The 72,089-nt window shown below is 42.1% G+C and overlaps 1 protein-coding gene across 7 annotated transcripts; it reads right to left on the bottom strand.

Annotated features, from left to right (window-relative positions):
• Window positions 1-20,984: 20,984 nt before the first annotated feature.
• Window positions 20,985-62,296, bottom strand: CHRDL1 (chordin like 1). Of its 7 annotated transcripts, XM_040572326.1 has the most exons (13): window positions 61,945-62,239; window positions 60,817-60,943; window positions 59,337-59,483; window positions 57,722-57,834; window positions 54,467-54,559; window positions 35,408-35,554; window positions 34,338-34,431; window positions 30,775-30,842; window positions 29,307-29,481; window positions 25,853-26,047; window positions 23,936-24,103; window positions 22,717-22,806; window positions 20,985-21,498 (listed from the first exon to the last, which is right to left on the bottom strand). In XM_040572326.1, the coding sequence occupies exons 3-13, from the start codon at window positions 59,431-59,433 to the stop codon at window positions 21,368-21,370; spliced, it is 1,371 nt and encodes a 456-aa protein (XP_040428260.1). In that variant the 5' UTR covers window positions 59,434-59,483; window positions 60,817-60,943; window positions 61,945-62,239; the 3' UTR covers window positions 20,985-21,367. The 7 variants fall into 7 exon arrangements, with proteins under 7 accessions (XP_040428260.1, XP_040428261.1, XP_040428259.1 ...); XM_040572327.1 differs by lacking the exon at window positions 60,817-60,943 and having other exon boundaries at window positions 23,936-24,019; window positions 61,945-62,240; XM_040572325.1 differs by lacking the exon at window positions 60,817-60,943 and having other exon boundaries at window positions 61,941-62,239.
• Between the last annotated feature and the right edge of the window lie 9,793 nt (window positions 62,297-72,089).

Genomic DNA, 72,089 nt, shown 5'->3' with positions numbered 1-72,089 from the left:
ATCAGAAAAATAACTCAGGCAAAGCAGAATTAATGTGTGGCCTTGTAGTCAGGGCTTTGTAAGTACAAAATGAAACCTTCAGATGTATGAAATGTACACAACTGAGTGATAAATGTTACAAAAAGATCTTCCATTTTCAGAAAACAGATTTTCTTTCTACCATTTATGTCCCTTCCTTTGCCCTTCAACTGGCATGGAAGGTAACTCAATCTGTAGAATCTAGAACATACAGAATTATAATGGTTAATGTTAATAATTTTATTATGTTTTTTGTATTTTTTCTTAAAGCTTCAGTTGCTAGAGTAGTTTGATTCTGCAAGCATCTGAATTTTCAAAATCTGTTCTTGAGCCCCTTGTTTTAAGAAACCTCAGAAACACAAACCTCAAAGACTTAAAACCTGATAAAAAAAGCTCAAGGTTGATTAGAAAGGGTTGTATTTTGATTTGACTCATTCTTTAGGGAAGGAGAAGTTGATTTATTTTTTAAATGCTTGAGACTGACAGTCCTTAGTATCTCTCACACTTTGCAGCTGCTTAATTACGTCCCTTCTGAAATGGCAGGAGAGACTCAAACTCTAACAGAACTTAACCAGTTCCTACCAAAATGTATTTTGTTGGCTCCACAAAAAAATCTCTTCATCTATTGCTACCAGTAGTTGCTTTACTGAAACAGGGCTGACTCAGAGAGCTGGGACACCTATTGCAGCTGCTGAATACAAAGGCATATATCCCCATAACGCAATGCTGCTTCTTACTGGGATTCCTCCAGTGCACATACTGCCAAGAGCAATAGAAGAGCTCTTTCCATGTAGGCTTCAACTGAGCAAAGCTCTCTTTGATTTGAAAGTTAGTTTGGCCTCAGCAAAGAGTACAGAACTAGGCCATACAAATAGTTTCAGTATAGATCAAAAGATTATTGTATGTAGATATTAACAGCTAGCTTTATTGATATTAATGAGGAGACACACTGTGCTTACCATCTGCAGATGTTGGAGTGGGTGGATAAGATTTGAGTTTTAGGGAATTGGAAACAACCTGATTTTTTTTTCCATTTGGTTAATTATGAAATGATTCTTAAAACAGATAAGAGTGACTAATTTGACCAATGAATTTAATGGGATGAAACGCAAGTATAAAAACAAAGCAAACAATAAAGGAGAAGAAAAACAACATGGGGGCTTTAGCTTACATTTAATAATGTGGAATTGCTGTAAGTACCAGAGTGAAACTTTTCCCCATAACTAATAAGGTCATTTTTCAGATTTAGAAGTTCAAAATTCTGTCAAAATTTGAACATGATAAATACCAGTAGGAGAGATTGTTGCTTCTGACTTGTACAAGGTTTAGGATGCTTATATATCTTGTGTCAGCCAAAAATCTGTGGTTCAGAGGTGGAAGTATATGTATGGGTGTTGTTACCTATCTCATCACATAACTAATTCATATTTTCTGTTCATTGTCTGTTACATTTTAAGTACTTAAACCAAAAAGCAAATCTTCATATTGTATTTAGTTTGGGGAGTTGCATAGTTTTTGCTAGGGGTTCCTTCTGCCTGCTGCTGCGAGAAAAACCTTCAATGTACTATTTACATGCAAACTGTGGCAGTATTATTTCTCTGACATTTTGCTTGTTTTAACGAATGCAACAGGCTTCAATTGAAGGAGCATGCCCATCAGCCTTTACTGCTGCTATAGCAAGTCTTCGCTTTTAAAGGGAAAACTGACAGTGATGTTTTTGGTGTTGTAGACCATGTAACCTCAAACTTAGGTGATAGAAGATTTGTTTAAACATAACTTAAAGAAGAGTCATAGCTAATTTGTGCCGATTTCTGGTACACAGGTCGAATTTATGGTCCTTTAAGAGGAACTTTTGGTGAACGCAATCCACTTGTCTTCTATGATTCCTCTTCCATCATCAGTCCCTCATCTTTTACTGGCAACTTCTTTCTAGCTCCTTTGCCTTTCCTTTTCAGCCGTGGGTCTCCTGAGCCACATCAGTGCCTATGCTCCGAAGCACAGTGCTGCTCCGTAGGCCTCCTATCAGCATGTTACATAATGTTAGTCTTATTAACAATGACCGTTTTTATCTAACCGGAGCCAATGAACCTTAGACTGCTTCAGGGAGGAGGGATGCATTACACGATAATTACAGGATGCTAGAGCTGTCCAAGAACATTTTAAGTTGAACATACTTGATATTATGCAGATATAAAAAGGCTGCAGGTGGCTGCTCTCTCAGCTTCACCTCTTGACTTTTGGACTGTGCCTCTGCAGAGGATTTTTAAACACTTCTATGCCGGGACAACAGACAATGGAAGGTTGCCCAGATACAACTCGTATCCTACTGGGAGGAGAAGAAATGGCCATCCTCATGTTCAGCTCTCTGTGCATGAGTATTTCATTCTGGCCAACAGACACAGAAAAGAAATAAACAAAAGAAGTGAGTGCACTTTGAGTAAAAACTCCTACTTAAATAGCTTTTTAGAACAAAGTGCTTCAAAGAATCTCAGGAATAAGCAATAAGCTACTGATTATGCCAAAAAAGCCCCAAAACATATGTATATATATATAATGGAAGATTCTTACTATATATAGAAAGGTATTTTTTTTATTTGACCTAAAGGCCTAAAAGGAATATATTCTGCATTAGGTTTCTTATTTCCTTTTAGGTGGGCCTGAGAAAAACTGTTCTGCATTGCCTTTTTTAAAGAGATGAATCTCATCATTTGTGTATGCTTTTATCATACTTTTTTGTAGGGATAATATTAAGTTTTCTACCAAAACATCACATATTAGACTAATCAAGTCTAGACGTTGATTTCAGTGGGTATTGGAACTTTCTTCAATGTTTTCTAGAAAGGTTTCTTTCATTGCTACTAAACTTGGACAGCAGACAAATGAAACGGATGAAAAATATGCATTTGGATCATGGCATGTAAGAAAGTGATCTCAGTTCAGTAACCTATCCCAAGATACATGCTTTTGATGTATTTTTCAGAAAATATGTAACTTGCTATAAAATATATTATTAGCGAGGAGCTTCAAAGCAAAGCATTCTTCCCTCCCACTTGTGATTATTTGATAAAGAAAGACTCTTAACATAATCATATGGTTAAACAGATTATGTAAAATAGCTTTTAGCAATTAATATTTGAGTGAAAGCCTGCTCCAAAGTGAAACCATAATGGATCTTTGTTACATTATCAGATTTCATAAAGAGGATGTTTAGCTAAGCTTATTCTGTACAAACAAAGCAATAAAAACAGGCGTGAAAAACTCATCAGTTTAGGATATTTCTGCTGTGGAATATCACTCTCTTAGCTGATGCTACAGCAGCTTTCTCTATAATTCCAAATCTTTTATCTCAGAATATTTTAACATAATCAGTGCTTTTTCACTGTGATCATAAGGTTTCATTATTTTTTTTAAAGTTGTTAAAAGAGAGAGTGGTACTTTGGCATGGATTCACAACAAGCTTTGATGAGTTCCAGAAAAGTGACTGTTATACAAATACAAGGAATGAAAAGAACTTGTTATCTTTAACAAGAGCTTGATTGGATGTAATAAAAGTTCCTTGTTAATTTACTGAAGTTAGCAGCTATGCTGGTAATGAATTTATAATCAACAACATTTGATCTTCTGCGGAAGCTTTTGCCCCTTTCTCCCCCCCCCAAAATGTTTCTGGAGAGAGTCCAGATAATTTTCTTTAATTGGGATTAAAACTTTAAAGGAGTGTTGCTTTATGGTGACCCTTTTTGGCAGTTTATCAGAATGCTTATGCAGCTGGTAAATGTAACTACCAAATTCTGTGGAGGGATGACTATTTTTCCTTAAACAATCTCTTGTCTCCCCACCCTGCCATGGGCAGCACATTGTTTACAGCAACACTGACAAAATAAAGAATCACAAAAATGAGTTACGTGAACAGGAAAGCTTTGATTGTACGGGAATAGCTCCAAAAATGTCTTTTGTTTAATGCATGTTAAGTGAAGTCATTATCCTAGAACTTTGAAATAATCCTACCCAAATAGACATAACTTGTTTTTTTAACTAATTATGTTCCATTTAGATTTCTGAGAAATTGCCTGGCTTTTTAACATAAATTAGGACTGACATTCACATGAGTACCGACACAAAGGCCGTTCAAGTTTTGTGCTGCATTTGTGGACAAGTTTCCTATTGACTCACTTTGACTTTACAGGCCCTTTTACAAAGCAGTGGTGCTGGAATTCGGTGTTTTGGTGAGGAGGAGGTCATATGCATGGTGTTGTTCTGTTAATTTTTTAAAAGGCTCTGAATCAGCTCTATACTCCCCCAAGCTCCATCCCCTGCTACCTACTGTCCCAGCCCACTGGCATGAGCACCAGCAGCACAGCGACAGATGGACAGGGCAGACAGGCGGCCCATATAATCCATCCTATGCCGGGTTTATAAGTCTATAAAAATGCAATAAAGAAAAGGGTCTCATTAGGCAGAGGCAGGGGGCTGATTGATTTCCAGGCCACACTCAGTTTATAGCTGCCTTCTGTGTGAAAGTCCACCTTACAGTGTGAGTTTACCCTGTTTGCACGGCTTGTTTAGTTGGACTTAATTTACTTCTGGTAATGTTGAGCATTATTCATGTTTTTGTGGCGACTTCTCCCCCAATTTGGCACCTAAGTACAGACTCATTCTCAGTTTGCTTTGTACAAATAAAACCCTGAAGCCAGAGGTCAGGAGAAAGGCTGAGGGAAATGCTTCTACGTGTGGACTGCCTGAGCAGGCAGGGGCTGTGTAAATGAAAGGGAAACTTAAAACCGACAGAGCTCTCACTTCAACTTGCCCGTGTTGTTCTGCGCTGCAACAAGCAACACCTCCAAATGCTGAAAGAGGGTAAAGGGAAAATTCCTGGTGCCTAACCAATCTCACTGATTCCCAAAACAGTCCTGTTTGCCTTTCATTGTATGAGCCTTTTCTAGGGAAGAGGCTATTACCTGTAAAAGGCAGAAGAGCACGTGGTTTTAGAAGGGTAAGGCAAGGCAGCGGGGCTGAGGGAGTGCCTGCACTACTGAAGCACCTTTCTTCGGATGGCTGTGCCTGGGCAGCAGGGCACAGGGCAGTGGTTCGGATGCACACATGCCTGCTGGGGGCTGTGGAGCGGGCCCCTGCTGGCACGTGGGGAGCACAGGCTGCTCCTTGACTCTGCCACTGGCCTTGGGCGGATCGTCCCAAAGCTCCCGGAGCCTCCGTTCCCCCACGTGCACAGTGGGACCGAGGGCCGTCGTCGTCAGGAGGCTAAAAGCACCTCTGTTACAGGCAGATATGGGAAAAGTTGTTTCTCTTAGGTAAGACTGAGGAAGTGGAAGTCTTGCCCATACTGGATGTATTCCTGGGAATCCCACCTAAAGAAATGATGACAAATTCCTACAGATGTACTGTTGAACCAGTCTTAAGGAATCATGGGTATTTTTAATTGTATAATCATTTAATATTTCAGTGAAGTCAGTTAAGCTCTTCCTCAGCTATCTCCTGTGTCTGTGAGTTCTAGAGATTCTTGTTTGGCATTAAATAATTTGCTTTTATTGATTTTTATCGATTCGCTGCGTCTAAGTTTTGTTGGATAATACCAATACTTAATAAAGATAGCAGTTCATGAACATTTGTAATAATTTAAGGAAGGGGCAAGCCTTTGACTAAAAATGCTTGTTAAGTCTAGCAAGTGGAATTTGTTTCAACATATTCAGCATTATTAATGTTCCCCAGAAATTTCAGCCTTAAGAGGTCTGTTATTTGGCAAGTTGAAAGTTCTCACAACTTACATCGATGACATTTTAATTCATTTACTCTTTCTTACTGAATATCTAAAAGCCTCTCTTTAACCTTAAGAAAACAAAATGAGAAAATTGGCAAACTTAGAAATAAATAACTTTGATCCAGCCAATAATGACTTGCTAAATTGAATCATCATGCCAGAAAGATCTGAGTGTTGACGTCTATCAGGGAATTCCAGTTACCATTGTAAAACCTTCCTCAGAGTCCCCTGGAAAAAATCTGTCTGGGTATTTAGTTCAATCTTTATTATTATTATTGTCATAATTCTCTGTTACTGTTGCTGTTGTTGTCTTCCTCCCCCTCCGTTTTCTTTTTATTCAAAGAAACAAGCAAACAAACAAGTCCCATGTGATACAGTTAACCACACAACTCATCCCTACCCTTTGATACTACATATTACCCCCCCAGAGTTGATTCTTCAAAGCCATTGACTGGGTTTGAGGAGTCAATTTCTGTTAATTTTAATGGGGATTAGACATCCATCCCCTGAGGCAGCTTTGCAAAATCTCCACCAGATTCTTTATGGCTCTTCTTGGAGGCAACAAAATGTTTACCCAGTTATGTAGTTGCATTTCCCTGAACACTGCTAGTGTAAAGTTAGAGATCATCTTACTTCCTCAAGTGTAAAGAGCACTGTTTCTCCGTTCAGCTAAATTTTGTAGTTCATTACGATTGTGTCCTCTTTATAAGCCAGTTTCAAAAAGGAAAGACAGTTTTGGGAAGGAGCTAGTAGATCATCATTTTGGCATGCAAGAAAAATAATACCTTGGTGTTTGACATGTACCCTGTAACAATTCATTTTTATCCTGTTCTGGGTGTTACATTGACAGCTTTCTTCAGAAAACTGATTTCCTTCCATCCTGCTCTGAATGATTTATTTAAAACATATTTCATCTTACAAATGCTGGCTTTCAAAACAAAATTACTGAACCAGGGGATGTGGAAGGAAGGGGAGAGTTGCCTATTCCAGCAGAACAACAAAGCAGTAAACCCAAGTACATTTTCTATTCCCTGACAGGCATACCCTGGCAATAGTCTGGATTCACTTTCATCCTTCCATCTGAATAGACTCTGGGAAATAATAAGATCAAACCTCAGCTCTTTATGTTAGGTCAGCTTCCTTAGGTATCTGTTCTGCAAACATTTCCTCTGAAAAAAGCAAGAAGTTTGCCATGTATGTAAACAGAAGTATCCTTAGTTACAGCAACATGAAGGGCTGCTAAATTATGGTTAAATTGTCGTTGTTTAATTTATGTTCTGTGCTGTCTTCCATGTATATATCCCTTAGTTATGTTTTTGTCAGTTGTGTTTTTTAAAATGTATTATAAATCTGTATTTCCCTCATAAACGAGTCTGGAAAAGGGCATCTGTACTGGAAACTGGTTTTAGTGACTTGACACTTTGGCTCTTTTATGTTGTGAAACGAGTTTTAATTTTCTTAACATAGGCCAGGCATGGTACATAAACCTCTTCCCCCCAGGGAGGCTTTTATGTTTGATTCCTTTAGTGGCAAAGCTTTTGAATTTCTCCCCTTGATTGACTTGATTATGATCTTCCCAGTACATATCCTTCATGTTGATGAATTCCTGGTAGGGATCCTCAAAGGAGTTTACAAGCCTCAATGCTAGATGAAACAGAAGAATTAAATTATGCCTGCAAAAGCTGCTACTAGTGAAAATAGGAAGTTGAATATTAGTGCTGAAATTTATTTATTCCCCGGGTGTCTAACTGAGATACTAGGGAAAGATTCATTTTTAGAGAATCAGTGCTCTGAGGTTTCTGCCAGGTGACTGAATCTGCACAAGCTCAGACCCCAGTTTGGAAATGCGGGCCCCAAACCCTGTAAATGTGTTCCTGGTTTGCTATTCTCTTGTGCTTTTTTAACGCTGGGATCTAACCACCCTTGATGAATGTCTTCTACCCATTAGGAGAGCAGAGATGGTAGACTCTCACTGCTATGGGGAGCACCTACTCCAACAGCCCATGAAGAACTAGGCAGCGTGTAGCTGCCCTGTGGACATCGTACAGCCCTGGGTACCTGTTCTGCTAGAGAGGATGCTGCTTGGAGTACCTACATGGCAGGCAACGCCTGTCTTCTGTTTCACAACATGTTGCCTCAGAAAAGGCTAGATTTTGCACTAGGAAATATGCCCGAATCAGCTGTATGTGGTTGGCTTTCTTAATGATGAGCTCCTGCAGGTCAGTGGTGCCCAGCTTCCCACCAGCAGCTCCCACCGTATGAAGGAGTGGCTCAAGTCACCCTGAGCTCACCTTGTCCGATGGCACACAGCCAGCCCCAAGCATTGACCCGAGTGACCCACTCCGATTCTTTGCTGGGAACACAAAGTGCTGCTGAGAATGCCTGTGATGCATCTGATACCCATTTACGTATACATTTGTGCAGGATAGATGTGTCCAGGGTACTTGGAGATAGCATCCCTAGGACTGAGGGAACTGCAGCAAACTTGACAATTTTGGTATACACATACCAAGAACCAAAACCAGGGCAAGATATTTTGACCTTAATATAATTTTCTTTGTTGGGTTTCTAGTCTAAAAAAAGATTCACATTTTTTTTGGAAGAAAACCTTTATCGACTCTGTCTAACACTTAGTAAAGCACCCTGATCAAAGGATGAGTAATTTTTGGCTCTCAGCTTTACAGTCTTTTGTCTTTATGATATAAAACCTCTTGAAAATTCACACGTTTCTAAGTTGGGTGCTGCCAAAAAAAAATAAATCTAGCAGAGACATAAGAAAATCTGGCAAATAAGTGATGGTAATTCTGTGAGCTGCACCTTTAATCGTAAGATGCTTGTTTGAGCAGGAAAGAGCTGAGAAGCAATTCCAGTAGGAGACTGGAGCCAGCCTGACCTGCTTCTTCCCCTTTTGTGCTTTCACACCCATTCTTTGGTTTTTCTTCATGTAAAATAAATAGAGATGATTGGAAAAGGAAACCAAGTGGGGAAAAGGAAGATGAATGTCGTATTTTTCACATACAAATACATTTTTTTCCCTCATCAGAGACTATAGCTGGAGATTTTTCACAAACTAACTCAGACTGGAATTAATAATAAAGAACTGGACGGGCAGACAGGAGAGACAGAGGCTGCCTGAAGACAGGCATAACTTCAGGCCTGGACATCCGTGTGTGTAAATTCTTTTCTAAACCCGTAAAATAGAAATAATACAGAAATGAAATACAGGAAAGCAAGAATGCCTCCGAGTGCAGAGCTCCCTCTCCCTCCTTATGCATGGCTGCAAGTCTCTCAGCTGTCATTTGTCATTGGTGTTAGAGCTGGCTGAAAAGTTTCCAAATTTTATGAAAACTGTCATGACCTCTTTTCCTGACTTGACAAATAAAGGGATATTTTTTCAGGGTGGGGAGAAGTGTTATTATCATTAGTGAAAGTGAGTCTCTTTTTTTAAAAAATTGTTTTAATGGTCGTTTCTATTTTGGTAGATCTGTGTGTATGGAAAACGATGCCAGAATGCTAACAGTGAGCACTGCCAGGAATCACTTCTGATTTCTCTCTTTCTTGCTTTCCCATTATAAAAGTGAGATAATTAGGGTTTTAATTATTGATTCTCTCATTCACATCAGTTTCTAATCTATATTTAACATTCTGGACATCAGTGGTCTCTCGCGGTAGTATTTTCAAAGACTCCGTGCTGGCAGAAGAGATTTTTTAATCAGTTTTGAATTTGCTGCTATTCAGTAGATCAAAGAAGGAGAACAGCAAGGATTAGTTAAGATCTTGGGGTATAGCTGGTTCCTGGTGGTAACTTTTTGATCCTAACCGAGTAGCATGGTTACATCACATCCAGACCTGTTCTCCCCAGGAACCTCTTGCTGACTTCTGCTGTGTACTGAGGCAAACCCGTGCTACGGAGAACTGGAATTGTTTCTCCCACAAATCAAAGGTTACTAATTCTGTAAATGGTTTCAAACGGAGACTGGAAAGGATCTAAGACAGAGCTATATTTTCGGACGGCAAGATTAATAAATGAATGTGAGTTGCATAAAAATAATTTCAGTCAGAAAGCTTCAAAGTTAGCCATGGTTTTTGGAATTTGCAGTATGAAACAACATTTCTCCATTTGGTTTCTGGTGAGGTTCTGATGTTTAAAGAGCTTTGTAGATATTTTCAGACCAAAAATAAAAGAAATCCGATGATCCAGATAAATTCTGGGATTTGCATTTTTTGGAGTGAGGCCACAGTGAAGGTTGAGATGTCTTGTGAGTTTGTTTCAACGTGTACTGGGGATCGTCTGCTTGATGGCAAGGAGACTTGAGCTGTGAGAGCTGAAAGCTCGGACTGGTGGATATCTGCCCCCTGCCCCCTTCCCACAGGGGTCGTGCCACTGCTGTGCCATGCAGGCTGATGTTTGTGAGCGAATTATGGCAGTCGTTCTAATGCTGTGCCCAGGCGTGCGGCTGTGAATGTTTTGTAGTCCACTCTACTGGCTGTGGTGGAGGAGGGATGTCTGGAAATAAGGTTCACCCTACAGAAAAAGTATGCCACAAACAGGAGCCAAGACCACAGCAGCAAGGCTTGCATGGCAAAGTGCTGCACACGAGGCTGCTCAAGAATTTGCAAAGCCAGTTGACCAGAGCTGTTCAGCAAGGGACAAGACAAGAGCCACTTGCGCAGGGGTTTCTTCACCCTTTCTTTTCCATTTTCGATCCTTTCCGCATGTTTGCCATCTGCTCAAGTGTAAAAGTTCTCTTTTTCCTCCCCCTTTGCTTCCTTCCTTCTTACCACCTCCTGGCAGGAGTGAAGCTCTCCATGTCTCTGTCCTTGCTCTGAGGAAAGCAGAACAACCCCTGACAAACATCCAGCTATCTGAAACTGCGGGTGCTTTGTGGGAGCTTCAGTCACTGGTTTGCTTTGTCTTGTTCTTCAGGCTTACTTTGTAGCAGCCCTTGCCAATAAGATGGCAGAAGACCCGCACTGTTCTCCAGTAGCCTTTAGTGCTTTTGAATTGTTTGCCAAAGCTAGTTGAATTTGTAGCAAAAGAAAATAATGAGGAAAAATGCAGATGAAGTAAGGGAGAAGCTTCAGGGACTGGACTAGAATGTAAATGAGGGATATGAGATCCTGGAAATAGTCAACTCTAGCATGGCTTTGACTCTGTTAATGAGTGTGAATGGAAAAATACATATTTATTATTGTTTAATGGTGTAACGTGTTAACAATTTAGCTGTCACCTAGAGGCAGTTTCCCAAGTAGCAGAAAGGGCTAATGGGACTAGTGCTTCAACGTGGTCCTGCTGCACCTTCAGCTATGCTCTCTTTTTGGCACAAGTTTATTCAAAATGATCATCTGCCTTTCACTGCCTTTCACTGATATGATCAACTGCATGAATAAGATGTTTGAAAAGCAATGTGCTTTGCTGTCTGAGTGGCAGAGGAACTAGAAGGCGAGGCGGGTTGCCAAACATAAGGGAAATGCTAAGGCTGGTGAGCATGGAAGAGGATTGGGGTGAATGGACCAGGGCTGAGATATCTGGGCAGAGCGAGGAGCAGAAGGCTGAGTGCAAAACAAGAGGGCAGATCCAGGAGTAAAGACTGTATGGGACTAGGGGAATAGCACAGAACATTGACATAGCTCTCTTTCCCCGCCCCATTCTCCTCGGTGGGCAGGTGAGCTGTCTCTTGAGCCATGGACAGGTCCCCCTGCGGTGCTTCGTCGCAGTGAGAGCATGTCGTGCCTGCTGGGCCATGGGAGCCGTTGAATACAGCAGAAGTGGGACACAGAGTGCTCAGGCTCCGGCTCTCGCAGGGTGTCACGGAGATACTCCCCAGCTGTGATACATTGGCTGTCAGTTTTCTTCACTAGCTTCCAAATTTTACATGGAAAGTTTTTACAGAGTCAGAAAGTTTAGCTTTTTAGTAAAGAAACTCAGTCTGCACAACTCTCTAACATTCCTGAAAGCTCTTCTACCGTGTACTTGGGTAGGTTTGGAGCGTGTACATCGCCTCCACTGATCTGATTCCCAGGGCCCAGTAAAATGGACTGTATTTCAAAACACTTGGCTTCTGTTGGGCAGAGGAGAAATTAATGATAAATGCCTCCAAAAATTGAAAGCTTTAAAACCTTCAGTCCTTTAAACCCCAGTTCCCACCGGTGATAGCTTCCCTTTCATTGCAAGATAATGAACCTTCACTTCTGTTGTGTGTCCTCGCCTTCAGCATGCTTCTCTGCATAGCTCCCGTCGTGGTCAATTAGCTGGCAGGAGAGGCTCACAACAGCAGAGACCATTGCTTAATTGTTATTGTGGGATCTTTATGAAACTTGCAATCGCTGGGGCTCATTTACAATTCTAACACATCCACTGCACCCTGCATCAGGAGTCCTGTGAACTGGACAAAAGTTAGAAAGTGGCAGCACTGTTTCTGGCCAAAAGCTCATTAACATAGACATCTCCTGCTAGTGAACATCACACAGATGACACAGACAGCTCACTCCAAACGAGAGACATTCTTTTGTTCCGCCTTACTAAGGCTTTCAGATAAAAAGAATTCGAGGCTACTCAAAGGGCCAGCTGTGATATGAAGGGAACAGGTTTAAAATAGCTCTCAGAGGCAGTAAATTCTTAATGATCAGATCTTTCATTGGTCTTGGAACATTTGAGGAAACTCAGCCAGCTAAAATTTTTGTTGATTACTTTAACAGAGGCCCTTTGTTCATATTATCATGCAGAATAATTAAGCCAATGCAAGCAAGTCCCCTTAGCTATATACATAATTAAAATGTTAGACTGTGATTAAACAGATTGTATTGGCACAGGGAGCACCTATTCACTTCGTAAAAGAGTTCCATCACTGCGTTAAACTTCTTCTCACCTTAGTTTATTTGTTGTTATTTTTGAAAAATGAGTTTAATCCAGGACAGATAGTGGAGGGTGTGCTTCCAGTGAGGAGTTAATGACATCTTATAATGGAGGAAAGAGCTATAACCAAAGTATTTAGTCTATAGGGTGAAATTCAAGATGTGGAGAAAAGCGCATCTACTTATTTTACTGTACTTAAAAGTTCATTCTGCAGGGATTATATCCAATTTTCTGATTTCCTCCCTGATTTTTGGCATCTCCAATGCTTGGTTCTCCTGTGTTTTTTTGTTTGTTTGTTTTTTGTTTTGGTTCACAAAGTCTTGTTTTACTGGTCTAGGACTGGAAGAAAGTTGGTAGGGAGGAGACACTTGATAGAAATCGTGTCATTTTTATACAAGGGAGGTCTATATTGGTTTTGACTAATTTTGTTGTTGTTGTTAATATATGTTAAGTAACATATTACTGACCAGTAAAACAGTGGCTTTAAGGTATGCTGCCTATGGAGGCAACCCCAGAAGAGATCCTGGGATTTATTTTGACTGCCTGACATGTATTAGACCAGAAATATTTTTATTTACAAACAGGGTCCTTGGATATGTTATTTGTGATGGAAATAAAAGCTAGACTGGACCTTAAATACTGTGTTTATCCCATTGCCCCGAAGTAGAACTGAGTGGCGACTACTCTGTGTTCTCTTTAGTAATCCTCTGGGCTAAGCAGCCCTCTGGGAACCTCTGCTTGGAAATGTATCACGATTTCACAGGTTGTTCAGCAGGACTGGCAATGATGAATGATTTGCAATGGCCCTGAAAACTGCAATTTAAGAAGAAACTGTGAAGATGAGAAACATCTCTCTCCTTACATTCAAAACAGACAATGTCACATTTTTCCTTTTTATTTTATTTTTATTTTTTATTTTTAATTGTGCCTTCTGTCCAGATAGGAGTGTTTATTCCTCTGTCTGGTCAGATGTTCCCCTACTGTGCTAATAGACTGATTTCTGCAGAATGTGACCTGATAACTTACTTTGAAATCCTACTTGAGGTATCTTTTCTACCAAGTTTCACAAAAACCTTCAGAGTTTATCATGACTTTGATGTGGATTTATGGGGAATATATTTTAAGGGAACAGTAGCAGGTAATGAGGTTCTGGTACATTTGAGCTGTGCGATCAGAGATCTGGCAAACCCCATTTGCCTGTTACTGGATTCCTGGCTTTAAGGATCTTCCATCAGACCAGTTTTGCTGGAGCTTCATTCTAGAAGGACTGTTCTAGCAAATGCACCTTTCAACATTGTAATCATTAGCAAAAAGATAGAGCATCTCTTAAGAAACACACTGCTTGGTGGAGAGGCCAGACAGCAGAGCTCCAGTTTTAAACAATGATTAGTCAAGTGCAGTTACGTAGTTGTCAGGAGTTTCTCTGCTCCTCAGTTTCTCTAGGGCTTGCTTAACTTCCTGCTTGAAAAATGAATTATTAGTGGCTACGTTTTGTTAGGCACTCCATGTATTAATATGAGCTATGATCAACATGAGCACAGTAGTTATAATAGCTTTCTCTTAATAAGAGTGATCTCATCATGGGCATCATTCAAATGGAGTAAATAATTCCCAACACGTACTGACGAGAAAGAAATTGGGAGCTTGTTGCAAACTGATGTCATGGGAAGAGCCCAGTCTCTTCAGCCGGGACTCTAAAAAGTGTCTGACTTTGGGCTGGGAAGAAAACACAGAGTGGGAGAAGCTGTTTTAAGTTTGTAAGTCTCTGGATAAAAAGCAAGGCTTTGGCCTGTGTTGTCAATTGAATCTTTCAGTTAGTTATGACTGCAAAATAAAAGAGGCTCTAAGCTGAATTTCCTTTGAATTCATAAATAATCTGCATTTTTTCCTCTCACTTGTTAAAACAATCCATAATTTATAAACTAAGTCTTTCAAACAAAATAGCAGCAGGGTTTTTATTTCCAGAAATTTAACACATTTGCTGATGCTCAAAATAACTTTTTTTTAAATTTAAATTTATACTTGGTTATAGTCATTTACATGGTGTGAAGTGAGTGAGAAAGGCTACTGTTTGGATTTGGTTGCATGATTTTACAACTGTTTTGTATTAATATGAACGGCAAAGTTAAATTTAGTGGATAATCTGTCCTGATTGTAAACATTCCCCAATGTTTTTTAATGCTGTCATTTGGCCATTTATTAAAGGATGCCACTGTCTGGCTAGATCTAAAAAAAACCAAAGATTTTGTGAGACTTAGCTTATGTGAATAGATAATATGGCATTCACAGAAAGGAAATATTTTCTAATAGCACAGAATTGAAAACGTGATCTCAGATACAAAAATACAGCTTTCTGGAATATATTTTCACTTGAACCTGTACATAATATATGTATTTTTTTGTTTAAATAAGTATATTTACAATCAAATCTTCCTTTTTCTAGGAAGAACTTCGTGACAACTGATTAATTGATGACCACTGTCTATTAGTTTATGAGATATTTATGTAACCACAACTATAAATACTTCCAGATAATTTCACTAGTGAAAAAAAAAAAAATGTCCCCAGGTCTCACTTCTCTTGTTTGATGCTGCTACATCATTTCCCATTCCATCCTGAGAACACTACAAGAAGTTTGTACTTGAACTGCATCTTTAACATTGTACAGCTTGGTCATGCTGCACAACATTTTAATAGAGGAAATGAAAATAAATACCGTATCAGTTTCAAGCTAGAAGTTTTAACAGGAAAGTCTGAATCTTCCCATTTAGAGATGCAGAGCAAAAAGATACCCCAGTACATAAATCTTAAGCATCACTTGACTCCTGTTTATGCCTCTAAACAGAGGCCCCAAATAAAGTTGATTGATTGCCCATCCTAGCTGTTGGCAGAGGGGAGAAGGGAGCCGGGGAGGAACAGATTAGGGTACAGTGCTGGCTAAGGACCACTGTGTCTGGGAATCTCTTGGTGAAAAGTATAAAATGTGCCTTTGGTACATATGAAACACTACAGCACACTAAAATGTGGTTGATGCCATTATAGTGTGTCAGTGTGAGTTCTTCAGGGACTCTTTCTTATAGGGATTGGGAATTTTACTATTTACTTCAGTGGCAATAGAACTCAGTTTTAATTTATGTTGGCCTGAACACACCTGATTTCTTGGTGTTGTGATTCTGAAACAAACAGGAGGAGAAAGAAACAGGAGAAATAATTCTATAGGAGATCAAATTGATCTTGGTGGAGAGATTAGCTAATTATTGGTGCTGTTTGTGAAGCAGTTAGCAGCACTCACAGCTTAGGGTAATGTATCTCTGTCTCTTGAGCTGGGGTCAGCTGAGGACAGAGTGTGAGTTTTTCCTTAGAGTTGTAGTGAAATCAGGCTTCTTGCCTTTTTTGGACTTACTGACCTAGCATCCGGTGTGTCTACATGAAAATCTGCTTTCTCGTGTTAAACTCAATTACTTGTTTTTGCTTTGGATGCTTTGCATTCCTGCTCACAGTTGGGTTGGTGTTATATGAGAAGGGCAGGGTTGTGGGTTCTTGTTCATATACTCCTGTGGTTGCAGACATACTTTACCCAAGAAGTAAAATGGTCCAAAACCTCAGTGGAGAAGATGAAGACATTTCTCAAACCCCAAACAAAAGCAATAAATGGAAATAAGGATTAACTTTGTCAATTTTCACCCCTCCCACAATAAATCTCCAAAATCTTGGCTTTTATCTTAGATGGATAACACAATAGGCACCAGAGCACACCAATATTACGCAAATACTTCATGTGCTATCAATTATTTTGGAAGTATTCATCATCTGAATTGTGAAATGGTTTGACCTTTTTTCCTAATGGAGAGTGTATGAAGATGTGTTAGGCTGTCACATTCTTTCTCTTGTGCTTGTGTAGGTATCTTTAAAAGTCATTTCAGAAGAGCACAGCACCAACTAGGGCTCTCCTCTTGGTACCCTGCCACTCCCCATTGCTCTGTGGAGTCCTGTGGAGTCAGAGATGATCTGCGGTACATGACAGGCAAATAGGAGTGAAGTGAGACATATGATGGTTTAGTGCGGTGCTAAAAATCACTTGGATGTTACGAAATCAAGAGAATACATTCAGTAGGAATGCAGCTGTGCAACCCTGACTGGTAGTGACTCTCAATCCGCAGCTCACACCTCTCAGACAGCCCTGGAAAAGGGAGCTGGTACAAGAGGAGCTTGGAGCAGAGCGGGTATGCATGCCTAGAATGTGTTCTCATGGAAAGGATTCATGCAACAGATGCCTTGTTAAAGTAAAAAGGTGGCTAAGATGAATTTGCAGGTTGTGATGAAATAACAGAAATCAATTTCATGAGGAATTTCCAGAGGCATCTTGAATTTCAGATTTTATGTACTTACAGATTCACAGGGATTTACTGTGGAACCACTTTGAACAATCACCTTTCCCAAGGCTGCTATCTCCATTTTAGTTAAACTACTAGCCATGTGTCAGTTCACGTTTTACACTTCTTTCTTATGTTCCTTAAGACCATCTCTTTTTAGTATTTAGCACAGATCGATTCGATCAACATTTCCCCAATTATTTTGAGCTTCAGAATATATATTGCACAGAAAGCAATATGCCCTGGACTGTTCTCTCAGTTGTCATTGCTTGATGAATTCTTTAGTTGGAATGTGTATATGGTTGTCAATGCTTTGATTTTCAAAATTAATCATGCAGGGTAGGTGAAAGCTAAACTAAATATGGTATTTCCCAAAGGTCAAACATATCTCTGAGCAGAAAATTTCTACGTTGAAGGTTCTATGTTCTCTCCCCAGCATACTGTTGTTGCTTTACAGACAAGTCCTGAAAGCAAACAATCATGTCTCCTGAGATTAACCAATTTAAACGAACTGATAGTTTGATCATCAGGCTGATCCTTCTAATTTGTCTCTTTGCATTACCCAGGTTGTGCTATTTCTCTTGATTTTCAGCTTAGTTGGGACGAGTGCTAGTGTAGGTTGATTTGCAAAAGTCAGCAGAAGGCATTCCTGAGAGAAGACCTGGATGAATGAATCAGTGAAGTGCTGGGGACACAGATGTCCTGCTGCAAGCTTTGTCTGGTTTTCAGACATACTGAACAGTTAGGGCTCAGTGTTGATCCTGTTGATGCTGAGTTAGTTGAAACAGTAAGCTTTTACTGTCTCGGTCTGAAACAGATTTAAATAGGAGCAAGATTACCACTCCTATGGATTAAACACTGCAGCATATTGCAGCTGTGAATTAATTGTAGCTAACTTGTCTGTGGAGGACCACGCAATCCTGCGGAGCTCAGTGGGCCTCCCATGAGTGCGCTCCCCAGAGCTTCTCAGGCCTGGCTTGTAAGGGACTGTAAGTCACAACCTCTCTTAACCTCCAAATTTCTCTTAGGTTTTTGATAACCTGGGGTCTTAGGTGCACTGCTGGTGCACCTGGTCCTTGAGGTTTAAGCTCATGCTTGAAGCATTAAGGACCTGGGTAAGTGCTGAAGCCTTCCTTTGCACCCTGTCTGGCAGTCAAAGTTTTGAATCCAAGTTTTTTGTAACTCGATGTCTGATCCCATGTCATGCAGCCATGCGCTTCACCCAGGCCTGCGAGCGTGTGAGGCTCCAGCCTGCTGTGAGGTGACAGCGGCAGGGCTGCAGGCAGGAGCACTGAAACAAGCATAGTGACCCAGCAACATCAGGCACAAAATGTCTTGGTTTATTAACAACTTTAGAGTTTATTAATTTATAAAACCAGGTCAAAGTGATACAAGTACATAAATAAGTACCGTAACAGACATACATCCCATGAAGAGAATTGAAAGCATGATGACACTGTATTTTATTATCTTAAGTGACCAGAACTGTAAAAATGCAACACTGCATTTTACTAAATGATACTTATGATTTTTTTTGCTTTTCTTTAAACATGTTTATTATAAAATAAATACACAATCTGGACTCCACTGGTCCTGTCAGAAATACAAAAAGCTGGTTGCCTTCTTCTTCTTCTTAAAAAAACGCAATACTGTACACTTTCCACTTAGTCTTTGTTCACCAGCTACTGCTACAAGCAGACTATGCCCGTGAGGTGAGAAGACAACTGTCGGTCTTCCCACCTGATCGCGACAGTTCCTCAGAAAGTCTTCCTTACAGTGTCTTCACCAAAGGAACGATCAGGTTAATTCATGACTTGTTAGAAGATTTCTAGTGAAATTTAGCACTTCTACAGCACATTCCAACCCAATAGATGCCGCATGCTGTGGGTGTTGCTGATGCCAAGCTGCTGCTTCTACAGTTAATTACGTTGCATGAGGTCTCGGGGCCTTGGTTAGGACGCTCTACACCCCTCCCAAACGCCAGCACAGCATTTATGGAGGCAGAGACTGGGATCCTACAGAAACTTGGTGGGATGATTCACTTAGCTCTCTTGTTATGAACAGTGATATGGGCCTTCTAATGGCCAGGTGCCGGTTACATCATGTTTTCAGTGATGTTGGTGTCCATGCCCAGCAGCCTGCAGGGCGCTGTGAGGAGAGGCCAGGGCTGCCCCAGGCCTGTCACAGTCAGGGCCGGCTGGTTCCAGCAGCCCCACCACAGGGCCCAGCTGGGCCCAGCAGTGACCCTGGGAACACCTCGGGGAAAGTGGATTTCAGAGAGGGCAAAATGCTGCCGGCAGCGAGGGGGGAAGTGTGAGGAACGGCCCCAAGGGCAGGGCAGGACAGGCTCCAGGCCCGGAGCTCCCTGAGGGCTAAGGGGAGCCCGCACTGGAGCAGGTATCCACACTGCGGCCCAAGGAGGTTTGGCTCTTACTGATAGCAGGCAAGAGTGTTTTATTACTGCAAATCTACCTGAATGCTCCCTTTTTAGCATGTTTTCCTGCTACCCAGTGGGCTGAGTTGAGTGCTTGGCAGGGAGGGAAATGTTCCTATGTGTTATCTGTGCTCTGACCAGGCCTGGGGACAATGCAGTGGTTATATAGAGGCAAGATTGCTAAGGACTGGAGAGCCACAATGTCCTGGATCACCCTATACCTTATTTTCCTAGTTCCCTTCAGCTTTTCTGTCACTTTCTGTCTGTTCCTCTCACTTGCTCCTCTTTGCTGAGAAGCCCTGCGCTGCACTCCTACCGATGATGCCCGCGGCAGAGGCAGGCTGGGCGCCATGAAGCAGCCTGCCCGAGAGGCCTGCGCTGAGAGGGAGGCTGCCAGCATCCCCTCAGGGTGGCGAAGCTTTGCCTGAAACAGGCTTTGGCTTCTGGCACTCAGCACTCAGCTCTCTCACACCTCCATCCCTTTAGAAATGGGTACAACCCTGCAGTGCTGTCACTGGCAGGATGACAAACCTCAAAATCCTTGCTGTCACTGTTGACTTCAATCCCTATGAAGACACAGCCCCTATCTCAAACCATTTCCATAAAGCTTTGTTTCCTAGTGTGTGTATGAACATCAGTATTCCTTCCTTCTTGTGGAGTAGAAAAAGGGGACAAAAGCAGGCAGAGTCACTTGCTTTGTGGGAGTTAATCCAACACTGCAGCCATGAGGCAGTGCAGCATTTTGGTGACTCGTGTTCAGAGAAAACAGTTTTTGAAGTAATGACCTTATACTTCTTTTCTTTCTGGAGGTGGGAGCCACCTTTCTTAAACACACTGTAGACATGCTACACTAAATTTAACAGAGTATCTCAAATTTCTTTTTCACCAATATAACAGTTTTCACAGATCTGCTGTGTTTTAGAGGCTTGCTGTAGCTGTTTGATATTTGTCACGGGAGAGGTCTGTCCTTGAAGCTTGAGAACTGAGAGGCCACCATCAGAAAAATGCAGATTAGTTTTGTAATAAATCAGAACAAATAAATTAAGCACTGTTGCAACTCTAAGGAGTTATTAATTGGGAGGTTTAACCCTCCAGGAGTTTTGAAAATGCTGCAAGTACTTCACCACCTTCTTTCACATCACTTCAGAAGGCAGTTTATCAGCCAAGACTGCGCATTAATAGGGCCCAGAAGAATGAACTTATTAGGGCTGTGATAGGGAGCTAATACTTACATTTTTGAGAGAAGTGGGTGGTGGACACAGTGAAAACCACTTAAAAGCGAACATTTGCTCAAGTTGCTACAAAAATATAGTGATTGTCACTAACACCTGCTGTTCAGTTTATGGACTCAGTTTGCTCAACTACAAGACATCATCCCAAAGGCAGGATGCTTAGGAGTTTGTTAGTTTAAATCTGTTTTATATGTCTCCAACACAAGTATTTTATCACTTGTATTTTTCCTCCACAACTAAAAAAGATCCGTGAGTCATTTCAACACCAGAAATGGTATAAACTCGGCACAGGAAGTAATGCTCTCCATAGCTCCTGCACATTTATTAGGTGTCCTTCTTTTCATTAGTTTGAATAACTTGCCAAATAATAATAATAAAAATGTTCTGTTTTCTTTTTTTAACTTGTAAAGAAATGCAGCTCTGGGAAAGTACAGTCTCTCTTTCTCCTTCTTCCACCAGTAATACAGAGCCTCCTAGTCTTTTGGAGGAGATATTTGAATTGGTTGACACAGACCACTACACATAAAGCAGCAAATTTGCTGTGCATGATGTGAATAATTACTGCATTATAGTTTTGGTTTTTAGGGCAACTGTTGACTTAAGCAAAATAAGCCTGCAGTCCAGCTGCAGATCCAAGTTTTCATAAGTTTTCTTGTGTTTCTCCCTCCAGTGCTGTCTCCCTTAACAGTGACCCTTTTCAGACTTCTCAAGGTACAAAACCTTTACCAAATCCTCGAGCTCAGTCCTGCACACTCTGCTTTCACACATTTGGCTGATCTGAGCTTCTCCCTCGCTAAATATTTTCCACTGGCCTGAAAACAAAAATACAAAGGAGAAAGATACTGACTTAGAAAGGGCATAGGGAACTTTGGAGTCACTTACAAGCACTCTCCAGACAAACTGATTCACAGTGGTCAGAGAGGATGTCCAATCCTCCCACGGAAAATATTCGAAGTATCTTACAATCATGTAACATATTCCATGCAAAATAACTTTGTTACAAATAATAAACAAGGACCTGAATATTATCCCTTTCTTTAACCAACTAGTACTATAAATTGACCCTGTTTATTTCATCCAGTTATGGAAACAGATCCTCTGCTTTATGACAGAATGATTTGAGAATTGAAATCTGATGGTAAACCCAAGTATTTAAAAGTCAGGAAACAAAGTTTTTCATGCAATATGAACTCTGCCTATCTGTGTATAATGCAAACTGTATTTGTTGGATATTAGTATTTCTGTGGGGTTTTGATAATTTTAATAGAAATGCCTGATGTCTTGGTAACTAGAATATGATAGTACAGATAATGATAAGTGTAGAGAAGGCTGAAAGGAAAAAATTAGGAAACCTTCTAGATGAAAAGGTGCCTACTTCGATCTAAGACTATATTACGAAGAACCAAGTATTCCTGGATAAAATACTTCCTTGCCTAATTGGACCTCAGAAAAAATGTCAACTTCTAGTTCAAAAGAACTGGGAACTATAAATGTCTATACCTCAATTAAACTGTGACATTAAGTGTCATATCCCAAGCTGGGTGAAATACAAAAAAGAAATTGAATCAAGAGTGATAAATAAATTGCATATCTTTTCAAAAGACAGATTTTAATAGTAAATATATAACTAAGAACATAGGAAAGGCTTCTTTCATATATAACATAAATATATATGTGTATATATTTATGTGTATATAAAAGTATTATATATATTGTCTTAAATAAAGTCCAGTTGTGCTGTTTTACTGACATCAGCCATATTTCAGACTTATAGCAGTACGAGCAGGAAACAGACAATCTTACATTTTCTCAGAATGATAGGAGACTAACACAGCCTGGACGTGAGTTTTTGTTACATGCATTTGTATTTTAAATTGCCGTATTTTGATTATTTAATTTTAAACATATTGATGCCATGTATTGGAGGAAAATGAGTATATCTGCTTGACTGTGTTGAGTAAAATGGCATGTTTTTCAAGGCTGTAATTATATGGACAATAGAAATCTGACGAGGTCAGAATTTTACTTACTAGGGGTTGTCCTTGTTATCTGCTTGAAGTAGGGAAGTTCTTCAAATTCCCTCTTGGACACTTTCTCAGTGTAGAAGTGGCGCAGAATCCCTTCAGCAAAGAAACAAGAAGTGTGTGTTACTGGAAATGCGCCTGTTGTTCTAAGCCTGGGTTGCTGCCCGGCCTCTATGTAGAATGACTGCTGTGTCGAGCCACATTGTGAAATAATCCTTACCGATAATGTGGATTTTCAGCCTATTCTTTTTGACTCTGTTTGCTACTCCAGTGTTTATCTTCTGTGGATTTATGATTGCAGAGAGTTTCTGAGGGGTGTGAGAATTAGCTGATTCTTTTCCAACATAGCTGAAACCTTCCTTAGTGTGAGTAAATGTAAGATTGCAACAGAAGCCAAAATCCCAGTGTCTTGGATAAAAACAGTATAATTTTGCTGTCAGATTCCATTTTGCCTGTCATGAGTTAGCAGACAACATCACTGTCAACTCATCACAGGGCTTTGTGGCTTCCTGAACACACAGAGTAATTATTAACCATCAGCCCCCCTGGGACTTCCTTTCTGCTCACAGCTGGGGTTTGGCTTTGTGCTTTAAAGTGCATTCTGGAGATGTATCATCTCCATGGTAAGGGCTGCGCTACATGAGGTTTTCCTATGAGGATCATGTGCTTTTTGCTTGAATTGGATAAAGTAGACAGGATTTTGAGGGAGCTGAAGGTAATAATTTAACTACACTAGCTGTTCAGGATATGCAGAAATGCATGGGCTTCTGAAAACTTTTCAATTTTCTTCTAACTTTACAAGTTGATCTACTAAAAGATACTGCTTCCATCCTTAATACATTTCTTGCCAATATTCTAGAGCATCATGGACGTAGGTACATATTAGTAAGGCTGATAGGGCAGACAGTGATTTCCGTGACAAGCTTTTGGGTCCATCCAAATAAGAACCTCCAAACACTTGCTTCAAACCCTACTGTCCATTCCTCTGCAATAAATTACCAGGGGTATTACTGACAGCTGATTTGATTTTGTGTCCTGGAGTTTATAGAAGTAGTGCTTCGGGTGTTATTAATGGTGTTTGTTCAGCAAAATGTGTTTGACATGGCCATAGTAGTGATATCCTAAATAGCTAGAACAGCAGTCGCAAGATGCTTGGATTGTATATCGCTCTGGGATTTTAATGGAAGACGATACACTTTTTAAAGAAAGAACCCACTCAACTCACCTTTTCTAATTGTCCACACATGTATTTCTATTTGGGGTGGCTTTTCAGTCTCTACTGCAATTTTTCTGATGGTTTCTCCTTCCTCTGTGAAAACGGATTCATAGACGGGAAATGTCTCTTTCCCACAGAAGTAATCTTTGTTGTCAAAGCTTTGACTTGGCACTTCTTCTGTTTAAAAAAAGCCCAAAACACATTCTACAGCTGTAATCAAGTCTTCTAGAACTTACTTGGCACCAACAGGCAAGCAGGTTTAGTTTAAAATTAGAATTTTCATAGAACCATAGAATATCCCAAGTTGGAAGAGACCCACAAGGATTACTGGGTCCAGCTCATATGTTCACTTGTATGGTCTTTCAAATCCATCTCCAGCTAAGCCCTAGACATTTAATAATGTTCTGTTCTGCTAGGTTCTGATTGCCTGTCTGTGGTGGCAAGACAGTATTTGTATTTATAATCCAGTTTTGTAACAAAATATGCTGTACGGGTCTGTGAGACTCCTCATGATCTTCGAACTTGTTGTCCATTTTTCAATAACACTAGGAGTCTCAGAGATAATTAAATAACAGTGAAAATCAGTGGTTAGAGAGAATGAAGAGACCCAGATTATTGTTTTGTTGAGGAAAAGAGCAGGGAGAACCTACACATTTTGCTCAGCAGCAGCCAGCTGGCTGGTCAGCACACAGGGATGTGGCCAGCCAGCAGATCAGTGCAAGCCTGGCTAGACACAGCACACGTTATCTCATGACCACCTGGGAAAGTCATAGGGCATATAAGTGGAAATTGTCATTATTCTGATGGCAATTGGAAGTTGGACAAGAACGCGAGAGAGACGATGCAACTCAGAGGACAGACCAGAAGACATTCAGCTTTCTTAACAATTGGTGCACAGAATCTCCAAAAGATGGTAACTTTCAATTTGCTCTTACATTTTCCATTGAAGCCTGTTAGCCAGTTTTGCTGACTGTTCTCATCTCAGATGAGTTAAAAGCTGTGGATCTCAGATCCACAAGTACCCAAAAGAGCCCAAATACACATCTCCTTCCAATCTACGGCCACTGCATTGAGCCTTTTCCCAGCTAGCAGGGCTAGCAAGAGAAGAAGTGCAGTGTGTGTTCTATGAAGGATTTCCGTATGCAACTGAACAACTCATTTCCTTAGAGCACTTCCACCCAATGCATCACCAACTAAGCACAGAAATGGGCCATACAGATTAGAAAAGAAGTTCAAAGGCACAGAAGGGAATTGGATGCTCCTTTACTCTTTTTATCATATGCAACACGCCTGATCATTTGGCAGACCACCAGCAGATTCATCCTATTAACAGATTTTTCACTAGTTGTAGGCATGTCAACGTAAGTTTAATCATTAGTGCAGCACAGAAACTTAATGCTAAATTTATGATACATTAGTATTTTTTTTAAGGATTAAATTATATAATTGACACCAATCATTTTGTAGTCAGAAGTTTTGAATCCTGCTGGTACATTTTGAAAAGGAGAAACGATATTAGGTCCATGCACATTTCACAAGCTAGAAAATGGTTCAAATGTTCTGAGAATACTGCAGTGGGGGAAGGATGGGAGAGTCTTTTGACAGTAATGAACTGTCTGTGTACACTTCTGTAATTTTCTCTTTGGAAATGAGTGTCAGGAAGTCATACTAACAGTAGAGAAAAAGGCAGTGACTGATCAGAATGTATGTGCCCCATGCAGCAAGCCCCCCCCACATTTGAGGAACAGCAGCTAAAAGGAGGGCTGGCCAGGCACCTCTGCCTGTCACACTGTGATATCTGCACACAGATTAGAACAGTGGGTACTGCTATTGCAGTTTTCATCAGATCTTGTGACAAGAAGGCTTGAGCCAAGCCCCTTAACATGCACAGAAAAAAGGTGGTCTGTGATCAACTCTTTGTTTTACCTGGACAGACTTTACAGCATTTTCCTTCTACTTTCTGAGGGTATTTGCAGGGATATTGTTCTGGACAATGAATTTTCTTACATTCTTGTTTGGTGATGTTGCAGGTGCACAACACACACTCCACGATTCCAAAGGCCCGGAGATTAGGGTGCCAAGATTCACCATGGGAGTATGTTTTGCCATTTGAAACACAAACTACAAAAGAAGAGAAAAGGAAGAAGTACAACTGGAAAAGGTATGTTCACTGGCTACTCCTCCACAAATGTTCATTTAATTCACGCACATTTGTTTAAAGCAGTGTCTCCCTCTATCATTTGTTAGTGTCTCTGGCTCACTTCACTGCTTGTTAACTTCAGTCAGAGTTTTGCCACTTCAGATGAGTCTGAGCCTGTGATCACTCATTTCTGAGCAGATTTGCCTTGGTTCCAAATCTGCTGATGCCAGTATCCATCACTATTTTGAGGAGGACATTGAAGGTGGCTGAGTCAAGTATTTGACTAGCTCCTCTCCACTGCACACATTTCAGTTGTGCATCATTAAGCAGCTTAAAAAACTAATTCATTCTTCCCCCTCCTGCTCTTAGTCCACACACAGGACACAGCCTGCTAAATTGGCTCTGGCTTCTAGAACTGAATCTGCAGCTGGCAAAATCATGACATTTGCTACTGAGTCATCTGCACAACTTCTCTTAGCATTAGCTGAACATGGCTTTTGCAGGGAGAGCCCTGATATCAACAGGGTGGATTAGCGCCACCTGGACCTTATTTCACTTTCATGTGGGACTTCCTGCTACGGAACACAGAGCAAGAGCAAGGGAATGTTGCAAAATGAAGTTAGAAGTCCTTTGTGGAGATGTGTATGTCTGTAGGTATATAGGGACATTTGGCTTTGGGAATCACAAGAAAACATTAACTTGAAAGGATGCACATGGGACTGAAATTTCATTCTAATAGCATCTAAGCATCTCAGAATATTTTTTCATCAGTGCCTCTGGGAGACAGAGAAGTACAGCTTGCAAAAGGAGAGTGGAAAAATCCATACCTGGTGGAAGCCAGTTTGGGTCACCCTGCAGTTAATGGGAATTATATCGCTTTACACCATGTCTGCATTTGTCCTATAAACCTTACTTCTTTCTTTTAAATATTTTATAAACACAAAGAAAAATGCAAACTAATCCTAACAAGGTGAAAGAAAGGGCACTGCCAGATTTCTAAAAGCAACTAAAGTGAAGCTGCGCTATGTTGTAAATATTTCCAATTCTTCTAATATGCCATCATTTTTATTAATGCTTTTATTTGTAAAATATGTTCCTATTTTGCCTGTAACTTTCAAAAGCAATTTAATTTTTATCTGTAATCTGAAATTTACATCTAACTGGTAACAGATGTGACCAACTGGCTTATACTTTACTGAGTTACTGAGATTTATGGTGAGTGTTCTTTGTAATGTATTGTCTTTCATGGGGTTATGCTATCATTTGGTTTATAATTTGCTACTTTTTAACTCTTTCTTAAGACATGGTTTTATTTTAGAGGTGGAAAACAGTTTTTATTCTCACATAAAAGCAAATAATGTATTGTCTGTATACTGAGACCATGAGAGAAAAAACTATAAATGAGATAAAACTGGTAAGTACTCAGCAGGCTCCTTACGTGCTTAAATACTGTATTATTAGTTATATCTATGCATATACAGATTGCTTCCCCAGCAAGAGTTCTCCAGATCCTTTATGGACATAATATTTCCTGACAGGGGAAGAGATACTACTTGATAGAGTGTAGATACATTCTCTTTGTTTCAAGGATTTATTTAGCACAGAACAGTTAAATGAGTAAATGAGGTAGCAGATGAAGCCTCCAGTAGAAGCCCAAATATGGCACATAAATTCTAGTTTCCAGGTGCCCTGGTTTTAGTACTTTTCATGTTCAGAATTATAAACCTGTACCCATGCTATTGTACATTATTTTCATTTCAGGATAATTGCTACGTGTTTATTTTTTAGCTTGTTTAAATGTGTCTCAAGCGTTAATTAATAAAATACTTGTTAATTGCATAAGAACAAAAGAAAATACATGGTCAGCATTCCGGTGTCCATCGTGGGGGTCACTCAGACACTCTCTAGGCAGCGAATGTCTGAAGTTGTGGCAGTTACTCTACTGCATCCAGAAATATGCTACTCGTCTGTACGCTTTTTATTTGCTGAAACAAATCGGTTAGAAATCTCTTTGATGATGTCTTCATGTGTGAATTACATGTCAAAGATATTGCACTGTGTGGAGATTCCTGCTCCTAGATTCAGCATAAAACACTGGCATGATCTGAATGTTTTTTCATGGTTGTTCAGGTGGATAATAAAGATCCTATGGCCAACATTCCTTCTGTTAGTTAATACCTTAAAAGATTAGTTGGCCCTAATACAAGGGCTTTTAACTCTTTGTGGGTAGTTTCTGAGTACCTACTGACTGGTATTTGTGGATAGCTGCTTTTCTGAACATGTACTTCTCCAGCTATTTCTTTTATGGCTTCTTAGGCCTGACCCTGCAGACCTCTAGTGACTTAGGTACCCCCCCCCCCCCCCGTAAAAAATGAGCATCCTACCCTTTGTACTGTACAGCACCTGCTGTCCCACAAACGGGAGAATTGATATTTTCCCTCTTTTTTTGTCTGTTCTGTAATGCAGCAGGAATCCGTCATGTTTGTACAGTCTGGCAGATGGGCAGTCCTGCTGTCCCCATAATGTGGTATCTCATATTATCAGAAGGCACTAAGTTACTCATTACTCTGGTTGACTTTGCCTGGTTACAGCTCAGGCATCCAGTCTAGGCTAATTGCTTACTTTGCCTCTGCTGTTAGACACGGGGGAGAAGTGCCCCCTGCATCTCAGACAACTACCTAACAGTAGTATTCTTGAGAATAATTTGCTAAGCCTTGGAGGCAGAAAATTCCCTGATACTATGGCAAAAGTTTATGGTCTGAGATTTGTGGGATAGTTAAAACACGTGCTTTTTACAGCTAGTAAAATTACAAGACAGGAGAGTGTAAGGAAAATAACCACTGTCTATTCCCTACTGGACAAGTCACCGTGTGAACCACCTAGCAAATCTAAGGGCATCGTAGTGTCCTTTCTGGCTCTAAGTGCTCGCTTGGCTGGTCACAGCAGCACACATTCTCAGAGCTATGTAGCACGATCCCACAAAGCGATTCAGAGAGCAGCACAACAGTGTGGTGCCTGTGCAGAGTGAAATGCACTGTAGTATGTGCAGGCACAACTGACCTCAGTCAAGAGCTGATTTCGTACCCTTAATAGTTTGTTGCTTTTGCCTTTCTGATTTGCACTGAGTCTCTTGATACTAGTGCGAATTTCCAAGATTCTGCTGTATATTTGGAGGATTCTTTTTGAGCTGTAGGTAGGTGCCTGACCTAGGGTAATACCATAAGAAGTACTCATCTTTACCTCGTCCGTGCTTGTGCTTGTTGTTGATGACAATTTGTACGATTGTTCCGGATGCTTGCTGGGGATCTGGCAGGACTCCGCGGTTACTCCTGGCACTGGGAAATCGTGGAACATTGACCACCTGCCTGGCGGAGCTGGGCGACAGATCGTAGTGGGAGCGGTGGTACGAGTGTCTCTGTTGGGAGACACAAAGGGGCAGGAAAGTAAATGTCTTGCGCCAATGAGTGTGGTGAAAGAAGCCGTACCAGAAGCTTAATGCAGGCAGCGGTTGTTGCCACTACCACCATCAAACAGGCCTCAAAATACTGAGTGGCACTGTACAAATAAAGGCCATACAGGTTTTGCAGCTAGTTAACATGGCAATGAAGTCATCTACACATATACAGCTGGAACTCATCTCACCACACTCTACATTCGGTCTAGGTGTCTGTATCTAAGTTGGTCATCTGAAGTCCCTGATCTAGTCAGTGGACAGGGAAGCACTTTTAGAACATGATTCATCTGACCTGTTGTGGATCTCTACATCATGAGGAGATGAATCACATTGCAGAAGAGCCTATTTCACTCTGTTTATTCGAGATGGAGTTCAGGGCTAGACATATTCGTTACTTATGTCTGCTTCAAGATTAGGTAAGAATAGGTGAGCCTGTCTAGTCTTCCTCATCAGAACTGCTTTCTCCTCAGGCTGCAGTGGCAGAGCACACGTGCACAATGACTGTCCAGCTCCTTGTTTGCTTGCAGCTGCTTTGAACTCTCCTGCAGGGCCAGGGCTGGCCGACTTCACACAGACTGAGCTGAACCTTGCTGGAATCTGTCTCACAGACAGGGAAATCTCATTGGATTTGCAGAGGGAAGTAGTCTGTGCAGTATGTTTTCCAGAGCAAAAACAGTGGTTGTTTTCAGAGAATTATTTTCCAAAATACCCATGGGCATGAAGGAATAGTGTGTGTTACAGCAGTTATTTTATGAGGCATGATTCTCCTCACTAATCCAAAGACCTGTTGGTTCATGTATTTGGGTAGTGTGCCTAATGCTTAAAAGCTCTTAATATTCTCTCCAAATGCTGTTATATAAAGCCTCTCTTGAGGAGTAAGTTGTTAGTGGTTACTCTTAATCCCAGAGGCAGTGAAGCCCCTAACGTAAATATACATACATATGTATGTCAACTGGGAAATTAAGAGTTTGTAATTATGATTTTAAAGTGTTGCTTGCATAGCAAACAAAATACTTTGGAATTTTATTCTTGTAGAGCATATACAAGAAGACCAAATCCAGAGCCCCCAGGAGCTCATGGGAGTTTGTAATTCAGAGTTACTCATGCATTCAGGTTGAGTTTATTAAGGAGTTTGCCTGCAGTAGATATTCTTATACATTGCCAGACCTGTTAATATCCTTTTCCCTCATTTTTCCTTGATACATTGGCATGTACAGCAGGAAAACGTGTCTTTAAATTGTAGGTCACACTTACAGCTTCCCTGTTGGCTGGCTGCCGGAAGATGTCTCCGTCGGCATGTTCCCAGGATAACTCCCCATCTCCTGGACATGAAGCAGAGTAGTATCAGTTAGGGGAGTAATTGTGCAATGCTCAGGGATGTACCTAGGGGAAAAGTCTCACCCAGCTCTACAGCTACATTTAAGGTGGAGGTTGCATTAGTGTGTAGAAGTGTCAGTCTGTAGTCTGACCTTCCTGTCACTAGATTCTGTAGAGAGCAAAAGGAAGATGACTTCCCAAATATCTAGCAAGCTCAGGATGAAGGTTTACTACCAGATTTATGTGGCTTAGCAAGATGCTATGGGCTAGATGATTTCCAGTACCCACCAGTGTGGGTACTCAAGACAAGGAGACATAGCTTAGCTCTCAGAAAGGCTAAATCGTGTGACCTTCCATCTGCCGTGTGCATAAGCATGGCTACTGTTGCTCAGTTGATAGTAACTTACCTGAGAATTGAAGCCTGAATTACATTTTTGTAGTCCCCTCTGAAGTGTAGTCATTAATTAACATTTTAACATTGTAATATATATATGTCAGGAAAATGTACGCCATATTTTGTCCTGAAAATTTTCTACCCCTATGTCTTTTTGGGTGTTTTTTTTTTTTTTTTCCTTCTTATTTATGCTTCACTTAATAAAATTTGTTAATTCACGTGGAAGCCAGTGAATAACACTGCAGTAGGTTATGGCAGAGTGTGAGATGTTCAGCACTGTTATTTTTGAATCAGGCCAATAAAAGTAATACAGAATAAGGCTCATAACACCAATGACACTCGTAACAAAGCAAGGGCGTTCTGACTTGTCTTTTAGAACAGAAAGGGTTTTGCTAGAGCACTTGCAATTTGTACATGTAAGGCAGAAGTAACAAATGCTTTGCGAATCAGTGTGAGGGGCTCGTACAGCCAGGCTCTGGCTCCTCACAGCCAAACGTGATTCATGGAAAGGAAAGTTGGAAAGAAGAAGAAACTCTCAGTTTCTATTCAGGAGTAGCATCCAGCTGTTTTCTGGGTAAAGACAAGCTTCATAAATACATACATAACTGAGCGTGAGCCACAGTGAAATTTGCAGGAGGGAAACATCAGTTCAGGCTAGGGAGAGAATGTGGCTTTAAGAAGTTGTTAAAAAACATAGTTTAGAGGTGTTCCTTGGTAGGACGAGCCGTGGAACTTGAACTGATATCTGATTCTTGGAAAATTGTACAAGAACAGGAGAAATCATTTAGTGTGGAGCTGACCTTGGAATTTATCCCAGCCTTGGAATTCAGATATAGGTCCAGATAAAATTGTTTTGCTAGTGGCTCCAAGCCTAGCTCTGGATGTGCCAAGCAATTAGACTGGAGCGCAGTGCAGTACCACCACAGCACGAACCTGCTGCTTTACATGGATGGCCCACGGCAGGGCCAGGCACAGACACAGGCTTGGGTCCTTGCCACAGGACAGCTGCTGCAGCAGGAGAAGTGTGTGATACCGCCTTGGGAGAGCCACGGTGCTGATGCAGGTGTGTCTCCAGTTCTGGGCTTAGCTGGATTTCACTCGGTCAGATCCACCATGGATCCACTTACCTTCTGGCATACTACATGTTATCATTTTATCCTCGACGCATTTTGAGAACTTTAACTTAAGAGGAAGTTGAATCCTGACATAAATCAACATCTGAACCACAGTGCTTGAAGCCTTCTCTAGTCAGTAGTAGAGCAACAAAACAGGAAATCAGCAATTTGAATATACTATGTTAGTATTTTTGGCCAGGCAGGGAATAGAAATTGATTTGGTTTCCTCCTCATGAGCTGTGCAAGATCTTGATGCAAATGTTTTGTTTAGGTTTGCATTTTTAAGAGTCACGGGAAGATAAAACAGCTTAGCCGATATTGCAAAGGACAAGGTTGATTATGAGAGAAATGACAATTTTAACATTTTAATAAGAATTATAGACAGTGGAATACACAAAAACTCGCATAAATGGAGACACTGAATCTCATTTACTGCATAATCCAATTTAATCTCACCTCTTATATGGAAATTCTAAAGAGCTTTTGCCTTACTAGTGACTCTCGGGCTACAGTGACAGATTCTGCAGCATAAGGCTGGAGCATACCTATGTCTGATGCTTTGTACTTTGAAAGGCAGTTTGATTTTTGTAGCTGGAAGAGGTTGGTTTCAAATCCAGATCCAATAATTATCAGGGAACAGACATCAAGAACCATATGAATAGCAAGGATTTGCTTTAATTGAACTGTCAATGTAATAATGTAAACCAATATACCACTAGATTTCACCCTGAGAAATTAGGACCATGACCTTGCCTGCTTGAGGTCAGAAAGCTTCATAAGCAGTTTATCCAGCAAAAATGTTTCAGGATTTGTAAAGGTGCCTCGCAGTAACTCAGCAAAGCAGCAGAGAACGAGCAATAATTTTCAGGCAAAGGAGTACTGCACAGAAATCCTCACCCTTGCTCTGACTGAGAGGATGTATTACGCAGCTCACAGCATTGCCCTGCCGGGAGATTATGTCAGTTCCTGCATGGTGCCACATAAGCTAATTACCACTGCAACTTTGTAGGTTAACTAGCTTAGACAGCTTGCCACACTGACATGACTACGCAGCTTCTGTTTGAGATCTTGCTCCTTCAAGGCCTGCTGTAGTGTCTGTGCTTCAGACTGTGTGGACTATGGGACTATGTTAGTCTGTGTTTCTCAACAACCACAGGCAAAGCTATACAACTGACAATGCAACGCTCCTTATTGTCACCATGCAATAGTCCCGAGTACAAACAAACAGAATTTCAGAAGGACAGAGATGCAAGCAGGAGAGGTTTTCAAAGCAGCCTGGCATCGCTGCTAACAATAGAGTGGCCCTTCTGAAAACTTCAGGCACCCTTAGGTGCCTACCTGCATCTCTGAGAGCTGGCCAGAGGTGCTTAGATACCCTAAAAGCGCTGATTCAAATGCCAATAGTGAGATAAAAAACATTTACAGATATTTAGAGAGGCTTTTAGACAGGACATTAGGTTTAGACATTTGGGAGGCTGGGAAGGCTGGCAGTATGCTTCCTTGTAATCAAGTTCTCTGTGTGCATGTTCCAAAATGCAATTGCTAGTAAATACCGATGTGAGCTGAATATAGATCAACATCTAATTTAAACTGGAGTAATTGGTCTTCCCCTCTGAATTGAAATTTTTGTGTCTTGTATAACTCGAGCAGGTCTGGTAACTTGTCAGGTAGAAGCTCATCTTTTATTTCAAAGCTTCCTACCCAAAGTAATGGCAGCTATTTCAATTCATCATTTGAAGCCTTGATTTACCTCATTATGAGCATGCAGCTTTACATCAGTGCATTCTCTCCCTGTTTCAGTTTAGGAAAACAAAGCTAGCAACGCTACCCTGCTGGAATGTGAGGTTTCGTTTCCCAACATGCCTTTGGGTTGTGAGTAAATGGGAAACTTGCAGTGTCCTGAACGACAGTGCTGGTGCACAGACAGGGCTCTGACAAGGGAAGGAGTGCTTTCCGACTCGTGTCCTTCTGTGGGTGGACTAGACACTTACCTCTGCAGACTGGACAGCAGGATTCCGGAACAGAAACTGGGAAAGAGCAAGTTAATTTGGGACAAGTCTTCAGCCCACAGTACACATTTCCTTCCTACCGGTAAAACAAGGAGCATTTAGAAGGAGGCATCAATTCATATGGTACTGTATATACGTTTTTATGGACATATTTAAATCTAGTGTGGGTGTTTACATAAATGCCACTGTAGTAGTCAAAAGCAGAATATGAGACCAATGAAGAATCTGGATAGCATTTCATAAATTTATTGTCACGTAGAGGAAGGTTCCTTCTTTTAAAAAATGGAGAAAAGAAATAAGTGTGGGGAGGGAAAGAACTGCAGTGATTGTAGGCTTAAAATCTATCTGACCTTGCTACTAAAGCGACCTGGTATAAATTTCTTTCTGCTGCTCTCCTTTTGTTGTGTCTTACCACTCAGGTGGAGAAAGAACTGAACAGTGACTCAAACCTGCAGTCACAAAGTTTGTTCAGTAGTTGGCACCTGTTCAATTTGTAATTAATGTTGAATACGATGATAATTTGATCAGAGAAGGTCATGATACTAAAGAGCTGGTTGGATTGAGAGGGATGTTGTACTTCAGACAGGGACTGCTCAAATGTGCTGGATCTGACTTGGTGACACCTAGAACAGCTCTGTGGCCCAGGGTCAGGCTACAGAACTGCCCAGTCCCAGCCTGTGAGGCTCTTAGCAGCTCAGTCCAAACGAATCCAGGTTCAGTCCCTGACTTAGTGCTCTATTTTCCAGTCAGGTGAGGTGAAATATTTTTATATGCCAAGTAGCAATATTTTACCTGCTGCCTGCCTACTGTAAGCTTACTTACAGCAGATGCTTGACAGGGTAAGCTTTGTCCACTGTGTTTGAGTAAGAGGTAAGCCTGGCATTCCCCATGTGCCACAGACTGGCTCAGAGTGCTTTTGTGAGTTTCAGCATAAACTCCCAATTCCCAGCCTCTGCTGTGTGCTACATGTTGCATACATTTCAGTGTCATGTCTGCTAGAAAGGCGAATGAAGCATAGACAGAGCAAGGCTCTGACAAATTATGGTACTTACTGAGCAGCTGCACTGGGCACACTGGTTTGCTTGCCTGTTTTGGAAAAGCCCCTCTGCCACAAACATTTCTCCATGATGGTAGGTGGTGCCATTGTATTCACAGGATTTCCCAGTTATTTTGCTGCTTACTGAGAAAAGGGAGTCCTCGGGAAGCAATGGGAAAGGACACTTCATGCAAATGTTCTTGACAACGAGCAGTATCAAAAATACAGGGATGGAAAAGCTTCCCTTCTCCCCAGTTCTCTTTATTAAGGACAAGCTTTGTCATGCTGCAAAATATTTGTGATGTTCTCATGCTACTATTTTGCTGAACTTTTGTAATTCACACTTCGAGCTGACTGTCCCGGTTAATCTTTGGATTTTGATTTGATCATCAGTGCCAGCACTGATGGCCATCCCTCATGCTGCTGCTTTTTCTCTTGCCCTGTCTGCTATAGCACTTGCTGTTAGGATGGGTAGGTGCAGTTATGTGCCTGTTTGTTACATTTGCATGGCTTTTTCATGCTTTAAATATAGAGGACATTAGCACCTTTCTAGGATGGTTTCTCCCTTCTTAGGACTGGCATTATTTTATTACTGTATTGTAGTGTTGTAGCAGACAGAAATCTTAGTTGCAGGTTAGCAGAGAGTACCAAAGGACGTGCATAATGCTGCTTCCGTGCCATGCACAGGCACAGCCCTTCTGGCCTACGGGAGGAGTGACACCGATGATGGAATTCTGTCAAGAGCAAACAAACCCGAGAATAATGGCACTACGTGCATGTTTGTTCCCAGCTGCCCTTGCACCTTGTTGCTGTTGTTGTATTCAGAACGGGCAAAACTTTTCAAAGGCAGACTTCGAAAGGCACCCAAATGCTGATGTTTCTCTTATATGCGTTACAATGTCAGATGTGCAAATCAGTGCGTTTTGTTTGCACAACTGAGTTTATACAATGAAGGGTACAAGCTGGCAGTGCCAGTTCAACCCTGAAACCTCCTGTTTCAGCTCAAGATCATATGGAATTCTGCACCACATCACTCAAACTTTCTTCTTAGACTTAAAGATATCCACATCTTATGGTAGAATATTCCCTAGACTGTTTATCTCTTGAACACAAACTGTGCAAGGGGATTATACTTTACCTATGAAGTCTAAGTCACTTAATACCTATTGGGCAGCAAATCTGGCACTAATGCATTATGTTTATGTAGTTTTAGCATCTCAGCATGGGAAGAGACATTTTGAACAAGAGCTCTAAGGAAGTAACAGTGGAGTGTTTGTTCTCTGGAGCCAGAATCACTGCAGATTTCTAGGAATGCAGCTGAAATTGCATGCAGTGGGTTTGGGCTTTCATGTGAAGAAACCTGACCCAAAAATTCAGATTTTGCTGTAGGCCCCTTCATTATCAATCAGATAAACCCAGGGAGAATTTTTTTATGAAACTGTGACACCACAGAACATGGTTGTTCTCAGCTGGTAGCTCAAGTGAAAGAGCAGTTTTCTGGTGATATGCACTGCCATTAACAGTGACATTAGAGTTTTCGCATAAAAGCATATATTTTGTTATGTTGGCTTCATCAAATCTTAATGATCTTTGAACTGTAAATATCAAAATCTGACTGTGGAACATACACATATGGTATGTTTCAAATACTACAGTATTGAAAATCTATGGGTCAGCAAAGAACCTTCTGACAGAGAATGGTAGGAAATTGCCTTTTAGCAGCCATTTAGGGTCCCATGCTTGGTATTTCATTTCTTTTCAGGAGACAGACGTGGTCTGTCTCCTGTTGCACTTCCTCCTTTGAAGCGCACTCTGCACTTTCTATGTGGTTTGCTAGTAATGCGCATCTGGAATAGCAACATGTATGTTCCAACTGAGGCACATCCTTGGAAAGTCAATCAGCAAAAGATTCAAGTGACAAGTTCAGCTACTGTCCCATCAGGCCCAAATATCGGAAAGCACAAAGTAAAGAGGCACTTTTCAGCACTGTGCCACCTTCCCCGAGTTATGTCACCATCAGTTCTTGGCCTTTCCAAGGGTGACCTCCTGGAAAGCAGAAAAGGGATTACCAAACCCTTAGTTATGCCCCTGCACCTTGGGCAGCTGGAAGAGCAGTAGAACTGGAAAGAAAAATGAAAGGAGAAATGAAAGGAGAATGCAGATGGTTCTTGTCTGGATATGAGGGCCTGTTCATGCAGCCTCTGCAGGGCATTGCTGTGCCCAGGTAGGATGCCTGTCCGAAGACAGTGTTTGGCTTGTGGTCTGTTGCTTGCAAAGGCTCAGGCTTGAATGACTCGTTGTGACTCTTCTGCATATTGGATGAAGAGAGCAAATTTTACTGCGGTTTTACCTTGTATATGCCACATTGCTCAGATCACTACGAAATCTCCAAATGCCTTTAAATTATAGCTTTCAAATAAGGGAAGGGGAATGGGGAAACTTTTATTTATATAATTAAATTTACCTTCATATCCATGAGACTGTTGAACTATTGTAGGGTTCCTACAGGATTACAGGGTAGCAGCAGATCAGCCCTGGCATGTGACTGCAGAAACACAAGGCTGAATGAGACAACCACTGCTGCCTTTCTAACTAGAAAGGAAGGTGAGCAGCAGAGGGAAAAAAACAATTTTCTTATATAGCCAATGCTCACTCTGATTCTGACTTCTGCCTTGGCTTCCAACACTGTCAGATTAAATGATCACAAGAAATCTCCTAACCAGATTAGGAAGAAGGTGCTTTAGACCACTACATTATTCAAGGAGGAAGAAGACAGATGGCAATAGGATGGCTTGCTCCGGACCAGCGTGGGCTAGCAGCTCAAGGTTTGCTGCTGCATTGTTTGCTTAATATCAGGGTCTACAGAGAATATAGATGGACTCCTTAATAACTGTAATTCTCTCTCTGAGACCCTTGCATGTATGACATAGAAGGGGTAGGAAACAGAGACTCTTAGAAATGTACCTGAAAATGAGGCAGGCTGGCCATCTGAGATCAGCAGGGGACCAGGGGAACACAGTGCAATTATTCACTTTAGCTGGGAATGAAACTATTTGTTCCAGGAAGATCTTCCAGTAACAAGAATAAGACATCAAAGGACTGTGCCTTTCTCAACTGTGATGCAGATGCGAGTAAAGAAAAGCTTTTCTTTTAAATGGATCTACTGATAGCATTGCTTGGCCAACAGTAGTAGGTGGTTGCAGCAAGTAGTTTTTTCATCTGTATTTCTTTCAAGGTTGATCATAGAACTTAGGCCTATAACAACTGAGTCATAATAGACAGCCCAAAACACATGTACGTCTGCCTGTCTGTGGAATATGGGATGCAATTCTATTGCTATTTTGATGTCATAATTATAAGAAAAGTCAGTTTCAGTTACAGGGAATAAGACCATGTTTTAGGTCCCTGATGCTGCACAAACCTGTGTATGGGATTATCTGCTAGCACGTTCAGTGAATGGGACTATTCGGTTGCATGAAACAAGTTTGGAAGAAATTTTCAGATCAAGATCACATGACTCTTACTGCGAAAAAATACAGACAGTCATATATTGGAGACAGCACATTGAAGAGTGCAGCTGATCCCCTCCAAATGCAGCATCTGTCAGAAACTGCAAGGAAGCTTTGTTTCTATTGCATACCTACATCTAACTGCTGGAGAGAGGAGGCAGCATGTGAGTGACTTTCTACAACTAGGACTTGCCTTGGTTTCTTTTCCAGTGCTCTTTAAATCATGGCTAGTTAGAGGAGCTCAAACTCCCTATTCTCCTATAGAATGTGAAATTACAGTCACTTCATATTTCTTTAATAACTGCCACGTTTGAACTTGGAAAAATCTTGACATTAATGTTGATACCAGCATGCATTACTCTGTGTCTCAGTTAAGATATGTTAGAACTGGATTAATTAACTGCAAACGTCCTGCATTGCTCAAAGCCCTATTTGTAAACCTCGTTTTCTAATCAGCATTGTTCCTAAAGCTTTATCTGGCATTTTAATGGTACTGACTAACATTGCTTTAATTAGCCACCTCTGTAAAGTACCAGGCAAACCATCTGTGTGAATCCTTCTAATTAACTGGGTTCGATCTGAGCTTTTCTTTCTGGCATTCATAGCATGTCAGTGGAAGCAATATAAAACATATAGGGTAAAGGTGTTATAGCATCAATGGAAAAGGAAGTATCTTTGTTCCCGTGGTTGCTATTTATTTGCTAAAGGATCCGACTTCAGTACAGAAATTGACAGGCCCTGCTTACATCTGACAAGGATTTTAGTGGGACCGAGATAAGACCATGAGTTAGTAACATGGATAGTGCTGACATATCACAATTTCACCATTAGGCAATGGCAGGGAGCTATGATGTGCAACCGAGGCTTAGCACGTAACTTGCTGTGGGTTTGAATTTACCCTGTAGGTATCTTTAAAGGCTGGATCTGGGTGAAGGTTTCGGGTTTTGCAAGCAGACAACAGAATACAACTGCATCAAAAATTGATTAGCTTCAGAAATTCAAGTTTTTTAAAAAAGCAATTGGAGGTTGCAGTGACTATGCTTGAGTTTTATATTCCAGCATTCCTCTTTTCCAAACGTGGGGCTTTCTCCAGCTTGTGTTGTCTATCTAGGCTGTTTTTCATTGGTGTGCCATACACACAGAGTAAATCCTGGCCTCAGTGAAGCTAACAGAAAGATTTTCCTCAGGATCCAGCCTAGGTGCTTGCTGTAACTCTGCTTTTTAAGGTTATGTTTGGGGAGATGGCAGCCTGTGCTGGGAGGAACTGTTGATCTACAAAACCACAGTTTTCTATCACTTCATATCTATGGTACAGCCTGATACAGAAGTTCACTCAGAACTAGAACTGCATGTTGCTATAGTTCACTTGTTCTCTAACCTAGTGTCCATTTGACAGGAGTGTGAAGAAACAGTATGGCAAGAAGTTTGCCATGAAGGGATGCTAACTTAGTGTTAAGTGCAGCATTAATGCTTTTCTGACAGTCTCTGACACAACAGTTAGATATGAATTTGATAAACCACAAGTGTTTTACAGAAATCTTCTGGCTCTGTGGAATCTACTCGCCACAGATTTTTCGTGGAAACCTGCATGGGTTCACAGTGTCTGCCCATGACTTGGGGTTTCCTGGAAACAAGGTTTGAGGGCAGCCATACGACGTGCACAGACCCTGGCCAAGAACTCTGGGGGCTTCGTGGCTCCCGCAGCCTCCAGTCTCCTGGGAGCGACAGAACGGTGTCACGTGGATCACAGTCAGTTTTGGAAACAACATCTTTTAGCTTCTTCTGGTTGCAACTGTTTTTCTTCCTGGATTGTTATAAAAGCTTGTTCCTGAGATGCTTTACCCTTACTTGGATATGAAGCAGAAGAGCATCAGTTATCTGCAACTAATCCCTTGAATAGCTTAGACAAATTCCACTGGCAGTTCTTGCTATTTGAATCAGTGGCAACTTCGCTGGAAGTATTTCTGTGTAGACAGTGAAAAGCACTAACTGGCTATGGGCAAACTGGCCTTTTGGGCAATGTTCCTGTAGGGTCACTTCCTTGAGGACAGGTTTCAGGATCCAGGCCTTACTACAGTCAGTGAAGTGTGTAACTTGGATCCTTCTGTACATACAGGTACACTTGCTGGCAAACAAACCAGCTAACAAACTGGCAAAACCACCGCATAGTCATGGCATGATAATCAGTAAACTATTTCTGCTACGAAGCTGGACCTTCAAGACAGGAAAGCCAGTTGCTTTTGGATGACCTTTGCCATTGTGGACAATGAGACCAAGAATCTTTGCTTTCTTCATGTCATTGTGCTGAGTTTTACTGATCTGCAACCAGTAACAGATCAAAGTGGTAACTGAATGTGTTCCCCGAGTGGAGGTTGTACAAATTAGGCAAGGAAGGTGTGTAGGCAAAATTAAGGCTTCTGCACGGTAGGACCCTGCACAGCACCCCAGGAAGGGTCTGTGGGTTTTTATTGCATCTCTGTGAGATTCTTTCTTGTACAATATTCTGGCTGTTCTTGTTAGTACTTTCCTTAACACTCTCACTATTGCTTATTTTAGTATCAGAACATCTGGCAAGGATCATTTTTAAAAAATCCTACAGGCTCTTGGCTTGCTGACTTAGAAACTATTTTTAAACTGCAACATTCAGAGTCACCTAGTGTCATTTACTGAAAAAGATGGGCTTTTAACATCAAGCAGAAATGCTAGGCGCTCAGCCTGGCTTGGTTTTTGCAGTTTGTCTGTTTTATAACCACTCTTATAAAAACAACCAAGTGCTAAACAATCTGAAATTAATCATGAGGTTTAAAGCCTTAAGAAACTTACCATACTGGGAACTGTTCTGCAGATAGTCTCTCTGCTTCGTTATAACTAGACAGATGATAGATTATGAATTTCAATCCAGAGTGGATTTTATAAAACATGCTTTCTGAATCAGCATGGCGCATAAGTATGTACAGACCAAGAGAATGTGGACTTTTTCTGGAACCCTATTCACTAGTCAAGCAATTTTATCCTGTTATAATTCAGGAGCAACTGTCTGCATTGACATCTCTCCTGCATAATCACTTGTATTCCCAGTGAACACAACTGGAAGAGTCAGTTTAGTTGAAAAAAGGTATTTCACAGCTCTCTAGGATGCATCTTGGTGCAGGAAATTGTCTTTTGACACCAGCTAACTGGTCACTTCACGTGGTGCTTCTGTACAGAAACCAGTCACCCCAAATTGCAACATAACAGCATGTGAGGCCGTATTACTTGCCTTGACATTTAAAATTGGCGTAATAATTGCAGGATAACTATTCAGAAGCAACACTCAAAGAACAATTATGAAGGTCCTTAGTCAAAATGAAACAATTCTTGGAAGTGTGCCGGGCACGAGCATTTCTAATGCCAAAGGGGAGCGGGACTAGAGTGAGAGAGCACTTCTCCCTGTTTTGCTTATTAAAAATACATGAAATTTGAATCAGCTTAGGTTGGAGACACTGTCCAACACAGTGGATGGCACTTAGATGACCTCAGATCTGTTTTTGTAACACTGCTTGCTTGCACAGGAGTTGCACCTACCCCTAGGCCTCTTTGATAAAAATTTATTGTTAATTCTCCACCTCCATGGAGTCCAGGTCTTTTCCCTACAAGCAAAATCATTCTCTAGAGTAACTTACACAAATGTCAGTAGAAGAGAGATATAAGGATGATTCTTGTTTATTGAGTCTTTTTATTGGTGGTTTTTATAGCAATGTTAAGGGCTAACACAGTGGTCTCCAGGTGCCACTGTGAAGGACAAATCCTAGGAGGCCCCAAAATACTCACTGAAGTAGCTTGGAATAACAGTAATGGGATAAATTATTCACGTGCGGAAAAGTGCATTTCTGGATCAAGTCCTGCAGGTGAAGTTGCAACTTATAAAGTATGCTGAAAAAAATCCAGGCAGCGATATGAAATAAAAAGCCAATTAGCACCAACTGCAATTCGTGCTAGGAGATGCAAGCATCAATGCAAGGAGGACAGAGTTGCGATAAGCCGTTGGAAGCATTCTTTATGTTACGCACCTTGTTACCTCTCCAGCTCTCTTCCACTACTCCCAGAATGTGTGTTACAATTGCCAGAGGCCTAGCACATTATAAAAAATGCAGTGTTTTCCTGTACCACTGAAATGTGTTTTTAACAAGGGCTGTCACCCACAGGGGCTATACATCTGTCTCAGGATGGATTTCACCCCCTGGTTATATACTTCCCCAAATTAGCTCGCCTGAGTACTGTCCCTCGTGGCTATAGCTCTGTCGTGGGCCAGACACCCGCAGAGTAGGAGGTGTGCCCCCCCCTCCGACTTCCAGCTTTTATCTGACAGCAGAGCTGGGACTGGCAGCAGCAAAAACAGTTCTTGTATCTTTTTTTGGAGTTTCTGGTGCAGCGTTAAAACTTTAACGGTACTAATATGCCTAAGGTGCCACCTTGCACATGGTGAACAGCACCTTTTCCACCACAGCCTAGATTAGCCCGTTTCTTTCAAATGGGTCCCAGTGAAGCCAAGGAGTGACCTCTCCAATGAATTCTCTCTTCAGTGAATAACTCTGGAGACGGGGACTCTAACCAAACAAGGTTTTACATTTTAATTTCAATTTAGGGGCAGCAATATTGAAAACTAATTCAAAGCACGAGCTGTGCTTTGGTTCAAAACATTTCCCTTTGGCAGGTAATGGTTTCACCTCGTGCAGGAGAAACTGAGCTAAGAGGAAGGTTCTGAAAGATGAGGTGGTACAGTTCATTCTGGATGGTGTACCAGTAACACCCTGTGGCATTCGTACATGGGGAGGCAACAGCGAGTGATATATCAGTATCAGACTGGATGGCAGGGGTTTTGACCCTCTTTGTAGTTGGGCATGCTTGCTGTGCAACCGACTGACATGGTTTCTCTTTCCATGGCACCAAGGACACGTACATGGCTGCATGTTTGAATCCTCTAACATCCTGATGTACAGAAGAGAAACACAGTGAGAAAATCCAATCACTTGGAAGTTTGCTTTGCGAGGGGACCTGTGCTAAGCTCCTCTCCTCCAGCTTTAAAATGATGCGTGCCTCTTCCCATTGCTGAACAGCCTTCCTGACAGCTGGATAGGCGTGTTAGCTGTCAGCAAACCGTGCAGGCTGCTCTGATTCACAGTATCTGAACCAGCATCCTGTCACCTGAGGAATCAGAGCTCTGAAAAAAGTGGTAATGAGTACTTCGACTCCTGCTGGCCTTGGTGTCTGTTTCAAGGGGGTCAGCCAAAGCTCTTGCCAGGCTTGGAAGGATGCTAGTGCTAGTGACATTCCAAGTAGAAGATAAAGAAACCTGCCTCCAGGCAGAAATCCGCTGTGCTAGGCCCTTCCCTCTACTACACACAAGCCAATGGAATATGGTTACTATATATAAGACACAGCTATTTAGTATGAGACAACATATTTGGAATGGAGGAATGAATATGCGTTGATAATCTGATCCTTACAAATTCGGAACAGAGCCTAAGACTTGAAGAGGTAGGGAGGCATCCTGCAGAAAGAGATTATAGAGCTTGCTAGGAGAATGACAGGCAGATTTAATCACAGCTATGTTGAATAAACCTGGAACAACTCTGTTGATTGGACTAACCCTGATGCTGTGTGTTCAAACCAACCTGTATTTTTAAAATATTCTCTTCAAAAAGATCCTCGTGTTTATATGGGGAAAAGAATCACGTAAATAATATTCCTCTTTGTTTATGCAGTGCATTTCATTCACAAATAGCATACTTTTATATAGCACAGAGTACTTGTCTATTTTCCTGTATCCCAGTGAAACTAAGGTACAGTAGGTTTGCTTTGTATCCAGAGATCCACTTAATGTTTATCATCTGAGCCATTTGTACCAGGAAGGCCTGTGCAAAGAAAGATACAGCTGGAAATGTGGATGTCCTTGTTCTGCCAGTGCGGTTCATTTCCCCAAAGAGGCCTTTAGTGCAAGAGACATTCCCTGGTCATAGTCCTGGCCACCTTAGCATGCATGTACTGTGGCTTCTAGGTGAGAGAGAGCCAAATGCAGAGTGGAGAAAGAAAGCAGAGAAGACGGGAATCTCTGTTCAACAATGCCAAGTGCCGGGTCCTGCACCTGGGGCACAACAACCCCAAGCAGCGCTACAGGCTGGGAGATGAGCGGTTGAAAGCTGCCTGCAGAGAAGGACCTGGAGTACTGGTTGATAGCCGCTGAATATGAGCCAGCAGTGTGCTCAGGTGGCCAAGAAGGCCAACAGCATCCTGCTTGCATAAGAAGCAGTGTGGCCAGCAGGTCTAGGGAGGTGATTGTCCCCCTGTACTCGGCTCTGGTGAGGGCCGCACCTCGAGTACTGTGTTCAGTTTTGGGCCCCTCGCTACAAGAAGGACATGAGGCGCTCAAGAGAGTCCAGAGAAGGGCAACGAAGCTGGTGAGGGGGTCTGGAGAACAAGTCTTACGAGGAGCGGCTGAGGGAGCTGGGGTTGTTCAGCCTGGAGAAGAGGAGGCTCAGGGGCACCTTATCGCTCTCTACAGGTACCTCAAAGGAGGCTGTAGCGAGCTGGGGGTTGGTCTATTCTCCCCGTGCCTGTGTGACAGGACGAGGGGGAATGGGCTGAAGTTGCGCCAGGGAAGGTTTAAGTTGGATATTAGAAGAACTTCTTACCGAAAGGGTTGTTGGGCACTGGAATGGGCTGCCCAGGGAAGTGGTTGAGTCACCATCCCTGGAGGTCTTTTAAAGACGTTTAGATTTAGAGCTTAGTGATATGGTTTAGTGGAGGACTTGTTAGTGTTAGGTCAGAGGTTGGACTCGGTGATCTTGGAGGTCTCTTCCAACCTAGATGATTCTGTGATTCTGTCATTATGGACAGCATGGGACACTGTGGAACACAAGTGTCATGGTGACCTGGGATAATGCATGCTCTTTTTTCCCCCCAGAAATTTGCCAAACTTCCCTCAGTATCTGTGGAGGCTTCTTGCATATATTTGCCTCAGAAAAGCACGAAACCTGTCAGCACTACATCTTCCTGACCTGCTGCTCGTGCAGCTTCAGGCCTGGACAACTAACCTGAGCCCCGAGTGCCATCAGCGTACAGTGGGACATACTGCTACTGCCAAGTGCTGTTGCAAGGTCAGAACCACCAGCTGCTGAAACAGCAAATATTTTTACCACTATCATGTCAAGAAAGGTAAGAACACAAACACTGTAAAGCTATTTATCACCAGAACTGAATCCTGACCCATCATCTCATGAGAATTCAGGAACCTCAGGAGAGAAAACCTGCAGGGCTATCATCTGTCACCTAGCTATACAAAATATCTTTTCTGGCCAGAGGTTCTTAGGGGATACAGCGCATCAGAAGTGAGCAAATTGATTTCTTTCCTATCAAAAATTCCTTTGCTTAATTTCTTCCCTCTACTTTTGTTTCCACTCTCCATGAATGTGTCACCTCAAGGTCTGATCTGAAGTGCATTGAACTAAATAGATTTGGAACCTGGCCCAAACACCTACTCCGTGTGGTGCAGTGTAAAGGCAGTTTCCTCTTTCATCTTCTGTCTCATATTTCTAGCATGCTCCTTAGCTTTTCTAGAGAGAGGACTGTATTGCAGTCAATAACTGCATCTGTTTTCATAGAAGGCTTAGTCCAAAAACTATCAAATCTAATAGAAAAGTGTTGATTGACTGCAGGAGCTGTGGATCAGCCCGCAGTCCATCTGCATTTAGCCTGGTCCCTCGCTCATTGCGTTACAGTGGAACTTCTTATAAATCTATGATTTAAAGAAACATAGATGATGTGTGAAGGTCCCTCTAAAAACAACAAAAACAGTGCAACGATGATGTTTTTAAAGCGGTGGCTGAGGCTGACAATAAATTCGGATTGAAAAGTTGTTCACTATCCAAAAACTGCAAACACAAGTTCTAAACAAAATCCATATGTGCCTCTCGGAGGTGCAGGTGACAAAGATATTATGCCACAAAATGCTTACATTAAAATAACTTCAAGGACTGTGTTAAGCTCTAAAAACTCCAAGGTAATTCAGAGTTAATCACAACAGCTAGTCTTTAATACGATCAGATGGGAGAAAGTGTATGAAACTCATTGCTTGAAGGAACTAGTAGCACTTTATCTAGACACCGTGAACTTTCATACAGATTCAAGGCAAAGATGCAGTTTGAGTTGAAACCCCCAGAAGGCTGTTGGTTGTTTTTGAGCTTTCTAGGGCTAAAGTCAAGCTCTTCACCTTATTTAATATATTTTCTGCAGCTCAATTTCCTGTGTTTTCTTTTATAGTGGCATAAAAAAATTGCCCAGCAAAACTCTGAAGGAGTCATAAAACACTTTCTAAGTTGCTCCATTTTAATTCCTGGTCTAAGGTTGAACTTATCTGAATCTATCTGTCCCTTTCCCAGACAAGGAAACAAATGTAATTAAGCTTTGCTGCACTTAGAATCATTTCTGAAGTATCTTTGAAGCTCTTGGAAGTTGTCTTGGAAAACTTTTGAGCAGCCTACCCTATGCTATCATGTCAGTCCAAAGAATGGAAGTTCTAGTCCCGTCATCCGTGTGTACTGATATATATTTTTTTCAGTGCATTTTGGATGCTGATTTATTGGTAGATTGTTTGAATTTTTAATGTTCAGAGAAACAGAACGGGAACAAATGCTAACCTCAATCTGGCTGTTAGACCAAGCATTCCGTATGAAGCTAGTAACAAAGGCAAATTACAAACCAAACTACGTTACATGAGCCCAGGTCAATAGGAAGAAATTAGGCGTCTCCCAAGAATGCCTATATCGTTATATTTCCAAATCAAATAAGCAGTTTATGTGAACTATCCGGCGGTTACTCACTGTTGGGACTATGCAAAAACCAGATCATCTCACTAATCTCTGGCACTGTGCAGCATTCTGTGAGTCCTTCACATTCCAGATGTGAACATCCAACTTGTTTGTGTATACGAAGGAACCATCCACGAGCATGGCTCTTCAATACCCCAGTACCTCCACAGGAACCAAATGCAGGCTGGAGAAACTTGAGAATTGCTCTTATCGATAGGTAATAGTACTGATTTCTCCAGTTATTGCTATCAGCTGCTGTGTATGTTGGCATACAGATTCTGCAGCCTTCTGTAGTGTGGCTGCCGAGTGGTTGGGTCACAGGTTATTTCTGATTTATTTTTCATCATCCGCAAAAGAGGTGGCAGTGAAGGCAGTGGTGGAGCTACAGGGCCTGCAGGCAGTGTAAAGTGTGGATTAAAGATCTTAAGAGATTTGGATACTGAGGCAAAGTAACAAGGGATGCAGAAGTGAACACTGAAGGGGAGCTGAGTTTGTAGTGTTTCTCCCATGAACTGAAGTTCGTGTCAGACATGTGACATGATGCTTAGAAGTAGACAGGATGCTGAGAACATGGCCAGCTCTAAAATTTGAGGTGTGCTTGTAGTGCCCAAATCATATTACTGTCAACTGACTGTTCCTGAAGTGCCAGTTGTCTATTCCTTGGTGCCAGCAAAACACTCCTAGTAGGACTCACTGCTAAGGTGGCTATGAATTCATCACATACCAGACATCAGTTACAGAATATATAGATATTATTCTGTGGATAAACAGTTCAGACAAGCGTGGATAATGGTTTCAAATATTCAAGATTTTCAGGAGTCTAACTTTTTTGTTATCTGTCAGAGAATTCAGCTGCTTCCTACCTGTGGACAATGTTGTATGAGTAAGAATAAACCTGCAGGACTTTCAGGTATTGCAGTTGATTCATAATGTCAATTATTCCTTATGTTTCCCCACTCTTGTATTCCAACAGTAATTCTACACAATCTCTTTCTGCATACTGAGTTTTCTTTTTCCCTCACTTTTTCAGCACTGTGTTTTGTATGGAGACACTTCTAGGGACTTTCAGCTGTACCTGTGGTGCACTACTCCATCACTGGCAGATTGGACTTTGTAGGTGACACTTTGGTCAGATGTTGGAACTCCTCCAATCCTAATGGCTGATGTGATATAATAGTTGAGCTATGTGAAGGCTCTGTGCCTTCCTCCCCCCTTCCCAAACATTCATGAAATAGATTGTTTTTTTCTGACAGAGGAGTGGGAAAACTGGAATTGAGAGCCTGTGAGCCCTGGTGTGTGAGCTGGATAGAAATCAGAATGTATTCTCCAAACGTTTTGTTGTATGTGCATCCTGCAGAGGAAAACCATTCCACCAGAGCATTCCAGCTGCCCAGGTTGAAGATTTTGGTTGTAATTCAGTGCAAGATGCATTGTACTATCCACATGGTTCTCTGTTTACATATATGATCTATATCAGGTCAAGAGGTGTTGTATGTACTCAGCATGGTGCAAGACTGAGTCTGTACAACCATCAGCACTACAGAATGCAGTGTGTTACCTGGACTGGCTCAGCTGCTGGAAGGAACCGAGTGAAGGTAGTGCTGAACTCCTCGCAGGCTGATTTTTCCTGCTTCTCGAGTGAGTGTTGCACTGCAGTGAGTTCTGCACTGTCCTACCTAGGTTGCTTCCAGGGTCTGAAGCAGCTAGTTCAAAGGTACGGGTATTACTAAGTCATGCTGCAGCCTACCATGCAATCATAGCCTCATATATTTTAGGTGATGTTGTCAGATCACTATTGTGAGATACCTGATTTGGTCCGTCTATGTATCTAGTCCAACTGTTTATATAGGTACCACCTGGCATTTGTTATTTCAGTATCTAAAGAACAACAAGAAGTACATCAGAAAAGTGCTTTGAATTTGATACAGAAAAATCATAGTACCAAAGGAGCTTAAGCACAAATGTGTTACTAATCATGAATGTTCCTGGAAGCCAGTGTGTTTAGTCGGGGCAGCAAGCTTAAAAATACTGGAGCCAGATGGGCTGATTCATACCTCAGTATGCAGCCTTATCTGCTGAGAAATCGAACCAGCAAATGGAAACCCTTTCTCAATCCTGCAGTGTGCATTTTTACTTCTGATGTCAGCATCCTCCATTTACATATTTCAGAGTGTACTCAAAAACTTCTGACCTAAAACTAGACGCTAAATGCTTTGAGTTGAAATTATTCCATGTAGAAATGAAACAACTTAGAATAAATGTTCCATTTGTAAAGGAAGTAGTCCGTGGTAGTACACAGGAGTGCCATAGAAGACAGCTGCAACTAAATGTTGAGAGCTTGTATGTGAAGTTTATTTTCACGAAAGAAGGTAGCGGGTCTCGTCTGCTCTAGAGCTGATCAAGAACGGTGGCAAATTCTCTCCCCAAAGCACCTCTCCTCTGATGATGCTTGGAGCATCCTGAGGTGGAAGGAAAGAATTCAAGCTCTGCTGCTGTGATCAGATGTATGATTATAGATCCAGCTGAGCCGATAACTCTTTAGCCCAGTTCAGCAATCTGACTGGAGATTGCTAGGACTACCAGAGCATGTGATGTCCTTTGGGTCTCACTAATCTGTGTAAAAAGGGTCCCAAGGAATGTGAAGCTAGTTTTTTTTTGTTTCCACGTGTGTGATGATAAAAATCTAATTCAGATAGTAAAACAAAATACTTGTCAGAGCTGCAAAAGGGTGGAATATCTGGTCTGGTAGAAGACACAGGGTCTAGATTTTGCCAGTGCTAGAAAGGGTAAGTTTTGAAAAGATGCGAAAAAGCTAGCAATGACTCCATGGTAGAAGCTGGTAGAATGAACCACTGGTGAAAAGTAGAAGATGCTTCATAACATATGTCTGACAACTACTTAAGATTCTTGGTAGCTGGTGCCAGGGAGACAGGATACAAACACTGCATCTCTTTGTGTCAGCAAGTCCAGTGTCACTATGGATGCGGGAGACATTAATTCCAAAGGGAGAGCAGTGCCAACTTTTCTCAAAGGAATCCCTTCAACAGCTCCTCCACTTAGGTGGTTATGAAGTTCAGTTTCCAACAAAAGTCACTGACTCCTGCCATTACCTCTGCTTCGTTATATAAGGAGGCAGTTATTTGGGCAGTTACGCTCTACAAGGCCTGCAGAAAGGCCAGGAGGAAGAGCCCAAAGTCACTGTGACTAGCACTACTCTTCTGAAATGTAGCTTGAAAATGGGAGGGGAAACATAAGTGACAGAATTTAATGAGTATTTATGAGAGCAGTTCAGATGAATGGCTAAAGAGCCAGAGCTCAGACACCTTCCATCAAAAAATAATCGGAGGAACCAGAGAAATGAAATTCCTCCATAGCATGGGATGCTGCACACAATACATTGTTTGCTGGACACACAGAAATGGAAAGCTGGCCATAAGACTTACAAGAATGCTTGAAATTCCTATTCAGATCAGGCATGAACATTTACCACTGACGACAGAGCATCTGACTATGATACACATACTCACTGCAGAAAGCAGAATGCAAATAACCCCTGAAATCACAAGAGATCCCTGGTCCTCTTTTGCCTAACAGTGGTGCAGATCTATGTGAATTACAGATTTAATTAGGGGAAAAAAATGAAGCTTAGTGGCAATCCTGTTTTTAAATGACCTTCTACCAGCTAGCAGCTCAACAGCTCATCATATACATAGCATGTAGACTATACTTAGATTCTAGGAGTGGAGAAAAGATAAGGGATCACAATTCAGGAAAGGCTTATTCTGATAATTTTCTGAATTTATTGGTTTAAACACACAATATGAAAATCTAGCTGGTGACTGTGTCCTTCAAATGGCAAAAAATTTAATTTGATAAGGATTGGAGAGTTTACAGAGCTCCTTACTCTTCCTAGGTTAATGAAGAATGTTTTAAAATCTTGACTGGTATCACGTTTACATCCCCACGAACAGAAAAAAAAAAAACAAACAGTTTGCTGCCAAAGAGCACTTGAAGCGGAAACAGTCAATCCAGAAGCATTTATGTTTCTATATTAAATACTGTACAGAGACACATAAAAAAACAACAACTGGTCCTGCCCCCAATTGCTAATTACATACCAAGAGTGGAATTTCTCTGATTTAACTTTAGCTGTCAAAAAGTAAGCATCTAGCATACACTAGTTGCCTGTACTCCCTCAGTAATCAGTGGAGAGAGACAGGCATCTCCAGGGAAAAATTCTTTTCATTCTGGATAACAGGATGAATCACCCTCTGGGGACGGTGTGTTTCCAACAGCTGTAAAGGGTATCTAGATGATTCCCTTGCCAATGGAGTTTAGATTAGTTGGAAAAACAGACAAGCTTTTGGGCGCACCAGTCTTTCTTTTGATTCCGAAAACTGAAGTGATGTTCATGTTCCTAGCATCTTACTATTTTATCTAAGAGTACTAGTTGGTCAAATAAAAGATACTCCCTTACAGTGTTTCCCTCCCTGTGTATTAGACCATCATATCTAAAACCCTACCATCAATTAGATGCCAAAATACTAGATCTAAAGTTGCATGGGATGAATCTCATCCCAGAACACAAGAAGAGTGAAAATACCCGAAGAATGTCCAATAGTTATCTCAACTGAAAGTGAGAATGTAACATCCTGAGCAAGAGGTGGCTAACAGCATGCCAAAGTCACAGTCAAACTGACCATAACAAGTCCAAGTGCAACCAGTAACCCAGTAAGTAAGAGCTAGATGAGAAGGTGAAGTCTAGTTGCAACCTAAGTTAATTCAAATCTTTTGGGGACCTGCAGACTGCTCCTGAGACTTAGCAGCCAATGATAAACCACTAATGACAGGAGAAACACACTTGAGGTTTCAGACTCATTGCTGGGGTACGTCATTGCAATAGAACGCTACTGTGGAAAGAACTGTTCTGAGAACTGTTTGGAGACTGGCCTTGCGATCAGAAAGCCATTAAGGCATGGTGACTGTAATTATGGTGTACGTCCAACTGTTTTCCTCTGTAAATGGGATCAGGTTGCTTTCTTTGACCATCCAGAGGTATGTGGGAAGACACACTGCTTGGGGTACAACTATAAAAAAGACAGAACACTGGGAAATGTCTTGGAGGAAACAGTCCTGCACTGATGAGCAGGAATGAATCGTGTTTGGGAAGCTGCTGCACCTCTTGAATGATGACTGGTATTTAAAGGCACATGTCCTTAGGGACATGGTTTAGTGGGTGATAGTGATGGTAAGGGGATGGTTGGACCAGATACCTTGGAGGTCTTTTCCAACCTTAATGATTCTGTGCTGCTACAGTGTGTGTTAAAACCAGCCTTGTGGACTGACAGCTATTATTATCATACAGTACCTGTACTCTTGGTACCCTGGGAGAAAGGCAGGAATATACCACAGGAAGGACGGAGCTCATCTCCCTCAATTGTATACGGTGACAGTGTAGCTGTCCGTGTCCAAAGCAGTGTTGTAATTCTGTCTATAGCCCACAGAAATACACCGGCAGTTCCAGGATACAACTCAAATGCTACAGATCTCTGTCATGGCATCAGATGAGCTATGCACATGCTCCTCCCCCCACTGATGAAAAAAGGATTCTAGATACTTAGATCAGATATTGATGTAGGCAGCTGATAGACAGATGTGTATAATTGTCAGGACAGATGAATCCTACTGAAAATTTACCAGTGGGTGCCATTTACTCTCCAGTAAGTGTGACCAGCACACTCCAGTCTCTGCTGAACAGCAAACAGACTCATGTGCTCATGTCCACCACTGCAAACTGCCCCCTGCTCCCAGGTTTTGGTCAAGGAAGAGCTGTTTTCCTCAGACAATGAAACTCTCTCTGGAGAAAGTCAAATAAAACCCCTTTCTGTGATGCTGCATGAATACTCTTTTATAAGAAATCAGGGGTGCCACTAAGACAGACATTTAAGGAAAAGCTGCAGTCAAATCTACCAGCCATTAGGCCATGTCGGGAATGCTGTAACAGCCTCATGAAAGATCCTGCCTAGTCTCTTTCATACAGTGGCTCTTAATAATGAGCATATAATAAATGTACAGTCTGGAGGAATTTACTATACAGTATCCAATTGGATTTATATAGTCATAAACTTCCACAGCACTGCTTCTATGATTTACAACAGTCCCTACTAATGAAGCTATGCCTGGATATGAGATGTAGAAGGCAAAATTTACCAGACTGGTTGTACAGTGATACTATACAAATGCACATTTGCCACAGCAATTTGTAATTGCTCGTTAACAGAGAGCCATTGCAAATAGCCATGTATTTTAGCCTGCTCTTATGAAAAGGGCCAAAAGCATAAACCTAGGAAATTTGTGGGATAGGGTTTTATTGTGATGGAGTTTAGAAATAAGGGAAGAAGTGGGGAGCAAATAGCCCATGGACCCCATCTGTGAAACTTCTGCTACCTTCTGCCTGGACTGTAGGGGACTGGCTTGGTGGTGTACCTGATTCCTTCCCAAATCTATACTTTTGATTTCCTAAAAAGCAATCATCACAGAAAATATTCTAAACTACTGTAGGACAAGCTTCTCGTGACCTAAATGGATATAGAAGGATGTCTACTTCACAGAAGTTTTCCAGCACAGACATTTCATTTTGCTGTTACTCAGCATATCAAATAGCTGTTTCAGAAAGGAAAATGCCATTAATATAAATTAATGTCATTAATATAAATTACCTGGGCATCGTGGGCAGCACAGCTGTGGTACATGCACAGGGGAAGGACAGTGTAGGCTCGGGCATCTTATTCTGCTGCACAGTACATTTCCATTCTGCAGGCGGAAAATAATATGATACTTTAATGAAATGGGCTACCTTACAAGTGTCTGTGTTATCTATTCTATGTTTGGATATTTTAAAAACAAATGCCATTTTACAACCTTCTGGTTCCTGTCACACCAGCGTATGCCCAGACTACTTTCACTGCCTCTGAATTTAAGCTGGAGGTCAGATTGTAACAGAAACCCATGCAAACCTTAAAATCAGAGTAATTGCCTAAAAATGGATTGCAACAATCTTCATTTGTGTTTTGTTTTGAGCAGATTGTGCTTGGGAATTGCATTTCCAAAACTAAGACACAGATAATGAATGGTAGGTCTCTGAGATACCCCCTACTGAGGGTTAGTTCAAGACCGCAAGAGACAATAGTGTCTGTAATTTTTCCTGAAAACTGTGGAGAGTCTTTTGTTTTCATTTTATGGGTTCCCCAGTAGACAAAGAACACCAGTTGGTAAGTAGCCATTTTTCTAAGAAATATGAGCAAGTCTTGGGAATAGTGTTCATTACTCATGTCATTAACATAATATTCTATTTGACCACATCTAAGTTTGATTTATAATTAAAACACAGGGAATTTCCTTCTCCAGTGTCTGTAACCAGAAAAGACTATCCATTTCAGATTCCCATTTCCCATCTATAATTCATCCTCCTAATTTAGCTCTGAGTAGCTCATGTTTATAGCAAGAAAGATCTTTCAGCATGAGCATTGATACTATGCTGTGACTGTGCTGTGACTATGTCGGTTCAGGTGGTGTTGGGAATAAACCCACTGCATTTTCATATGCCTTCTGGAGCACTGAAATGTTTCCAGCAGAGGTGCCAACTGCCTTAGATTTCAGTTGCATAGGTTTTTCTAGCCATCGCCTTCAAAACAATCCCCTGACTCCTCAATACCTGTAGACTGCAGGCTGGAATCATACTGTAAGGCCATTACTACCCATGAACGTTTATGCATCTTCTCCAGAAAGAGACACTAAAATGATAGCCATCTGTTTCCAGTGATGACTGAGATTAAATATACTGATTTTATAAAGGGGGAGAAAGTCCTAGGCTGCAGGCTTTTGCAGGATGAGGACTGTTGTTGGCCTGCACAGCTCCCTGCCCAGCAGGCCAGGGTCCGAGAGCCCGTGAAGCACGGCTGCCAAAGAAAGGCTGGCTCCGTGTCGCTTACTTGGCCTGTCCTGTGGCCTCTCTCCCTTTTTATTTACTAGTCCTGCAGAACCTCCTAGGTGAACATGTACTTTTGGTGCTTGATCAGCTGTGATAAAAATTCTGCAGACCTATTTAACTGATCTTACACTTAGATTCGCAGAGATGTTTGGGAGTCCAAGCCCTCCTGACTAACATGGGACATAAGCTCCGTGAGTCAGGGCCGTGGAAAGCGTTCCTGCATCCGACACAACGGGTAACAAGGCAGCTCTCTTTCTGAGCTGCGGTATGGTGCCGCCTGGGGAGAGTGTTCAGTTTAGCCCCCTGAAGTCTGCAGATCTGACTCTAGCCAGGGAAGGGGGGTGGTTGGTGGCATGTGTGCAGGAAAGGACGAATGGGGCAGAACACTGAATTCTGTTTACGTTTATTCTGGTTTAAGTATGTAAATTATAACTCGTAAAAATACAATACTACATACACAAAACCAGGAATGCTTTTTTTTTTTTTTTTAATCTCAGGCTGAATAATCTGGCCTCTGTTTAGCTGGTTAATGTCTCTTAACTTTTTCTTAAACATTCAAGTGTGTGTGTGTTGGGGGGATGGATGGGCAGACTGCTGTCGACAGATGCAGCAGAAATCTCTGTCTGTTGCCTGGCTGGTGTCACTTGTTTTGTGTGGAGATCATATGGATCATGATGTTTGAAGCCACAAAAGAAATTTTGGTCACACTGGTTATGTAGACCCCTGGGATTGTTTTTGCTTTCCTCTGAAGTGTGAAGGAATAGGTTGCTGCACTTTCCCATCCCTCCACTGTCACATCTTCCTAAAAATCATTAAGCAATGACTTGTATCCAGATCTCCAGGGTTTCCAGCGAACTTCATCCCCACCCAAGACACAGCCTTCCAGCAATTTAATGAGTGTTTTACCACATACTGACTCTGAGGGAGTTTACAACTTTGCATATAGATCAGCAAAAGTGAGCACCAACTCCTTTTTATTTTAAACCGGGACTTTTTTCTTCGTAGCACAATGCTTTCTCTTACAGATGCACAGACGGGAGATGCAGCCAAGCTTGCAGGACTACTGTTTGTGCATCTCTGCACAGAGCTGTAGTAGCAGATCCCCCAGAGCAAACGCTGCACAGGGGCCCAGTATTTTACACTTGCAGGGGGAGGAAATAGCCAAGAAAAATGTATTCTACATTAAATACACCAGACAAAACTCAGCATCTGGAGTGTCTCATGTGTTAGTCATTATAAAGTACTCCAAGGGACATATTCTGCTCTCATTCTCCTGTCCTCCCAGCACTATACAACATAAGAGTCTATGACTGCTGTGTCTTGGTACCAAGCATCAACTGATGGTAGCCCAGGGCCTGTCCTTTCCTAGCCTGGCCAATTCTCTCTGCCCTCTGTGCCCACTCCTTATTTTTCATCATCTCATTGTTCCTTCCTAGAGTCTTACAAACGTTATTATCCATTTATTGTTATTATCCACCGTTTTTTAAACACTTTAAGGCAGCAGGTGCTTTGACTATGGAAATGCCTTTCTGAAGGCATTGAACTTCTTTTCATGTTCTGAAGTCATGAAAAGGCATGAATATGCCTTTATGAATGCCCATACATTCTGTGGGCAGTGTATGTACATCAGAACACAATGAAATTTGGGTTCAACATAATCCTCCATATTGACAGAAGTGCAAGGATTGTATTTAAGTAGTGGGGTCTAATTATTCAAGGTGTAATGCTCAGCACTGACCAAGCTTCTGGCTAGTTAAAAAGCTTTTTGGCTACCCTGTGCAAGCATTTTTGCCACTGTTGGCCTTCTTTGTTAATGTTTTCCCTTCACAAGGACATTTTCCCTTCATTGCCTCTATTTCCTGCAGCATGATCAGGACCCACCAGTGAAAACTGGTTAGGGCTTTGTCAAATTGTAGATACAATGTAGAGGGTTCTGGCCGGTTAAGCAAATAGAAGTCCTAGGAAAAATAACTCGATAGTCCTACCTCTGAGCAGAGACAATTAACGCAGTAAACAAGTCCATATGGTTCTAGGTAAGGATGCCATCTTTCTCCTACACGGTACTTCTTGTCTTGAAACACACAGTATGTATCCGAATCTGTAAAACAGTGAAGAATCGAAAGAGTTATGAATGAACGATCCCATCCCACACTTTGAAAATAGCTGACAAAATGCCTTTCATATAGGGTGTGTTTATTCTTTGAGCTTCAAAAATGTAGGCTCAGATCCCATTTAGGTAACAAAATGAAAGTGCTTGATTGCTCAGACAGGTTATATACTAAACCTTTTCATTACAAAACCAAAGCAACTGGCTGCACTCAGGAAAATCTCAACTTGTACAGCAGAGATTTTGAACAAGGGCACTACAGAAGGAAGATCCATGCATTGCATTTACACTGCACGTTGAGTATCTCCATGTTGTAAGAAACTGATAAAAAAGAAGCTTGTCCTAGTATTTTCAGAGCAATTTGTGCTGACTTACACGTGCATCAACTTCCAAATTAAGATCTTTCCGTTCATTAAATACTTGTAATCTTGCAGGTACAGTTTTGCAGATATCCATCTACCTACAGACATCACTGCCCCATCTCTCCCTGTCACATTCCAGTTTCATAGAGAAAACTCAAATCTCCTCAGTAAAAGGATGTGGTTCTCTGTGTTGCCATGAGAGGAATCCTCGCCATTACCTTTATGATGTCCGAATTCCATTTGATTCATTACTCTCTGTATAGCTGGTGCTTCAGGGTATCAACCAAAATACCTGTCTTCCAAGAGATAATCTCAGCAAGGACATTCTTAACATTTATGGGGCTACGAGAAAGTAGCAAGAAGTAGGGATTGAAATCTCTCCTCTCCTTTCTTCTTTTCCTCTCCTCTTTCCCTCTATCTGTAGAAGCACAAGCTGCTGACATTGAGGCTGAAAATGTTAACAATTTCTTAAGGGCAAGCAATGTGCTTTGTAAGAAAAAGGCCAAAACGCAGCCTGCGCAGGTGGGGAGAGCATTCCAGATAGCGAGCGGCACGGCTGTAGCAGGCAGTAACTCCTACAGGCTTTGTAGAAGCATTCCCTTTGTTTTGTTTGTATTCTTTTCAATGCTTCTCATCAAGTTTTTGACAGTGCTTAGACTCTTAATTTTCTCAAAGGATGTATCTAATCCAGTTCATATGAGGTTGTTTTTGGAACAGAATGGAACAGTCTTGGACGAGCTTTACTCTAGCTGAAAACCTCAGCACAAAAGTCTTACACATGGGACAAAATCCAGATAATCTGTCAGATGTTTACAGAGGTCACTAAAATAGAATTAAGCACTCTCTTGATTCAGGGTATTTGAAATAAAACAGATTCTCCAACTGATGTGTTATGTCCTTTATGAAGCAGTGAAACCTGTACAGCTTTAGGAAAATGTGCCCCAAACATGGGTGTGACCTGATTCCACTAAACGTGGGATTAGAAGGAGGAAGAATGGGAGAAGGTTTTGAATGCAGTCCTGCGGTTTAGGACATTCTTGTTTGAAAATCTTTTCTCATCCACATTTGTCTAATAGCAGGAAAATGTCAGGTTTGGGTGAATGTGAAGGCTTTGTTTAGAAGTCTACTTACGTTTTACTTGTTCTAGTTTACCTCCATCTACGAAAAGGAGACAGACCACACCAAAAAAGATAAAACGAAAATCCTCCAATCTCCACTTTTTTCTCATCTTTATCAACAAAAGGGAGAGAAAGAGCCTCCAAGGTAGAGAATGTTGAGCTGTTGGGAAGAAAACATGAAATGAATTAAACTAGAATCCTGCAAGATAACTTAAATTCTCTGACATGCCTTCGGCCAGCACCCAGAAATCCTAAATTGCCGGAAGCAAAAAATCTGTTGATATCATAGATCTTCATTTCATGGAAACACCTTTGGCCTCAAATCATCCCATTTTTGGAAAAGGGACCACATTCTCATTCATGAAAGCTGAAAAGTGGACACCTAATAAAGTCCTGTTTGATTCCAAAGTGGAGAAATCTGGCATGTAAGCAATCTAAATTCTTAGAGTTCTCTTTCACAAGAAAAATAGGTTGGGAGATTTTCTTGTAGAACAGCTCTCTTGGGTGTAACTTAAGAAATACAGGTGTCATTCATAACACGTTTGTCTCATTGTAAAAATTACCCTTGCGTATACCCGGTATATTGGTCCTGCACCGTGGAAATCCCTGCTTTGGGTGAAATGCTGGCCAGGCTCCGGGTGAGGGGAGTTTTCCTCACTGAATCTAATAGGCTACCACCACTATTCAACTCACCCCTCCTCCCATCTCCCAACTACTATTGTTCTGGGATTGGGTATAATTAATTTTTCTAGCATTAACCCGTTCATTGCCTTGAAATCTGAAAGTACAATAGGGGAAAAAACGTGCCACCTTCCTCCTTGTAGATCATCAGTGTCAAAGTCTTGCACATGGAGCAAAGCCTAATGTATTCTCTGAGAGGTGCTGAGATGGGATCATATTTGCTGCAAGCACCATTCTCTTTATCTTTTTCTGGCTTTTAAGAGATGAATTATTTTATAAGGAATAAAACAGGGAGAAATATAAATAAGGTAAAACTTATTCATGATAGCTAATGTAAGATTCTAAATTAGGAAATCTGAAGATGCTTTACTGCTTATCAGAGATTCACTGCAAAAGCATTATCTTCGCAGCGTACATTTGTCCACAATTTACAATGTAGAAAAGATTTGGTTTTGATTTTAAGAGTCTTGAAGTGGATTCACACTTTTATAAAAGTTTGAAAAAAAGATTCACTATTGGAAAAATAAACAATCAGCTTCGTAAACTAATTTGACCTCTTCAGATTTCATGTAAATACTAGAACTGTACCTGAATGTGTTTCAGCTGACAGATAGGCAAAGCAGAAAGAATAATTCAGATATGTGTATTCAAGATTAAGTGGTGGAGAGCTTAGAGAAATTAACTGTTGTAAGAAGAATGGAGAAAGCACTGTAAGTTAACAGCCACTTAAACAAATCTTCATATTAAAACTATTGTGCTCTAGTATACCCTAACAAAGAGTGGGGGATCCTTTATCAGAGTGTTTTTATTACCTTTACTGTCTGGGGGTTCTCAACATATTCCCCAAACACAACGAAATGGACATCTGCCCTGACTAACACGTCTATCTTCAGCGAGCTCTATGTTCAGTGGGCTCATTCAAAATAATGCAGACTGCATCTGAAAACATTCAAAAACATAATGCTGTTTTCAAAGCACACTCCCTATGGCACTAACAAAATATAACTTTCCATTTATTTTGGAAGCTGAAAATAATATTCCAATTTCAGAAGAAAGGTTTAAGTCACTTTTTCCTTTCAACATGCTCAAATCACACAGGAGATTTTCAAGCCAAACAAACTTCTAAAAACTTGTTAAAATGAAAACCTTGCAGTTTAGTCTCAGGACATCATTGAGAACAACAGTAGCACATCACCGGGACTTGCAGAAATACAAATGTTTAAATACTTTGGCCTTCTTGGGGGTTGCTTAAGCAAACAATATTTATAAATGGAGCACAATAATCCTTTGTGCAGCACTTTACCTGTCGGCTAGCTCGGCTAGCTCGAACAGATTGAGCTTAGAAACCCATCCATTTTACACGTCACGTCTTCCAAAGGAGGAATGTTTGGAAATTGGGGTTGCGTATGCTCAGGAGCGCTTCCCGGCAGTGAAATGGAGGAGTTAACAGCAGCAACGGGACGGGGACTTTTGATGTCTTCCTTAATTCTCTTTAATTTCGGTATTGTTGTTACTCCAAATATAAGCGCATACTTTTCCCTATTAGCACACTCCCTTTACATCCCCAAAGGGCAACGTCCTAAAAACTACCCCCGGCTCTGCACAGCCCCACTTGGGATTAACCTGTTAACCATCGGCATGCTTTCCACGCAGCACAGGCACCGCGAGCGACCCGCTTGGACGAATTTCCTCACTGACCCGAGGCTCCTGACTCTTCTTTCTCACGCCTTGCCCTGCGAGGAGCCGGCTGGGGGCACCTCGCTGCCCGAGTCCCGGGGCTGGCGGAACCCGGCCGCGTTTGGGAGCGCATCCGCGGCGGGTATGGGGCCGGCAGCGGGGCAGCCCCGGCTCCCCGGGCCCCCGGCTCCGAGGCTCCGGGGCTCGGCGAGGGAAGAGAAGCAAAGCAAAGCAAAGCAAAGCAAAGCAAAAAACTCACCCACCTGGGGCCGGGCTGGGGCCGGGGGGCTCCGCTCCCCGCTCACGTTGCCGGCATCTCCGCCCGCCCTTTCGGGGCTGCCGGGGAAAGGGATGGGACGGGGACGGGGGGGTCCCGCAGCCGGTCCCCGACCCCCAGGAGACTGGGACGAGGAGACGGGAGAGAACCACGCCGAGCCCCGGGCCACCTGCCGCCTCCTGCCGCTCCCGGCGGCCCGAGGATGCTCGGCCGTGCCCCGGCAGCCCGCTGAAGCCGCAGAGCCCGCGAGCCCCGGCGGCACTGGGAGCAGCGGGAGGAGCGGCGCTGGGAGGCAGCGGCCCGGCGATCCGCCTCCCGCCCCGGCCCCCTCCTCTGCCGCCGCCCGGCCTCGGGGCCGCGGCCCGGGGTGGAGTTTTCTCCTCCGGGGGGGAGCCGGGGGGCGCCCAGGGGGCCGGGGGTTCGCGGCCGCCACCTGCGCGCCCCCCCGGCTGGTTGGGTTCAGCACAGAGGCGAGCCCCCCCCTTCTCGGGTATTCCCTCGGGAGGTTTCGGGGTCACCCGGAGGGTCTGGCGGGGCTGAATTAACCCCCTGACTCGTGACATTATGTGCTCGGTCAAACGTTCCTGTTCCGTCTCGTTTTAGCCCCTGTAACTAATAGGAAGAGAGCGGCGAACCCTTGACAAATGGTCTGAGAAAAAGGGTGAGGGATGAAAAGACACCATGCGGAGAAACAAATGACAACCTGTTTCCCCTAGTTTGGGAGCGGGGTGTTTGGGGAGCACTGCTGGGAGGTCATACACCTCCCAGGCATGGTAGGTACAGTCAGAAGGCTGAAAACTGAGCAGAACTTGTCATTTCTTCCATTTTAATGAAATAGCGAAAGTACAGCACGTGGTGAAACCTTGTACTGGCCCGAGGAGAGGAGATGGCTTTCTAAGGGCTTTCTGGTGTGACTTCACGAGTAATCAGTGCCGTGTGTTAGCAGAAAGCAATATTATAACTCCTAATGTTAAAAAGGGAAATAAAAAGAAGCTGCATTCTGGAGTTAAGCACTTCGATAACACTGCTCCCTGCTTACTTCTGTGTCACCATGCCGCTCTTTGCCTTGCGATGCACAGGCAGGGATTTGCGCTCCTAAGAAATAAATGAGCACCTAAAGCTCTTAGTGCTGAACGTGGTGGCTGCTGCCACAGGCTGATAGTTTTGGAGGAGCCACTGGTGACATAGGAATGGGCAAATGGAAAAGAAAAAAAAAAAAAGTGGTTATTGTGAATCAGAAATATTCTTGTAATTTGCACTTGAAGGCAGAGTCTGGGCTGTGCAAGCTCTGACCCTGCCAAGGTATATGCACGCTCATGGAGAGAAGTGTACGCACCCACCCTTCGGAGTGGTGGGGCTGCAGCAACGCTGTTACTTAGCTTCTGCACTGGGTTGGGCTGTGTGGGCTCAGCTGGTGAGATACATTGCATGCAGATAGCATATGCACTGGGATCTGCGACTGCGCCAGTCCTGTCACACTCTGCAAAGAGCCAGAGCCAGCCCGAGTCCTCCTGCTGGCACTGACTCCGGGTGCAGGGACTTGCCTAGGAGCTGCCCTTGGCTGCCAGGGACCCGCTGGGTGTGGGGTAATAGCAAATCTTCCCTGGGGTAAATCCTGCCCCAGCACCGTCCCAGGACCACTTTAAGACTGATCATGTCTCAGAAACTGGGTTCACACCCCACCAAGAAGTGGCAAAGTGAAGGGTGTAACACCGAAGGATAGCGAAGTCAAATGAGATAACGCTCTCGTGAACGGAAAGGAGTTTGTTTCTGGGATGGTCCGGCAAGATGTGGTAGGCTCTGAACACCCCTTGACAGCTCTGGATCGAAACTAGATTGCATCGTCAGAGCTGTTTCTTGGATCTAGCGCAGCATTTACAAGTGAAGCCCTGCTCTTTTGTCCCACTCCTCACAGGAGGCTGAAGTTGTGCTGGTGACTCCACACCTGGTAGTTCTCCATCCAAATCAAAAAAGAATCCATTCCCTCCAGCATTAGTTAGAGAGAGCTAAATTGATAGAAGTCAGATTTCAGAGGAGTTAACGAGACACTGAAATGCCCTCAGTAACATCATTAAAATCACATTGCTTTATAGAAAAGGGGCATTGCATGGGCTCTTGAAATTCAGGTAAGATGTTTTGATTTTCTGAAATCCCGTGTTACTACTGTGGGTGAGGGCTGGGGTCTCTGTGCTGGGTTGTTGTTCTGTTGCTGATGTTGCTGTTTAGAAGCTGTACTCTCTTTATGGCTGGCAGTGGGCAAAGTGAGTGTTCATGTGGTGCACTTTTCAAAAGGCATTAAGCTTCCTGGGGAATATCTGTTGTCCTCAACAACTACTTAAGACCAAATACACAGTTTGCAATTCTGTCTAGTAAGGAAAAGAGATTGCAGATCTTTGTGGGTAGGAATCCACGGGTCCTTGTACAGAGGCTCCAGAGTTTGGTTTTATGGCATCTATGTGACTTTGGTAGGCACAGCCTGGTGCTTGGCAGAGCTCAGTTTTGCTGCCTGGGCATCCTCCAGAACCACTTACCTGCCACAGCTGTCGACCCCTCTCAGACTTCCCTAGACCATATCCATCCCCTGCATGGCCTCCTCTGTGCTGGTACGAAGTCCAGTGTGCATGGATAAGGACAACAGTAGTCGTTGTAGTACTCTTTATGCATAGTCAGCATAATAGTAACGAGAAATTAAATATTTTCTATAGTCTGTGACCCGAACTCTTTTGCAGAGAGGTTCTTTGAAGAGAAATTGCTTATTTGGCCTGGAGAGTGCCTTGTGAAGGTCACTGCAGATGCCAGCACTTTACACTGCATTCTGCGAGGCTGGTTCAGAGGTGATGGTATCTGGCAGCTTCTGGAGATATTAATTCAGGTGTAAGACCTTTGCTGAACATCGAACTACACAAAAGGGAGACCTTTTCCCACTCTTTAGCAGACCTAGATTGGAGATAATTGGCTGAAAGAGCCTTTCCCTGGGACTGGGGACTCTGCAGATGGGCAAGACGGTGGAAACCCGACCCTGGCCGTGTGGCCCAGGCTCACCGCTAGTCCTGGTCCTGCTCCTCAGGGAGCTGGGCAGCATGCCTGGGGTGTCCCTGCAGGCGCTTGTGTGATGACCTGGTTCAGGCAGGTACAGAGCCCGCCTCCGTTTCTTGCCATACATCTCCACGGTTGTTGGTGCAGAGGGCAATGTGACACACGCTGGGTGTTGTGCGGGAATGAAATGATCGCAGGTGGCCTCTTGGTGAGTAACCCTTGCTGAGCTTGCTGATGCCATTGGATGTGGGTAAAGCTGCACCCATGCCTGAGCCCTTCCTCGTTTCTCAGCTCCGTCAAAGTATCACTGAGGAGTAAGTACGATTAAATTCGGTACCCTTTGTGTCTTGCCGCAGCCCACTATGCTTTGCCGGGTGTTGCAGCCAATGCAGCCCTGACTTAGGGAGCCTGTTTTATTCCCTGCAGAGCACAGCGCTGCCACGACTGAGGAAACACCTTGCCCTGTGCTCTTGCTCAGCAGTGGGCTGTGACTGAAGTTTCTGAAGGTGAGGGCTGCTGCACGCGTGGGACACAGAAAGCTCCAGAGGAGCATCAAATACATAGTTGTTACCCTTCACACTGTCGGGCAGAGCTCACTGTTTAAATGTGCTCAGTGTCCTGGTGACTGGAGAGGAAAGAATTGCTCCCAGCAGTGGGCATTAGGGATTCAAGGATGCCCTAAGTTTTTAAGAGCATAGAAATTTAGCCATGTAATTCTCATTAGAGGTAATAGAACTTGAACAGCTAATGAAGTGTGACCCTGACAGTAGAAGTCCATCTCCTCGTGCTGTGCCTTGCAGTGACTTAACAGTACACGGGTATCCTACTATTAGTTCTCAGTTCTTGTGAGGGAAAAAAGCAAGATAAAAGATTCATGCCAATGCTAACATGTCTATGCACCATGCAAAGCTCTCTTAACTGGATTAGATATGGAGTTTTGAGAGACAGTAGACGTGATACAACTTCCATTTACCTCCCTGTCTTTTTTTTTCTTTCCTTTCAAGAAAAAAATAATTATCTATGGTCAATTTTTCAATTCTGAATATGTGTGAAAAGAAGTTCTTAAACTAATGAATATCTTAGTTTTTACATTCCTGTAAATTCTTTTGAGCCCTTTGGAAAATGTATCTTAAAATGCTAAATATTATTCCCAGGATTTTATAATAATCTCTAAATTACTTTTTGTGGTTTGGATCAGCCCTGCAACTATCATACTGGGAATACAGTCTGGATGTTCATCAAGCTGTCTCCACATACGCTGTTAAACAAAAAGGACTTCAGATGTGCATGATTTTGTGATTATGGCATAGGATGGTCATGAGCATTCTCCACCCTCCTGTTCATTCTGTTGCACTGACTTCATCTGTGGTGGGGTTTCAGTCCTCTAACACTAGAAATTAATTTACTTATTTAGCAGAGACAGATGGAGTCAGTAAATCTGAGATCCTTGAATGCAGTTTGCTAAAAAACAACAGCAACATTACATAAGACATCAAGTTGCAGTCCAATTCCTCCTTACCTTGATGCTGATGTGTTCCTCTGAGACTGAAGAGTAGGTGGAAGTCTTTCAATGTTCTGTCAAAAAATGCAAATAAAATACACATTTCTAAATCTCGCTTCCAGATACAGAGGTGAACTGAGAGTCACAACAGTTGCCAGTAACCAATATGAAAATGCAGGAGAAGAGAACCACCAGTTTTTCATCCTGTCCTAGAGCAGATGATGCTTTGCTAGGTGGGTTGTTGAGAACAGCACTGTACAGGTATAGAACCAACAGACGTGTGCTCAGAGGTGAGGAGGCTCACCTGAATTTTGCATTGATCTCAAAGTGTTCACCTGCAGCTGTTTCTAATCTAATCTAATCCAATCCAATCCAATCCAATCCGATCTAGATATTTCTATAACCACAGCAGTGTGCACAGCTGTAACAATTATCCTGTAATTCTCTTATATCTTTACCTTTCAAAGAAAATCAGCAAGACAATTGGTAGCAATCCGTGTTTTTTTGTATATTCGTGAGCTGCATATAAAATATCCTTCACCACAGTGCGTCAAAGCATCAGTACTCAGTGGTTTACTGAGAGTGAAATAGTAATGAAAAATTTCAGTGTCATCACCAAGATATGTAGAAGCAATTATTACTCAAACTTTCAAATTAGCCCAAGGAATTGACATGAACTACAATGAAATTGTGAAAGTGCTGATCTTCGTGACATTCCCAGAATGTCTTCATGTCTGTCCTGTCTTGAGATTTCCCAATTCAAGATGGGAAATTTTTGACCAGATACATCTTACTGTCAGGGGTGCATTGTAACCTCTTGACAGAAACCACTGATTTCTTATTCATCTCTTTTGTGTGCTTATCCATCTAATTTACTTGTTTATTTGTTTTTTGTTTAAGAAAATTATTAGTCATGTCATACTTGTCTTTTTCTCACTTTCTAGTATTAAGAACAGTAATGGATTTCTTTTGCATTATTTAATCTTGTAATGGGTGTTGAAGGCATAGCACTGATAAAGCAGTTGAAAACAGAGCTCTAAATCCCTAGCTGATCCCACATATTTCAGCAAACTAAAAGGGGTGTTCTTTTGTGCTTGATTTGGACATCAAGTCCAACTCTTCATTCCAAACGCCCATCTATAACTCTTGTATGGACAGCATTTCGGGGATGAAGCCTGCACAGCATACCGTTTCTGCTTCTCCCAAAGTGTAATGCTGTATGGCATGCAATAGTGTCTCGGTGACTGTTTCAGTAAGTGAAAAGAAGCATAAAACAATCCTTGGAAGTGATTGTTCCAAAGTTCTGGGAGGAGCTTCACCTTGATTGTTTTTTCAGTACCTCAGTCTTGAAAACAGCCAGAAGAGGTATAGCTCACATAAAACAACAGATGCCATTGGAATTATTGACTAGAATCCCACTTGGTACAAATGTGCAGGCGTTTAAAAGAATCCCAGTGATTTGCGCTTGCTGAGGATCTATGAGGTCTGTAGGAGAGAAGCAGTAACGAATCTTACAGATTGATCATACCACGATAAAACTTCACTTGCTGATGTGTTGCTTTACAGCTGAGATCCACCAGAAAAGCCCTCTTCGGTCCAGTTTTCCAAGGCGTGACAAGAGGGAGTCGAGGCAGACTGAACGAGGCTCCCTTTGCAGTTCAAATACACTTTTGTACAACCGTGATTGGTGCTGCTAATCTTGCCTTGGTGAGCCAAAGACAATAACAAGGAGGTTACCGAACACCTCGGGTATTATGTAATTCTTTTCCTCTGAAACTTGCTGATATGGGATTGCTTTTGAAACCCATTACTAAAACTGATTTTGCCAAATGAGCCTTCTCTGGGGAGAACAAAGTCAAATGTGTGCCAGCATGGAGCCAGAGCCTGCCAGGGGCTCAGCGCTCGCAAATCCCATTGCTACCAGTGAGACTTGAGGATGTGAAGTCCTTCCTGTAACTGAGCCCAGCTGTAAAATGAACTAATAGCTGTGAACCTGTCTCCCACGCCGATAACAGCATTGTGTGTTTGCTTGTAATAGCCCCTAATGCATTGGACTTGCACTAAACTGCAACACCAGTCTGCTTGCTTCTGACTGCCTGCTTCGGAAGAGCCATGCTGTCCTCTTGTAGCAGCTGTCTGACCACAAGGGGTACTCACCAGCAGGAATTTAGGCCAGTGGGAGCTGTGGGAGCCCTCGTCTCTCTTGTCCAGGGCATAAAGCTGGTCTTGAACCTGTCTTCACTGGAGGATGGTGATTCTTTCACATGAACAGACTTGCAGAAAGAGGGAAAAAATAGCTGAGCTTTCACAAAAAGCCACAATGAGTGTTCAGCAAAGGATGGGTAGAGTGGAAATTTCCAAGAGGATACAGCTGAAATTGGAAATGTCTCTTTGAGAACAATTATCTACAGAAGGAGTTTAAAATAAGGAAAGGGGGGATTTCCTTTAATCATTAAAAAAATCAGTATAAAACACATGGAGAAAATAAACAAACAGTGAAGACACTGTTGCTAGTGGGCTGGCTTTTAAAGTATTAATAGAACCTCACAGAACAAGAGTTTCTTTTATTCTTTTTATCCCGGCTCCCTGCTTGCAAGGTTCTTGTGTGAACATGCAGCAGTTTCCAAGGCTGTGAAATTATCAGACCTGGACTGATGCCAGTACAAACCAATTTATTGGGGTCCAGCAATTAACTAAAACCTAGAAAGCTTGATTAATTGTGGCACTGCTCAGCAGGGAACGTTCAAGAAAAAAAAAATCAGGACTAAACTTCATGCAGTGTCTCTGTTCCATATCCCAATTTACACTATACGTAAAGAAAAGTTTCCTCTCTCTAACTACCCTCAGTACATTTTTTTTACGCCGCATACAAAGAATAATTACAATGCCATTTGAGAAAATGTTATTTCCTGGCTCTCTAGATAATCATTTCATAATAGCTCTTATCCAGTTATAATTTTTTGATGTTAAATTCCTATCTTATTCTAACCCACACAATAGGATGTATTATTTTAAAACATTGTTTTGTTAAGCTTCTCTCCGGAGGGACGTGTGGAGAATCCAGCACTGCTCTGCTTCTTTATTTTTCCTCTAGCATTGATGTGTGCAAGAAAAGTGAGGGCTTGGTAGAATTATTTAGGATACAAAAACCAACCAAACAAAGAAGTTGAGCAGCTAAGAACCAATTTACTAGGGCACGATATGATGGCTGAAATGAAATCCGGCACTCTGAGGGGACAGACAAGTGCTTTTACAATTGAGGTATTTAAAAGCTGAATTAGAAATGTCTTACATGCTGTAAGAAGCAGTTACAAGGTGTAATTAAGGTGTTAGCTGATTTTATTATGATAGTGTTAACAAATAGTGTCCACATAAGGTGTTTTACTGTAAGGCTTATCATAAAACCCTATGCATAAAGCAGAATTTTAAAATCCCATTTCTAGTTGCCTCAGTCGTACGTTAATCACTTTTAGTATAGATTTTATGGCAAGAAAGTAAATATCCCAGCTCGATGCAATGCTCTGCTGCAGTGTATTATAACGGATAATACAAAACATCGGATCTAGCAATTCATCTTAATGCTTCCTACATCAAAATTATTCAGGGACTAGTAATGGAAAAAAGCTGTCAGAGGATAAAAAAGCAGTGGTAAAAAATAGTTACTCCTACCCAATGAAAAAGAAAAGAAAGATGCATGCAAACGTTTTTAGCTTTTCAACATCATTTTATATCCTAATCTGCATCCAACTGCGACAGTGTCACATTCTCAGATTTAAAGAGTGCAATCCACGGACAGGGCTAAATCACATTAGGCACTGGTGATAATAGAGCCCGTGCATGCATGACAGCCAGGCAAGGCATCTAGCTGGGGCTGTAGGGTGACGGGGGCCATTCAATGAGGTAGGAAGGGCTGTCTCCTCCAATTTCACTGTATTTATTGGGGATTTAATGTATTTTTTAAAAGATATTTGCGGTGGAAATCGGTTTGTCGGAGGTCATCTAATTGAATCTACAGCCCTGGCAACCCTTCACAAAGGCTGCCAGAAATGACCGAGTTGCTAATGTTCAACTGTGAATACCCAGCAGGGGTCCTCCGCAGGGCTGAATACAGTCAATTATGTTATTTTTCTAAATATTAGTGACTCAGCTGTCTCTGCTTGTGAAGAGTTGCCAGGGTCACAGATACAATCAGACAGATCCTCCCCCCCTTCGCTTCCAGGAGATGGGGAGAAGCTTTTAAGAATCGTGTTGAATCATCCCAAAGCAGAGGGAAGGGTTCTTGCAGGGCTGCGCTCCTGCTCCGCGCTGGTTGCCTGCAAGCCTGTGGGTTTGTGGGGTCACTCCCCTCCTTCCAGCGGGCCAGACAGGGCAATGTGTCATTGTTTGGGGGGAGTGCTGTCATGCACAAGCAGGCTCACTGAGGTCTGGGAGATAAAATGTGAATTTCACTGCTTAGCTCAACGGGCATTAGGGCTGAGATCTGACAAAAGATACAGGCGCCATCAGCTTGTGTCTTCCCTTTAAAGCTGTTTGTTTTTTCTCTCTCCTCCTTCTCCCCTCCCATTGCGCTCCAGATACCTCTCTGTAAGGAACATTTTTTATGTACATAACAGTTCAGTTTCACATTCTCCTCTGCAGATTTGTCAGTGAGGAATACAGCGTGGTGGTAAGGAGAGCTCAGAAGTAGGTCCTGAGCAGCATCCACTGCCCAGAGCCTCTGCAGCTGAGCCTTGCAGCAGCCCTGCTTCTTTGCCCCTTCCACAGAACTCTGCAAGTATTTCAGTTTTTGATCGCAGCTTCCTTAGTTTTCGCCACAAAGGCTCTTTTCCAGAGCCCAGCCTCCTCCAGCAACAGCATCCCTATTCTTGTGGTCCACAGCCCAGCTCTTCTTATCTGATCAACAGCATTTGGCAGGAGGAAAAAAATCCTTCCAGAGCATTTGAGTGCCAGTGCATCGTTTTGGCCCAAGTTTGGGGTAGTGCTTTGAAGTTGGCAAAGTTTCCTAATTTACTGCTGTTAAATTTTATCCAACTTTAGGAAAATTATGTGATTGTGGCCAATTCCCAGCTCTTCTAAATCTACTGCAAATACTTTGCCAGCATGTGTCCAAGTATAATCCAATTCTGATGTCTTTAATGCTGATACACACAATTTCCCTATAAGTACCTTCAGGCATGGCATCTGAACTGCAGTGGACAGTTCAGCATCCAGCTGTCTGAGGCCCAGCTCGCAGGAGGTGAAACCTTTACTCCTTTGGATCCCTGTCCCTCTGGGCACTGGAAAGCCCAGTCTGGGTCTCTAGTGAGCACTGCTGGTGCATCTCTGACCCGCTGAACGTAGGCAGTATTTTGTATGGGATGTCAGCGTTCCCTTGGAATGAGCACAGGATTGAGAGTCAGGCAATGTCTTTTGCTATTTGCCTTCAGTACATTTTGCATCGGGGTACTGGTGTGCCAGCTGTGCTAGAAAGACAGGAGCCAAATCAAACTGCAGCGAAGGCAGAAGTGAAGTTGAAAATGCTTCAGTACTGCAGAGAACTTGACTTTGAAGAGTTGATGCTGTCGAAAGGGTGCCTTTGTATCTTGCTCGTGCTG

The sequence above is a fragment of the Cygnus olor genome, chromosome 13 (genome assembly GCF_009769625.2).
Source record: "Cygnus olor isolate bCygOlo1 chromosome 13, bCygOlo1.pri.v2, whole genome shotgun sequence".
NCBI classification, from domain to species: Eukaryota; Metazoa; Chordata; class Aves; order Anseriformes; family Anatidae; genus Cygnus; species Cygnus olor.
The sequence above is the reverse complement of the archived record's forward strand: the minus strand, read 5'-3'. Positions and strand labels throughout refer to the sequence as shown.

Excerpts from the sequence above, each read along its gene's own strand:
- CHRDL1 (XM_040572325.1), bottom strand. The coding sequence starts at position 59,433 with ATGAGAAAAAAGTGGAGATTGGAGGATTTTCGTTTTATCTTTTTTGGT. Across the intron at positions 54,560-57,721 it reads TTAATTGTCTCTGCTCAGAG|AATGGAAATGTACTGTGCAG; the intron begins GTAGGACTATCG and ends TTCCGCCTGCAG. Across the intron at positions 22,807-23,935 it reads TGTGTGGACAATTAGAAAAG|GGATTCTGCGCCACTTCTAC; the intron begins GTGAGTTGAGTG and ends TCTTTGCTGAAG.